Source organism: Abrus precatorius, unplaced genomic scaffold (genome assembly GCF_003935025.1).
Source record: "Abrus precatorius isolate BTA unplaced genomic scaffold, Abrus_2018 Scaffold8, whole genome shotgun sequence".
Lineage (NCBI taxonomy): Eukaryota > Viridiplantae > Streptophyta > Magnoliopsida > Fabales > Fabaceae > Abrus > Abrus precatorius.
In genome coordinates, this window is record NW_020874428.1 from 38,441,328 (window position 1) to 38,511,134 (window position 69,807).

Consider the following 69,807-nt stretch of genomic DNA (forward strand, 5'->3'; position numbering starts at 1 on the left):
TAATAAGCCTGATCGTCATATTCATTTGGTGTGGAATCTGGGCCATCTCCCTCTGCTACAGGTGGTAACCGATCAGGTCCAATGAGTACTGCAGGTACAGAGAAAATAAAGAAAATAGAAAAATAATAAGGTGAGCCACAATTCATACATTACGTTAAAATCAAACATCATAAATATTTACAGATCAATCGCATTCCAAATGAATGATAATGATGGTGCATGATCCTCGTTTATTTTTCTAAAATGTCCATGTATGCGGGCCCAAATCGTTTCTTAAATCAGTGCTGAGGTAGCCAGGAGTTGACCCACGGGATAGTTAAGACCCACGCTCAAATATGAACCTAGTAGCTCACTGACCATGATATACGGCAAGAGCAGAGTCAGGTACAAAAGAGTTTATACAGTGGGATCCCCGATGACAGGTAGCGAGCCTGAGTCTTTTAGGGCTCCCAACCACTACCTTTCCTATCCCCAAGTCCTCCCTCAGAGCATCCCTATCGTATTCCCAAAGTTCATAATCTCTAATTTCCCATTTTGTACAAAATATCATTTTCGGATGAGTAATGTATGAGTTTCTAAGTGGTTTTTCTTAGAAAAGTCTCATATTCCCAAATTCTTAAATTTGTTCGAGAATAATTAAAAAAATTTCTAAGTCTGAATATTTTTCAAAATTTTGATAGAGTTTCCTCTATAATACAGACTTCCCAAAATTTTCCAAATACTTGTTACAATCAGAAAACTTCTTAATACAGTTTATAAGGGTTCTCAATCCATCATTCAATCATTTCAATTTATTTTAATTAAACTTTCCCATAAAAAACCACCATGCACATAAATGTTCACTCAAAGATAATTCATATCATATAACACAATTTATGTCTTAATGAAGTATCCAACATATATTTCCACCACCAAACACATAAGCAAACCATTATCAAAATTAAGCATATAAGGAAATCACAATCATCAATCATAACAAAATTTAGACAATTTCAACGAATAAAGTTAAACAAGTTTATGATGTAATCCTTACTACATAGTCCATCCCTTACCTGTTACGTTCACGTTTATTCTTTCCAACGCTTGAAGTTAATTTCTGACGAAATCTATACACGTAATGAAACGTTAGTTAAAACGTTATTGTTCTCTGATTTTATCTCATGGGAATTTAAACTCATTTTATTTTGTTAATTTATTTTTGGTAATATGTTAAGCTCACATTCACCTTACACTTAACTTTAAAAAAAATCATCCTAGTTGATACACACTTAGAGTAGGAAGAATCCTAATGGTGAACATGAACAATGTTCAGTATTTTTGAATTTTCTAGAGTTATATAGATTGTTTTGGCACAAGGTCAAAGCCCAAATTTCAATAACGTAATTATCTACAATATTGATAAAGTCTAATTCGAGATAGACTGTACAATAAACTTAGTCAAAGTCATGATAGGAAAATTTTTGAGCAGATTGCACAAGGTTCAGTGTTTTTGCCATAACTCAAGATATACTTAATATTTTAACATGAGACCAGTTTTTAAATTTCAATGATTCATTTATCTACAACTTTTATGAAGAAATTAAGTTCAAATACCCCATAGAATAGTGCCAGTTTACAGTTTATGTTTCTGATAGGACTCAACTACACTAACACTTTGAACATACCTTAGTAATTTGACCATATCTCATGCTACACACAAACAATTGACATGAAACTAATTTCTAAATTTCAGGCATACAATTTCTTACAACTTTTATGAAGGAGTCAAGTCTTAATTTTACACTCATCAGTCTTAGTAAATCAAAATCCGTGGCTATTGGAACAGGACAACCTCTTAAGGTGACAACTAGAACACCTGTTAGTAAAATGGACATAACTTGAGTTACAAATATCCGTTTGAGGTGAAACTAGTGGCTAAATTTCAAGTATTAAAAGGGATACAACTTTCATGAAGACATAAACTCCCAATTTGTAACACCTTAAATTTTCTTTTAACAGTAAACAAATTTTCACAGCTGATAAAAAAAAAAAATTGTTTCTATTCCTGGAATTAATAATAGAATGAAGACAAAATTTTATATTTCCTTCTTTGAAAAATTTCATAAGACTTCAAGAGAAGTCAAGCTTTTAAAGGTCAAACTTTGAAACTTTGAAATAATCAAATAAAACTCAACTTTACTTCTAACAGACCATTCAGTTTATTTGGAATACATATAAATTTTGAAGTTCCACTAAGAACATTTCCAAAATATCCTTTACAACTAAAATCTGCTTGAAGATTTAAATTCTGAAATATAACATTAAGGTCATTTACAAAATTTTGTCAACCCAAATTATAGCTTGATAAAACAATACAGTTTCTCAAACTATTTTAATCTCTACAAAGCAGTCTTCCTTCCAACGCCCTAAGATTATGATCTTAAGATGGGTCAAACATCTTTGTCTCTTCACATCCTTTACTTGAAAATATTAGTAAAGGTGAGTATCTCCGGCCCCACTAAATCTCTGGTTTAACATAAATAAATACACACATGCATAGACAGTACTTAATAACACCAATCAACAGGGATTAATTCACAATAACACTCAAATCATACGTTTTACTATCACAGAATAATACATGCAAGATAAACAACCAATCACATTCGCTAACTTTCATAACATGCATCTGCTTACTATCATGCACGTCACAATACATGTTTTACACCATGCCAATTGATATATCACCACACATGTGTTCCAATCACACCCGTCGATGTATTACAACATATGTATCACGACAACATCAATCACATGACACAATGCATATATTCCAACTACACTATTTCTATACTATCTCATGCACATCACCCTTTCACATTCTTTCCACATTTGCATTCAATGCCCCTGGGATCCCTTGAGGATTTCACAGCTTAGATAGCCGCCAGTTAGTCGCAGCAACACGGATACACGTGTATTGACCCAGCCCTTTATAGCAAATGTATAGTCAGGAGTCTCGTCAGGAAATGAGTGTGTGGCTTGTGAATGCTTTTATTTTTAGCAAATCGTTGTGTACTATCCACACAAGCATTCACCACCCTCATTTCTTCAAGATTTTTCAAATCTTCTCCGAACTCTATACCCCCAGTTGTATCGTTGTAGCTATCTAAACTTACCACCACATTTCTCATTCTTTCCACACTCTTTTATAGAGTAACGAGTCATAATACGTAAGCATTAACCAAATAATTTGGTGTATTACAATACATATATTATGAGTACGTCCTTTGTATCGTACCATAATACCTGTATTGCAATTACATATATTCATATATTTTGACTCCCGTATTACAATTACTCTTTTTAGCATTTCATTCACATTCATATTCGCATACGACACACAGTGCCTACATTCAGTCACAGCATACGACACACAGCCTATATTTATTTTCAACAACATTCAATATGTCATCTACACTCATTTCTAACCATTTGCTTTATTCAATGATCGACATGCTCACACACACTTGCATTTATGTCACCGGTTCACTCATTCGATATGTTTTAACTATTAAACAACACATATACAATAATCATGTCATTCATCATGCAAACATCATCAAACAATCTCAACATACCTCAATCATCATTAAATATTCATCCAACACAGAAATTCATCACACAAGTTCACATGTCACACAATCAATACAAGGTGCCGGAGGTCAGACACCTCCGGACTCAGCCCAGGCATACAACCCATCGCTCATACTTCTCAATAATAGCTATAGAGTCATATATCCTAAGGTTGGGCATTATTCTAACTACTTCCAAATGATGTTTTTGCATTAAAAGGGTAATATTCCTTCAATAACCGATTTATTCACAGCCTTTGTTACAAATTACATTTAGAAAGTAAACAAAATAGTTACAAATCTCTCATTTTAGCTACCTGAGAGAGGTTAGGGTTTGGGATTTACTCCCCCTTACCTTAAAATGGAGACCCACCACGAAATCAACGGTAGAATAGCTTCCCACACGGACCTTCGTCCCTAAACCATGGAAATCCCCATGAGAAACCGAGAATACAAGAAGATGGGGCAAGAAACCGAAACCCTAACTTATAAACTTACCTCTAAGTATCCCAAATTTTGATTTCAACCTTTAATCTAGCTCCTAAGCAGCTTTGGAAGCAATTTAATCGGTATGAACGAGTTGGGAGTAGAGAGAATCGAAAGGATTTCAAAGGGAGAGAGGAGAAATGGGTTTCTCGAATCCTAAATCCTTCAAATACTCCTCTGATCGCGACACGCTCACTGTAGCGACATATTCTCGCTGCAGCGAGGCGCCCCTGGTTGTTATAGCAAAAATTTCAGAGGAAACTGCACTCTAGTTTCTGTAGAATCTCGCTACAGCGAGACTACATCCAGAAATGTATCCTAAACTATCGCTTTGTCACTACAACGAGAATCTCTCGCTACAATGAGAAGGCGATGGTTTCATGCCTTCCTCCCATGGCTCCCTCGCTACAGCGAGACATCTCTCGCTGCAGCAAGAACACCCTGTACTTGACACTTAGCCAATTTCTCAATCCAATCCCAAACATATTCAAACACACTTGCACGCATCTATAATTATCTCACGTATTTACACCACCATCCAATACATATCATCATCAATAATCAATCATGCGAACACATGAAAATTTCCATATGTATACATATATAGTAATTAAAATGTTATTACAAAATTTGGGGTGTTACAACTCATGTGACACCCAAGCGCTAGGCGAGGGCGGGGAGTGATTGCCGGTGCATTATAGCATGGACAATGAGAAGCTCCTGGCAGGCTTTCGACGGTAAGGGGCACATGAATAAATCGAACTTACATTGAAATGAGAGTGGGATCGAGAGATTGTGTATACAGTTAAGGATAGCTTAAAGGAATTGATTAGGACTACCCTTACCAACAAAATGCATTTACTTTTTGGTGGCCTATCACTTAAGAACTCTAAAACTAAGCGTGCTTAACTTGGAGCAATTATGGGATGGGTGACCTTTTGGAAAGTTTCCAAAAAGTGTGCGAGTGAAGACAAAACATATTGAAAAGTATGTTGTTGGTTTGTGGGGGTAGTCAGCAATTCCGAATAAGTTACCGGGCTGTTACACAATTCAGTCCATACAAGTCCCAGAATTTAGTGAACAGTGACCTGCGAATTTGGGTTCTTAGGTTTTTAGCTCAACCACTTCTAATACTCCATTTCAAGTATGATTCTAGTATCATAGGTGTAAAACCACAACAATAAAAGCAAGATATTACCCTTCCCATTCCTATTCAAGATCATCCAAGTAAAAATAGAAAATTAAATAAGCACAAGTGTAGAGGAAGATGAGGGCAACAAATTTACCTCTTAAAACTTCTCAAGAAAATCAAAGTTTGGCCCTCAAAATCAAGCTTGAAAGTGAGAGTATTTGAGAGAAAAATAGAGAAAAGAACTTACGGGAAGCTTGTTGGAGAAGAAAAATATTTTTCATGCATCTTCTCTCTCTTAATCACTTTTAAAGTAAAAATTTAATTATTTTATAATTTTTTTTAACTTAAAAATTACACTTTTGCAAATGTAAATTTTTTTCAGTTTAATAGGTAAGGAAAATTTTAAAAACAAGGTGGTAGAATATTTAGAATAATACTGGGATAGTAACTAAAATTTTAATTCACTCAAATTGCTTTTAGATCGGTTCGTTTTTTGTCTGATAATTAGACGGCTGCAAAATAGAATTTTAAAATTTATCAAATTTCATTGTAAGAATTTACTTTTCAAGATCTTTCTAATATTATTAGGCTCTTGTAAATTTTTTAAAATTTTACGACTTTGTTTGCTATATAATCAGATTCAGTTTGAATTTTTTTTTTGCTAAGATGCCCACAAAATAGGCCAATTTTGAGTATTTTCTAAAAATTTCAGAAAATCACAAATTCTCTAATGAATATAAAACTCTAAAGTCATTTTAACTAATTTCTAATAATTTAATTTTTAAAAAATTTTGACCAAAGTTTTGTCAAAATTTAACAAATCAAAGATACTGAGAATTAGGATGTTACATGGTGAACCTCAACGCCTTTCTAGAGTGCTCTTCAAACCTTATTTGAGATGAAACATAAGGTAATTTTGATGTTATTCACACATTGGTTATGAAAACTGGTCAAGGTAAATTTTGAGCTTAAGTCAAGATAGACTTTGGCCTAAGACAAGTTGAACCTAAAGCTTTTATGAGGTGTTCTTCAATCCTTGGTTGGAATGAAAATTTGTCGAGGTGAGTCTAAAGTCTAAGTGAGCCTTAAACAAGGTGAACCTTGATCCTTGGTTGAGATGGACTTTGACCTAAGTTGAAGTAAACATCAAAGTCTTTTTAGTCAAATGAACTCTGACATAGCCTAAGATAAACTTCAAAGTTTTATCTAGATACTTTTTCATATTTAGGCTAAGAAAACTCTTAGTTGTCTTGTAATATTTTTGATTAATAAGAAATATTTTATGTAATAATTCTAAAAATAGTTTTACTAATTTTTATAGATCGTACCAATATTTTGTATAAAAACTCGAGTTAAGTAGTACTTTCAAAGCCCTAAGATTACATATTTAATCCAAAAAAATTTACTCTCTTTATAAGCGGTATTATTTACTAAATACACTTGATACTATAATTGTCTGTGTAAAAAAATATATCTCATGTATGTAATATATGCATGATAATTTATAACATATTTGACAATTATTCTCAAAAAGTGTCTAAATATAAATAAATATTTAAAATTCTCTCCTTAATATATATACAGACGGATAAAATGATGCTTATTTGTTTACACTTGAAATTAGACTACAGTGTTACTTAGACCAAAATTTTTGTTGCAACATATATTTGTCAAAGAAAAATATACACTTAGGAATGAAAAATTGTATACCTTAAATTTATCGTAAGATAAAAGAGAAAAATATTTTACCTCCAATTTATGTTTTCATAAATGCCCATTCTTTCTCTAGAGCTTTAATTTAAAGTATCCGATGCATATGATTTATTGATTTAATTGTGATTTAGTGTTTTAAAAATAAAATTGTATATTTAACTCCCATTTTCTTACTTGTTATTTTACCTACCGTCTTTTTATTTTATGAACACTTGCTGTTTCAAAATAAAATTTCTCATGAAAACCTTGGTTTAAAATTAATTTCAATTTTTTTTTGTAGAAATTTTATGTTTTTTTCCTCATCTATACACTGTTGTTTTCATTCTTTTTCAATATTATTTTTCAGAATCATCGAGAGAACATACCTGACCGCTTGGCGCTTGCGTAAGAATCTGGCTAAAAGGCTTATGCTAAAAAATGCATTGCTCGAATTGGAGACAATAATTTTAGATCATAAATAGAATAGTGAAATAGTGTTTATGTACATAACTCGAGTGGATACAGTATTCTAATGTATTAAATTGATTGTACTTATAATTATACATTAATCAAATAGTGTATCAGTCCAATTTTTTTATATTATGGTTTAACAATTCAAGTCTTATTGTATAAAAAAAAAAAAAACTAATTATTGAGTACCGTGAAATTAAGTAGAGATGACAATGGATAAAGTATTCGATGTATACTCGCAAAGTTTACTCGAGTATTTACTTGCTATATGAGTACGGATACTGGTGTGGATAAAAAATCGCAAATTTTAATAGAGATGGGTGCGAGTATGGGTATCTAAGTATCCACCCCGCCCCATGCTCACATATATATATGCTTGAACTTTATTTTACAATTATGCATTAAATTTTGTATTATTATATTACTTATGTAAAGTTATATAAGATTAATATAAAAATATATTTAATAATAAAGTAAATCAAAAATTTTATTTTGGTTTATATTTTTAATAAAAAATTTATTTACTTCTTTCATATCATTTAATTAGACTAATACAATTTAATTATTATATAGTTAATATGAGATTAAATTTTTTTAAAATATTATTTATATATGACACATAAAATATTTTTCACACAAATATTTTTGTTAATAAAATTATATTAACGTTTAAATTATAAAGTGAATGATAAATAATAAATATATTATAAATATTTTATAAATTTTACAATCACCTACTATTACTGTAAATTTATTATTTATTTAATAATATTTAAATTTTATTTTTTATATTTGAATTTAAAATAATATTTTTTTATGCAACATATGTATTACAAGTACAACTATAATTTATTAAATCTAAATAATATTATTATTACTATTTATTCACGTTCAAAGAAGTTTTTGAAAAGATATAAATATAAAAAATTATTGTTAATTTTTATTTATTAATTGTTTTAATATACACATATATTTTTTATTATAAAATTTTATTGTGACTATTTATCTTTTATTCAAATTTTTTTAAATTTATATACATTATAAATATTTAATTCATTAAAATAATTTTTTAAAAATTTATATTTTTGATAAAATACTTTCGTATAATATATGAGTTAAAAAATACTAGTATTAATATATATATATATATATATATATATTATATTAGTTTAATTAAATCTATTATTTTTCTTACAATTTCAAATTTAAAAGTTAAAAAAAATATTTTATGTATCCACTTTCTGTTGTTAGTATTAAATTTCTCTACTCTAACTCTATTCTTATTCTCAATGTCTATCTCATTAAAATCTAACAACTATGAAATGTTATTTATTAGAGTTAGTTGTCAATGCCGTCACAAGAGGTCACCAAATGATCCCACAGAAAGGGACAATCATTGTGCAAATATATTTTGTTGTTGTTTTGACATTGTCAATTGATCAAATCTCACACAAGATAAGATTATCATTGACAAATAACTTGTGTGTTCAGTTTCGCTTATTGTTTCTAAGAATTTTATTTTAGAAAATTATTATATTAAGATATATACATTTAGCATTTATGATCTTTGAATATTTATTTTTTATCTATGTTTGTATCTTATTTGGCAACTACATATTGAATTTTTGTATTATTATGCTATTTATGTGAAGTTATATAAACATATTTTTCTTTATAAATATTTTTTTCCTCAAACAAGCGCGGATAATAGGTATAAGATGGGTATACAGGTATCCAGAGAGTACGAGTATAGAGATTAATGTTCATACCCACACAGATATAAGGTCGGGTACGAGTATACCCACGTAGATATAAGGTCGGGTACGAGTATTTTTTTAAAACGCAGGTATAGGAATGTGTACTATAGTACTCTATCCATTGTCATCCATAAAATTAAGGATGTTTAAAAAAGATTAACGTTTTTGCACAAGTAAAATTTGAGTAAGACGTTACATAATTTGAGTAGGAAGATTAAGGATGTTTATTATTAACGTTTTTCATATATATATATTTTTTGTACAATTATTATTTTATTTTAAATATTTATTTATTTATTTATGAGTGATTATTATATGCTTGATTGTGAGCACAAAATAAACATGCTCTTCGCACCTCAAACATTTAATAGATTCATTTAAGCCACATTGAAATCGAAAGCCCAGCACAACCAATACGATAAATCGTAACAAACAATTCAAAGTTATTTTGTAGATATCGTGATAAATAATAATAATAATAATAATAATAATAATAATAATAATAAATGACAGAAAGAGAGGGATAAAAAAAATTGAAGGGTGTCCAATGGGTGTAGAAATTGTTGGAATGTTTATAAACTGAAGTCATTAACAAAATTTAATTGATAAAAAATAATAATAACCGGTATATATAATTTAGTGTTTCTGTTATATTATTTGTTATGCTTTTTTAATTATTTGTTCATTTATATCAAACCTCAAAATGAGATGTAAAAAGATTTATATTTTTAAAATAGAATACTTTAAATATTTTTAATTAAAAATTCACTTTAATAATTTATATGACAGTATTTAATTTTAATATATTATTAATATTAAAAAATTACGTCATCAACTAATTAAAATAGATACTAAATATAAAATTAATCGTTATAAAAGTTAATATTTTTTACTGATTAAAAAATTTATTATTAAATGAAAATATAAAAAAACTTATTTTAATTAATTTTAAGAAAATAATAAAAGGTTGGTTTACACATTAATATAAATTATTGAGATAAAATTTTAATTTTAATTTTAAAAGATAAAGATGCCCACAAAGTTTTATATTAAAAGAAAAAAAATATCTGAATATAGATCTCCAATATGTTAGCTACGAGCTCTGTAATATTTTCTTATAATATTTTTAATCTTTTTTATTATCTTAAAAACATAATAATATTTTAAAATATTTTTTATTTAAACAAAAAAAAAAAGATTTAAAATTACTCTTTGATTGCATGCGCGTGGCACCAAAACCCTTTCCTTGTTTGAGTTCAATTCTACCCCTTATCTTCAACTCAACTCCAACCATTGTGTTGTGATGTCCTAAACCCTCCACTTCCTCTGCCTCTAATGTCTCTCATCCCAACCATGGCTGCGTTCAAATCCCTCACAGTTGCAGAATCATGCCTTCTTTCTCTACCTTCACTCTTTCACACCAAAACCAAATACCCTTTTTTCTCAATTCCTTCTAAGCCCCTCAAACTCCAACTTTCACGCTCTCACTCCTCACTCTTTTCCCTCACTACCACCCCAACCCGCCATTCCTCTCCCCTTACATTCGTGGCCCAGACATCAGATTGGGCCCAACAAGAAGAAGAAGAAGACGGTGAAGGAAGCGCGTGGGAGAATCAAGGTGACCCCACGTGGGGAACTGAAGATGTTGATGAAATTGAAGGTAGTGAAGGGGAAGTAGAGGGTAGTGAAGATGGGGCTTTTGGGGAAGAGAGTTTTGCTCAACCATCTGATGAAGTCAAAATATTTGTTGGAAACTTGCCTTTTGATGTTGACAGTGAGAAATTGGCATCGCTCTTTGAGCAGGCTGGCACCGTCGAGGTTGCTGAGGTGAGTTCTTGTTATGTCATGCTGTTTTTTTTGAGGTTTGGATTTTTCAATGTTTGAGTGTGTTTCCATTCCCATGTGTGTCTGATTTCAGGTCATTTATAGTAGGGTCACTGACCGAAGTCGCGGGTTTGGATTTGTTACCATGAGTACCATGGAAGAGGTTGAGAAGGCTGTGGATATGTTCAGTGGCTATGTAAGTTCTTAGCTTTTATTTTGTATTTTTGTGACTTAAGTGAGAAGGGATTGTAATTATGATCAAATGTGGTGAGTTATTAGAGTGGAACAAAGAATGGTTCCATCTCATATGCTCCAAATTGAAGGGGTAGAAAATGAGGGGTAATGGAAAGAATGGGATGGAATGCACGCCAATATGTTCTACCCTATTCCATCTTATCTTAAACTATCCGAACAATGGAACCTAAGATCATTCCATTCCATTCCGCTCCAATGTGACCTGTTGATGTTGCTAATTGTCAATGTTAAAATTCTAATGTAAAAGTGTGAACAAATGTGTACAGGGTTGTTATGTTATTGATCCCAAATTGCAAGCTAGTTGTACATTACTAGCAATCACCTGCTCTCCCCAACTAGTAGAAAACTTGGGGACAAACTATGAAGAGGAAGATGAGCATATCGATCAAATAGTTTGATATTTTCTTTCATGTAGACTGCCAAACTTTTTAAGTAGCATCTCTTCAGTTCCTTTGAACCTGCAACACTTATTTTTTCAGCATCTCCATTTATTTCTTTAAGAAGAATAGATGTCATATCTGTTAATATCAAAGCGTTACTCAACTTATAACTGTTCCCACCATGAAATCGTCTTTGGAATATTATACTTTTATTTTCACAGAACGGCATAAAACTGAATCTTATGAATTTTGCTCTTATCAGACTTTGTATGAATATGGAAACTTTTCCGCATGTATAAAGATGTTCTGTCTTTTTTCTTTTTCCCAGTTGTAATGTTTCTTGCATGTGACATGTCCTTTATTGGAAAAAGTCATGTGTATTAATTTTCTTCTTCAATTGCTTTTATTGGGGTTTCTTGAGTTGTTTTGGATCTTATCTATCTTTTATGTGACAGGAGCTAGATGGAAGATTGTTGACTGTTAATAAGGCAGCTCCAAGAGGAGCGCAGCCTGAACGCTCTTCACGGGCCTTTGGTTCTGCTTTAAGAGTCTACGTTGGCAACTTGCCGTGGGATGTTGACAATGCTCGCCTGGAGCAAATTTTCAGTGAACATGGTAAGGTTGAGAATGCTCGGGTAGTCTATGACAGAGAGACTGGTCGATCACGTGGTTTTGGCTTTGTCACAATGTCCAGTGAGGCTGATATGAATGATGCCATTGCTGCTCTTGATGGTCAGGTAACACAGAAGTACCTCATTACTTGATCATTGGTAAACATTAACATGCCTTGGTAATTAAATGTGCTGAAAGGTGAAGGCAACAAGATTGCCATAGGCTAGTGTTACAATGTTTTAAACGGCCAACTTATGACATTGCGGATCCGGATCCTCTGCAGTTTTGGAGAAAACTGCAGCCTGTAGTTTACATTTGCTTAAGTGAAACAAAATTTGCTTAATTTTGGCTTAAGTCAAAAAAACTCATTTAAACTAAATTTGACAAAAAGTGATTTTTGCTTAAGTAAAAAAAATCTGCTTAAATTAATTTCGCTTAAGTAAGAAAAATTCACTTAAGCGAATTTAGCTTAAGTCAGAAAGAGTGAAAAAAAAACCAGGAGAAGAAAAGAGAAAGAGAGGCTGAAAAAGAGATGAGAGCGAGAGCACAAGGGAGAGGGAGAACAGGAGAAGGCTAATAGGGAGAAGAAAAAAAGGCTGGATGAGAAGATAAGGAGAGGAGGATGAGTGGGGGTGAAAGGGAAGGGAGGGGAGGAGAGCTAGATGAAAAGAGAGGAAAAAAGAGACTGAATAGGGCTGAAGGAAAAAGAGATGGGGAAGGGGAGGGAGGTTAGGAGGGGTAAACTGGAGAAGATGGGAAAAAGGTGGAGAAGAAGGAGATCAACGGCTGGGACGAAGAGTGAAGACAGAGAAGAAAGGAGAACTGCGGTCTGCGGTTCCCATGAAAACTGCATGGGATCCATTTACTGAAATTGCCTCTTATTCTGTATTAAAGTTTGCATCATTACAAGGACTACTTGTGTGGTTAATTGTTTGGTTCTGATATTGCAGAACTTGGACGGCAGGGCAATAAGAGTTAATGTTGCAGAGGACAGGTCCAGACGTAGCTCCTTTTGAGTGGTAATTCAAGTAATCTTCCATGTCTGCTGATTGAGTTCCTTTTGAATGGCTGAGTAAATAGTGTCAAATTTTTTTACCTTCTTTGGCAGCTGGTTTCGGATTAGATTTGGCTATTTTAAGGTTATTTGATGTCCAGATGAAAATGATTAAGTTACAATTACAACTCTAGCGATTTTGAGAAATCCTTTTGATTTTTATTTAACCATTTTGTTTGCTATGGATGAACAAAATTATTGAAATGGTCTCTTAGCGCTTTTCTCCCCACAAATTATCTGGCTACTTATACGGCACTAAAACATAAAGCTATGATTCTGAACATCACCTAGTACAGGAGTAATGGAGTCGGCAAAGAATTGTTTTTAGGGTCGTCTTGGAAGAGCTTAAGAACAGTTTGTTTATTCTAATAATATGTTTTTCAGCTTATTATAATAAGTTTTATTATTAAATTTATGACGTAAAGAATAAGTCATTATTTAGAAATATATATATTAAATAAGCAGTGTATCCAAACGTACTTTTAATGGTTCACCCACTTGTTCAAGTGGTTTTCAACCTGCAAATGACAAGTGTAGTTTAAAACTACACCTGGTGCCAAAATTTCAAGTCCGCCTAGGAACTTTTATATGACAATTTCATATTCTGATCTCCTTCAATTAAAGACACGATCTATTTTTAAGTTGTCCATATAATTTTAAAATTTAGTTCTTCTACTGTAATAATGAATTTTTTCATTGGATTTCATACGTATTATTTTAAATTCCCTATTTTTTTCGCTTTTATATATTTATTTTTTTGAATGTGAAAGCGTGTTTCACAGATTAGGTCCTCACAGAAAAGATCTCAAGAAGACAGAAATGAAATTTACTGAACTTAGAATTGACTGAATATTTTTTAAGACTCGATACGATGATGATTTCAAGATCTGATCTCATGTTACAAGCGCAGAAAAATCTGCCAGTTATCTCCCTTTGTTATCGAATTCTTGCATTTGACATGGAAACTCTCCCTACTAGAATTAGAAATTGTGTGCATAGTTGATAGTTGACCTAAACAATGTTATTATCTAAATGTGTTTTTCATAATAATAATCCCAACAAGGAACTAAATATGTTACTAAGTGCATGTTTAGATGCACCTTAAATCTTTATAAAACTATGTTTTTTTATTATAATATATATATATATATATATATATATATATATATATATATATAAATATTCAGTTGTTCTCGATTAAAATTAGTTTTACTTTCAAATTCACGTTTAAACTAACGTGATATTTGAAAAAAAATAAAATTAGTTGAATTAAAAAATTCTTTTAAAATTACTACGAATATACTTTTAAAAAATCGCAATATAAATCACATTAAATTCACTTTTAAATAAAATCAATCACATAATCAAGTTCATTTAAGCTCAACTTTATAAATACTCACCTAAACATGCATTAAATCAGTCTAATAGTAATTATTCTCACTTGTGTAAGGCACGCAAGGATAATTTAACGTGCTGGTACATTTCTCTAAAACAGATTAAAACTTATAACGTGAAATACAGAGGACCGTACAGCTTGACTGTTAGGTTTCATGAAAGAGGATTATTACAAATTTGAGAAAACCAATGCCGAACAGGCAAACACACATGCATGACTCTTCACAGAAGCGCGTAACGAAAGTCTAGATTAAGCTGCACAGACAAGTATGTATCAGATTTAGTAATACATGCTTTATTCTCCCACCTAAACATTATCAATTATCATTAATGCCATATTTGATTAGGTGAATAATGGATATAATGCGATGTGATATGACAATTTTTTTTGAAAATTAAGATATCAACCAGTAAGTAGTGCGTAAAATATAATTATATTGATATATGTAATATTAATCAAATAGCAATTTCTTAAAAATAAAAGCTCTAAAAGTAATGAAACACTAATAACTAGATAACACAACTATCCAAAATAATCATCCTTAAGTCGAAGTTGTCCATTTTTTTAATTTCTTTTCTTTTATCATAAAGAAATTCCACTAAAAATTTCTTATTTCACGAAATTATTTTTACCAATTACCAGCTTTTTAAATAATATATTTAATTTAATTATTTCATGCCATTATTTTAAATAATCACAAACCAACCTTGCCTACATAAAAATATCAAAATATTCATCAACATAAAAAGTGTTATAGATAAACCGAAAAAATAGATTCATATTTCAGACAACCGACGCGAATATTTATGGTATAATTATTACTAATACTCCGCATGATCAACATTAATATTTTTGTTTTTTAGTAAGAAAAGAATGCCAACTTTAACTATACAAATTCTTACAGCACGTGGTACAGAAACGCAGCAATTGAGACTTGCAGTTCCCTAATCTCGCAGTTGAGCTTCTCTGCTAGTGAGAGGAACATAGCGAACAGAAGTCTCAGTCCTGATACTGATAGAACCATCAGAGTTCTTATCCACCACCTTTAAATCTTGAAATAGGTTTCCAACAGGAATAACCATTCTACCACCCGCCTTCAACTGCTCAATAAGTGGTTGGGGAATTTCTGATGCCGCTGCTCCAACGTGAATGGCATCATAAGCAGCAAACTCAGGCCAACCTTGCCTTCCATCTGTTAACACAACAGTTACTCAAACATTTGAAATTATTGACCCACCAGCATTATTTAACTGCTCAAGAAATACTAATAAAACTGGGCAGTTATCACTATAGACCAGAGTTTTAGTTGTGCAATTACATCACACAGAATTATATTTTTGTTTCGCAAAAATTAAAAGATTTCAATGTTTTAATTTCACAGAAATCATAGAAACCATACCACCAACATGCACAGAAAGGGAACCGTCTTTCAAAGGTTGAGCTGCAGCACTTTTTTTAATATTCTCAATTGAAAAAGAAACCAATTCAGGAATATGTTCCACACCAATAGCATGGCCTTGGGGTCCAACCATCAAGGCAAAGCATGCAGTCAGGTACCCTGTTCCTGCAAAGAGGCCCATAGTAAGGGAATTGTGAGCATCAAATGCAAATAATACGGAGTACAAATGCAGTGAATTCCTGTTAAATAGAAGTGTAAAACATCATTTAGTTCTATATAGCGCATCCTGGAATGTACAAAATTTCCACATCGAAACAGTCAAAGTTTTATATTATAAGATTAAAACAAGGTTTTATATTATAAGATTTTCATGCCATCCTTCTATAACACCATCAAAGAAGTATATCAACAATCCAATATATTCTGCACTCCCTTATTATCGTACCTTTTATCAACAAGTGTAAACACTAACATCAATATTAGCAATCAATTTCTTCAAGCATGGCATAGTATCTTCAACATTTTGTCTTCACCAAATCAAACACACGCAATAGTGGAATAAATTTGTTACCTAATCAATAAGCTTTTCCCATTTCACTTACACCAGAATAAATTAGCAGAAAACAATCATAAATAGTTCATTTCATGGACTATACCAGAGCCAACATCCAGAGCACGCATCCCTGGTTGCAATTTATCCTCCAGCAACTGAAGGCAGGTAGCATGCATATGCGGTGCAGATATAGTGGCATTGTAGCCTATCGGCATGGGACTGTCAACATAAGGTTGGGCTCCATTGGGTACAAACAAAGCTCTATCAATGGTTTCCATTACTTCACCAACCTTTCTAGAGGAGATTATTCCATAACGCTGCAAATTATCTACCATCCCTTTGTTTTCATTGATGGCACTCCCAGACCAGAATTGCTGCATTTTTTGGAAAACTATATTCAGTTTGGTTTTAAATATTAGAAAAAATAGGAGGACGTGATAAGAAAACATGAACAAGTTAGTTCCATTATTCCTTTTATCCTCTTAACCCAATCAAAGTCTAAATTTATGGTCAGAAAAGTGAAAACAAGCACAAAACAATTAAGTATTGATATCCAAGTTATATGGATCGACAACGATCACTCTAGATATGGCTGGTTGAGAGATTAGCCCTTCAACTGTAAGAAAAACGGTCCAGTTTGTTCAGCCAATGTTGACCAAATAGAACCAGGTTACATACCACCCAAAGGACCCTTTACAAATACATATTCGAAAACAAATTGATGATATAATGAGGATGAATGATGAAAACAAATTCATAATTTCTATATTTAGTTGCTAAGGTAAAAGATCAGCGTTCAGAACAATATAAACGAGAGAGAGAGATAGGCGTTTCTGTGAACCAATAAAGGGAAAGAGGGTTACCTCCATCCTCGAGTAGATAGCGTTTCCCGTGATGAAATTAGGGTTTAGAACGGTGATGATGGACCAACTGGGTTTGGAGTCAGACTTAGAATGATGCTGTAAATGGAACAGCTACATATATTCCATGTTGGTGTTGCAGTTCCGTTGTGGCATCTTTCTCGTATTTTCCTTCTCACGCTCACTCCATTCCAATTGAGTTGGGTCTTATGGGCTTATATTTGGACTTCAAAGATCGAATGGGCTTGCCGTGATTTTATTTGGGCTTTTTCACATAGCCTTTCTCTTGTTTGAGGATCAACTATTTGATATAAAATAATGAATTTTGTTAAACTTAATTCTTGAGAACGAGGATAAACAATTAATAATAATAAAATTTTATTAAAAAAATATTTATTATATTTTTATAACTTAAATACAATAACTGTGTATTTTTTTATTAAAAAAATTTATTTATAAATTTTTAAACTTAATTTTAAAGGCTGAAGTTAATAAAACTTTAAAATAAAAATAAAAAGAGAATCAACTATGTTTGGATAATTGTTTTTTGCATTTTTTCACTAATCACACCACACATTTTCGGACATAAAATTTCAGTATTTCGGAAGTCACTTACAAAAAATGATAAACTAGAGAGAGGCTTAAAGTGTTATATCGAAGAGTAGTCTCAGTGGATAGAACCATCGTAGTTCTCATCTTCACATTCACAACCTTTAAATCTTGAGATGAATTAGCAATAGGAATAATCAATCTACCACCTGGCATTAGTTAATAGTTATAATAAAAGAACAATGCTTATTATGGATCAACTCTACCTTTAGCTTTAGTTGACTCAATCACTTCAAACAAATCCCAAATCAGGTTGTGTTTCTATGTGTTTATCTCACTGATTCATTGGTCAATTAGATCAAATGGAACTGTACTTTGGATTGGGTTGAGCAAAGATTCAAAGAATTTCAATCTTTCACATACTTGGAAATTATAGGAACCATACCACCAACATACACAGAAAGGAAAGCGTATGTTAATTGGTTCATATTTTCATTGCAGCGGAATTGGCTGAAGAAGCCAATAAACTTCCTCGTTTGTCCAAGTCCGATTCCGACTACCTTGTCTATGAATATATAAAGAATGAAAGTCAGCAAAATGTGCTGAATCAAGGTCATCAAAAGAGTAACGTAGAATTAGATATTGGCTGCCATTGGAACAAAATTGCCGTGAATCGTGATTATTCTGAGAATCCTAAGCAAGCAATTGATACAAAGCTTATAGTCAATGGGATACGTCATACGAGGAACTATAATATTTGAATATTATTGTTCCTATGCATATGCGAATATAGAACTGCTAGCTTGCACTTAGTATTGGTCCTGAAAATTAATATTTTTAGCATTTGCAGTTATTGAACAAGTGGAATTAGCTAGGCATAATGTTCTAATCAGAAACAGCAACTGAAGCTCCAAATAAGGGCAAAAGGTGCTATGACAAAACTTCTCTCATGCAATTGATGCTGTAACAGAAAGGCGATGTAGGTCGTTTCGGACAAGAGTTATTCTATATTAGCTCAGTTTTTCCTTAACTATGCTATTATAGATGGTTTAGAAGCAACGGTTTTAGAACCTGTATTGCTGCACATTTGTCGTGATCGAGTACGATGTAACTCAAAACAAATTCACCGATGAATTATTGACACTATTGAACTAGCATGTTCCGCTAGATTAGATCCTATCTGCAGCCAACAAAAGCTGTACCTAAGCATTTTAAGCCTTGAAACAGAATATTCCACTAAAACATTTTCTGGGTAAGTCTGTCGTTCTTGAAAATAAAAAGGGAAAGTTAAGTGTCAGTCCCTTCTATTTACTGACGCACGTTTATACCAAAAATATTCTTGATATTTTGACTGATTTAATTTATGTTGAATATAAAAAGTGCACTATAATATAATCTACGTCTAGTTGAATATAGAAGTTAGAACCGCTAGCTTGGACTGCGATTAGGTATTTGATCCTAAAACTCATTTGAGTATCATCATTGTCTTGTATAACCACATGAAAATCTTACTTGCTGTCGCTTAGGTATTTGATCCTAAAAATCATTCGATTATTATCATTGTCTTATATGAGCACAAGAAAATCTTATTTGCTTTCGCTTAATTAATCAGCAATACAAGTTAGAAAGCACTTAAGCAATAGAAAGAAATGAGTGAAGGTACACCACAGTTCTCACCCCAGCCCTTTTCTCTTTCTATGTTCCTGGACAAATTAGTTGTATTTGATATAGCTTCTCACCAACAAACCTTAATGAGCTTTCTACTTCATTGATGACAGGGAGAAGTAGAAGTTACATTTAAGTAGTTCAAATGCTTTAGAAATCTAAAAGTAACTGAGGAAGAATAATCTCCAAATGACTAGCTTCTATTTGATTAGCACCCTCTGCTTCTGCAATAGCAGCAGCCCGTTGAACAGCCTCTGCACAAACAGAAAGGTTTTTGTCAAGATGATAAAGAATGTGTTGTAACCATGACCAAGCACAAACTGTTTCTCTTTTAGGATAGATGAACCTGTGATAAAAACCCGGAGAAGTTCACTGGTAAGCCTCACAGCATTGGCATTAGCTGGAACATAAAAAAAGGAGAAATGAGTAACTTGCAAGTGTTCAATTTGCAATACCACACAACTATAGTGTGAGTTAGTCACAGAACCTCCACCAAATAAGTAATCTATCAACAGAACGATATAATAATGGATACATGGCATAAGTACCAGAAGTTGGCCGATTCTTCCTGGATGTTCCAATTCCGGCCTGTAGCAGCAAAACCCATTGCAGATTATTGGCATGCAATTCGACAGTTAAGAGAAATATGTAGTTTGAAGTAGAGCTAAAATATTAGAGGATGTAGGTCCTAGAGAGGATGTCATTGCTGTTGATGTCACCAAGTCAGTTAATGATTACAATATTTACTTTGAAAATCATATTATTTGCTAGAAATAGTTCGAAAACCATCTTAACATGGAAATAGATGTAGCAAAACCAAAATAGTAACGAAAAGAAATTGAAAGGGAAAGAGTCAGAACCATTTCCATTACCAAACATTTTGAGAAGGAAGCACAACATTCGAATGTGACATATTGTAAATAATTATGCACTCTCTTGTATTTCATGTTTGCTACACAGATCTCTCATCTATTACAAAAATCAACACAAAGCTCCCTTGCATTTATAAAAATGCACAACAATTAACACTGAATGTTTAGAGGCCACGCAAATTTCTTAACCTGTTAGCACATGCCCTACTCTGAATTTTTTAGGCCATTCAGATGTATATGTTCAGCGTTTCAAGTTGAAGGTTCTTCAAGGATGTGATCAAGAGTAACCAATTTAATAGAATTTTGCGAACTACATACTATTATGCAGCAAATCTACAAGGACTGAAAGATGATATGTGGGGATCTTGTAGGCCATAAAGTGGTTGAAATTGAAAAACCTCGCAAGCAAGACTTAGCCAATGGTTCTTAATGTGCAAAACAACAATAGAACAATATCAACACAGCATATAATAAGATGGAAGCGAACCATAGGTAAGCTTGCACTGCTAATAAGTGGATCGTGGCCAAAGAAAAAACAAATTGGGATTTAAATGCATGCAAGAAGCAATTTTCTGTTAGACTAGGCATGTACTTTATGTTAATAAGGGCAATAATAGGCCATGGATATGCATAACCTAACTATACACTGATCCTTATGCCACTTCACTTGTCCCAACAAGAACATGGACAGTAAACGGACAGAAATGTACCTCGTGATTGGCAAGGTTTCTAAATAGCTCTAGAAATACGGTATAATATTTAAATCCAGTGAAGTAATTGTAGGAAATAACAGCGCAAAAACAAACAATTGAATTGTTCTAAACTTGCACAATTTAACAAAAGGGGAATTCATAAATTAATATTATTGTCAAGAAACAAACACAAACAAAAGACCAACCAGCTCAACCAACGACATATCGCAAAGGTTAGAAACGAAACGAGAGAAATTTTCGAAGAACCTCGGAGTCGGGATTATCGTTAGCTTCAACATTTTCACGCTCTGTAAATGTAAACAACAATAGAAAAAAGTTAGCGACTTCCATAAAATGGGAGCGAAAGGAGAAGGAGGAAGAGTTAGGAGAGAGTAAGAGAGTGGAACCAAGTGCTCGCAATGTCCAAACGCGCTTCAAAATGGAATGAATCATATCCTGTGTACTCAATTTGAACGAAGAAAAAAGGTATTTAGGAAAATAAAAATAATGGTAGAAAAGAGGAGGGAGGAAAGGGTTCTAGAGTCGTACGCAGTCAAAGGTGCCTTCCTCCATTATTACAGATTACAGCAATACGTTGCGGCCTTCACCGCCACAACCTTGACTTCGCGGGTTCGCACCACACTCACACTCGCTTGGAGGGAAATAAATAGATAAAGCTACCAACAAACCATTTTTAAAAAAATTATATAATATTGTATAAAAATTATATAAATCTAAAACTATAAAAATGTTAAACTCGATTTTCAATATTATTTTTAATAATATTTTTTACTTAAAATTATATAATATTATTGTATTAGAAATATAATAAATAATATTTTTTATTATTTAAAATCAATTTTTAAAACTAAGGTTAGAAAACTTTATATAAAAACAAAGTGAAAAATTAATACCCCTTGTAAGTATAAAATTGAATCTGCAAAGTTGTATGTTTTGAGATCCAAATTTGAATCATTATAAGCTATATTTCTGCAGGAGGAGCTGGGAGAGCAGCGGAGGATCGAAATACCACCTTTGTTGTAATGAATAGACAAGTGCACCGAGATAAACGCAACATTTTCTTTTAACTACAAGAAAATACAAACTTTTTAATTAATTTTAAACATCTGTTGAATAATACACAATGACAAATATAAATAATAAAATTTTATTAAAAATTATAAAATATCATAAAAATTAATATTTAATATATTAATAATGTTAAATTTTAAAATAAAAAATTATTAATTATTAATCTTTTATTATGTATTTTCAAATATTATTACTATACGAGACACGTGAATTAATTACTCAGATTGTTTTAACTTAATTTATAATATCGAGCTTGAGTTTAATTTTTGTCGTTCACAATAATTGTATCAAGCTCAAATATAATTGTTTACGTTTTATGATACTTGTAATCTAAAATAAATAAATAAATACCACTCATATAAAAAAAAGTCCAACCCAAAATACTAATATATTAAAAAAATCTATTAATTTTAAAACCATTTTGAACTTTTTATGTTATTCCATGTAAAACTTAATATTACTAATTTTTTAAGAGTCAACTTTTATTACAACGTTCATCTTATCAATATTGAGTTTCTAGGAATATTATAGGCCTTTTTATAACTCAACTCTCGATAAAATTACTATTATATTTTAAATGTATAATTTTTTTACTAAAATAAATAATTTATTAAATGGGTGTTCCATAGCATAAACATCTTATCCTTATTCCACTTACACAAGACTTCTTTAAGAAACAAGTAGGCTGCACGACTGCACTTGCATTTTCTACGATAAAAAAATAATAATATATTTTAGAAAAGAACGTCCATAAAAATATTATATAGAAGTTATTAGACATGAAATTTATTTATTTTGGCGCCATTTTTTTAATTAAATTAAGTTTATTAATTTAAGTTTTATAGTGAGAATTTTTTTAAATAAATAATTATTATAAATATTAAAATGCATTATAATTTTTATCACCATAATATGTAATTCTTTAAATGTAAGTGAAAATCAAGATAATTCTTTGGAATTTTACTTTAAGTTTAGACTTCTATCTTATGTCTTATTTTTCTTTTTCTTTTTAATTGTATGTACTTGTACTTCTTTTTTATTAGATTTTTTCAATGTCACGAGTTTATTTTATTTTTGCCTGATTCCTTTTCGTTTTTTGAATCTAGGATTTAGAATAATTAGTTCAATCTAAGAGAAAGAGAGAACAATGAACAATAAACTTGAATAGTATATATATTTATGGAAAATACTTTAAGTAATTTAGAATAATAACCTTTTGCTTATTTATCTTAACAATATGTCAATAGGAAATTTGCAATCTAATTGCTTGTGTAAAAATTGTATATGAGATGGTTTACAATTTTATATAAAAATTATAAATAATTAAATATGTTAAAAGCATGTTACCATAATAAGAAGTGTTGAATAATAAACTATGCTTGATGTACTTTTTAAAAAAAGTTTTTAATTTTTAAAAATAATATGTAGTACAAATTTGTTTTTTCTTTTCTTTTCCTTACCTCCATCAACAGATAGTACAATTTTAATTTTTTTTATAAATTTAGTAAAAGTTGCATTGATTGATGAATTCTCCAGCAACAAACTAAATCAAGAAGACTAAAGTGAACTTTGAAAGAATAAAGGATATATTATATGAAACTAGGCTTATTCATTAAAATCTCGCAATAAAAACCTTAAAAATTAGATAAAAATATATTATAAACATAAAAAAATATTATAATTTTCACCATAATAATATATAATTTTTTGAGTATATTAAAAGTTTGAATAATTATTGTGTGTTCAAAAAATTATCTTATCAAAATTTGTAAAATAATAAAATTATATTAGAATTATTTAAATATAAACAATAGGTTTCGAGTTTATATATATATATATATACATTCTTTTGTACATTAGTGCTAAAAAAATGGAATGAAAATGATTCCCCTCTTCTCCTCCACCCCACCCCAACAACTTTCTTAAATTAGTCTCTTAAAAATATAATAAAAACACTTGAAATTTTTATTTAATGAAGGAGTTAAGCACATTTTAGTATGGAGTTAATAAAGTATTTCACATGGAATCTGGTTTGAAGATTGGTTTTATATATGGTGTTGTGTAAACTACCGATGGCAGCATATTTAATTTGTGGCCTGCACTTGACTAAGTATTGATATAGCAAACTCACACCACGTTAGTGTAAGAAATACAACCTAGCCAGCTTACTATCGTGTTTTAAATTTTGAAAAGGTGGAATTGGTATGCACTGTGCAGATTAATTCAAACAAAACCAAACACCTCCCACACCTTAATATTCCCATCAAGGCTTCCACTGAAGACCGTAACGACACCGTTTGAGTTACCTTCACCACCCGAAAATGCCACCAACGATTTAACCGGTTTCTCGTGCCCTTCCAACACCACCCTACAACAATACCCACTACTTCCTCCTCCTCTTTCCCGTTGCCATATCCTAACCGTCAAATCTGCTGACCCACTCACCAACAAACCTGCCACGTGGATCAGACACAGTATGGCCCCACTATGACCCCTTAACTTTTCCACCTTCACGACGTCGTTTTCCTCACACTTACTCTCCCACCGGCAGATCGTCCCGTCACAACCACCAGAAAACAACGCCGTGCCGTCGCCATCCAATGCAAGCGCATTCACCGTTGACTTCTGCTTCCCCACGGTGCTCACCAACGCGTGCCGTTTCACCTCATCATCCCTCTTCCAAACCTTGATGCACCCATCCGCGGACGCCGTGTAAACGATGCCGTCGTCATTAACAGCAACGGCGTTGATGGCGTCTTCGTGCGCCTTAACGGACTCCAAACACTGGTAACGTGACAAGTCCCATATCTTAAAGCTTTTGTCCCACGAAACCGAGTACATAAGCTTCTGGTTCACCGCTAAACCCGAAACGGTGTCGCAATGCTGGATCCAGAGCCTGGTCTTGTGGCGTCGAACGCTGACGTAGTTTTTGGGTATGATACCGCGGCGCAAACGGTCGGTTACGGTGGGGAGGGAGGTAAGGAGACGGTGTCGTTTTGAGGGAGTGATGAGCCACACGCGGATTTTGCAGTCTTGATGAGCGGTGAAGACCCTTGAACCGCTGAACGCGATGGACTTGACGAACCCTGACGCGGGGCTATCGTTGAATGCGTCGATGTAAGTGTAATGGGAGAGGTCAAAGACGTTGATTAGGTTGATGGATGCGGCGTAGAGAAGGTTTCGGTGGACCGCGAGGCAGGTGATATGGGGTGTTAGGGTTTTGAGGGAAGTGACACAGTGGTGTTTGAGGGTGGTGGAACCGTTCATTGTGGAGGTGAAAGACTGAAAGTTGAGAGAGTATATGCAACGAAGATGATTGTCGTGGGTTTGAGTGTTACCATTGGAGTGTGGCGAAAGGAAGTTGCTGGAGCGGGAACATAAGTAGTGGTTGGGATTTGTTGATGGAGGGGCACGTGGCGAATACAGAAGGCTTCGAGGAGTAGGATGGTGGGGCAATAAAAGAAGTGGCGGGGTCCACCTAAGATTTGTTGGACCCAAGGAATCTGATTGGTCAGCGTCCTCCTTATGCTTCTAATATTCATTCACAAACTATATTGCATAAACTATTATCAATCTATTTCGTATACAAAATTGGACGTTAAATTGGACCTTGAAATTTTAACTAGGATGGTACAAACATTTTTCGGAATACGAATTATAATTTCAATCTCTAAATTTATAATATTCAAAACTAAATTTTTAATCATATATATAAATTATAATCCTTAATCTTATCTCACCTTTATTGTTGTAATCTCTTCTATTATCTCTATAAAACAGTATAATAAATTAAATCTAATATTATTAGGTTAAATTATTAATACATTTATATTACACTATCTTATGTTTTCTAGTATTACGTTACTGATTTTACTTTTTTTTAATTTCAATGTAATTTATAATTAATATCTAATAATAAAAAATATTATACTTAATTATGTTAGTAATTTTATTTTTTTAATTAATATATAATTTAATTTGTATGTAAATAAAAAATATTTTTAATATTATATTAGTAGTTTAACTTTTATTTTAAATGTGGTCATGTTATGTATATAAATTTAAATTAAATTTTGTTTAATTATATTATTAAAATTAATAAAAATAAATTATGTATTATAATCACATTAATAATTTTTATGTAAATATAAAAAATATTTTCTGATATTATGTTAATAATTTATTTTTTAATTTTAATATAATTATAATTAGTATCTAATGATAAAAAATATTATACTTATTTATGTTAATAATTTTATTTTTTTTAATTAAGATGTAATTTAAATTAATATGTAAATAAAAAAATTATTTTTAGGTATAATTTTAATTTATTTTATTTTATTATGACGTGGTTATAATTTTATAATAAATTAAAAAAATTTATATTTAATTCGTGTAATGAATAAAAATCATGACATATGTAATTTTTATTGTGAAACTTACTACAATCGTAACAAATGTTACAATTTACGAGTTTTTTTATTTTTTATGACATTTAATTTTGTCATAAATATTATAAAATTATCTAAATGTTAATATGTACTACGATTTGATTATTTTGTACTTCTGATAATAAAATTTATAATTTTTTAAAAAATTATTATTTTCATCAACTATTTTAGTAAAATATTATGTCACGTCAACTAACTTCAAAAAATAGTATTAAAAAAATCAATAATTTAAGAATTTATTTTTAAATTTGTAATATTTAAATAAAAAAGCCAAAAATCTAAATCCTATAAAATGTATCTTATTAAATTTTTTTATTTGATTAATTGTTAGTTTTTTCAATTTGATTTAACTTTTCGAAAATAGTTTGGTTTGATTTTCAACATCTTGTATGTATATAAAAATTTTCTCAAGTAAAACTATTTTATTATTGTAAAAAATAAATAAATACTGTTAAATTTTTAATTTTTAAAAATATATGCAAAAATTGCATAATTATATAGTCACTAATTAATTTTTAATATCAATTATTTATATTTAATTCTATGGTTTAAATTTATAATTTTTACATTTTATAATATTTTCATAATAAATGTGTTATATTAAGACATCTTAATAATTATATATATATATATTAACACTTAGCATTTATTTATATTTTTAAAAGAGTACTATTTATAGAATGAAAACTTAATCAAATGATAATTATTTTTAATCTACTCATTAAATTGATAAAATTTAAAGTTTTTAAAAATTATAAAATAAATTAAATTTAATAAAAACTTACTTAAATTTCTTTAAGTGAATGTTTTGTGACTGGAATTAATATTAAATAAGTGATTGATTGTTGAATAGTTTAATTGCAAAAGTGATGCTTTTTTTTTTCTATACTACGTTATTAATTTAATTTGCATTATTATTTTATAAATTAATGAATAATTTTATAATAATTTGATTCTTAATAATTAATGTGTATTTGACATAGGATAATAAATAAGTGAGGTATCAATTTATATAATACGATAAGGATTTTAATAATAATTTGTATAAAATTTAAAATATTAAATATTTTCTTAATTCATGTACAAAATTTCATTTTTTACAATAAATGTAAAAAATGAAAATATTATATTTTTATATGTATTTTTTAATATTTAAATTTTACTAATTTTTTATTTTTATTTTTATTATATTCTTTTTACTTAATCTCTCTCTCTCTCTCTTTTATTTTTTTCCCAATGCCCATTACTCCCAACGACTGTGTAAAATGATCATTTCCACGAAACGTTAGGTTACCTCTTTTGGTGTAGCTAGACCGTCAATTATTATTTCAAACAGTGGAAACACACACACATGATAGTGAGCTAAATTTATTCTTTTTTAAAAGTGTCATGATTTGTTCTCTTTTTATTTTATTTTACGTTAAAATTTTCGATGCTTCCTGACTTTATTATTATTCATCATCCGCTTTAATTTAACCTTTTCCATTATTTATTATTTCACATTCTTTCTCTTTGTCACATATACTATTGCTGATCATTTCCCCCACCCTACCGATGAAACCTTATATATATGTATATTGTGATGCCTCTTCTATCAATATTCATTTTATTGAAATCGCATTATATGTTGAAGTGTCTCGAGTCATTTTCATTAGACCAATACAAGATAGTTAAAAGCTTCGCAATTTCTTCTGTTTATAATTTTACTTTAAGGAAATCCCCAAGGCGAGATCGTTACTTTATTTTCCATTGATTCACTTTACTTGTACTCTTTATCGTTTTTCACTATGAACATCTTTTTCATTTTTTGCTGGGCTTTTTCCTTTAATATCGGGATGTTTTTAAGGGAGGTCTAAACTTGAGAGGGAGAATAATTAAGTCAAAGAGAATATAAAATTTGCAGCAAAGAACTTAAGATAACTAATATTTATGAGTTTTTGTTTCCACCTAAGATATCTTTGTATTCTTTAAATGTGATCAGACTAGCTTGCCATATAGAAACCCTTTCTCTCCGCAAGTACTTTCATTGGTGAAATAATATCAAAAGCCCCTCAAGTAATTCATCAATTTAGTTACTACTTGAATGTATACACTTATGTGTTTATTAGATTCAATTTAATATACTAATTATGTTTTTAAAAATCGCTTTAGTTAACTCATGATGATTTTTTTAAAACTTCAACATTAAAAAACGATATACTGTCACTTTATTATTCATCCACTCTGATTTAACTTTTTATTGTTTATTGTTTCATAATCTTCGTTTCTCTTTCTGAGGAATACCATTGCTTATTTTAAGCTTTCCTCGGAATCCTCTTTTATTGCATTTTTGTGCTGCTACTACCAGCAAAGTTCGTTTTCAATTAATTAAAGTAGAGTTATTTATGTTTATCACCTAATGATATCAATAATTTTCTTTTGTTGGGAGACATTATTATTAGGATACCTATGCAAGAAACGTGAGTTTGATCGATGCAATATATAGTAGAATCCAACCAAAGGGGATAAAATATGTTATGTGGCCCTCGAATATAGCATTAATACCATGTAAATGGCAATTTGAAAAGCATTAAACAACAATGATGAATGCATAGGGCTCCAATTTAAACCTATTTGTGCTTACGTGCCAGCATGGTATCGGATCACTGCCAAAAGGTCCGGGCTAGCTATGAAAACGTGTCATTCTATGTCGCGTTACTCTTTTTCTTGTACAAAACCTCACTCAAATTAATGGAGTTGCACTGAAAAGTATATTCTTTTGGGTGTTCATAGAATGTAGAACATGCTTATGCATATTTTATTACGGCATCAAACTAATGCTTTTTAAATTAATGATTATGTGCACATGTAATGAACCACTTAGGTTGATTTTAATATAATTAGCGGTAGAGCAAAACGCATGTACCTTTGATTCGAATGGAGGGACAGTAGGGTGTTGCGATCCTTTGATGTCTTTTTCTGAGTGAACAAAAAGGGCATTGAGATAAACTAGTGCGCTGACTACATCTATAAGGACGGTGTGGTATGAAAACACAAAGGCATGGTTCATAGGGAAAGCTAGCCACGCCAAAGACATTTTCTCATACGTGTGTTTGTGAGTTTTGGAAGTATATTGGAACCTTCTTTTCGTTTTATGGTTGAGAGAGAACAACTGTCAATATTTTCTTTTCGTCGAAGGTTGTGACTTAGTGTAATTGATGTTTTATATATGTATATTATTATTTTTAGTAGGCAAATTAAAGCTTGACTAAAGCAAAATTTGAGTGCATGGTTTTATGTGTGTCTCCATTGTCAGGTTACTCGATCAATTGGAAATTGACAAATATACAATTTGCTGTTCCTTCTTATACACATGTCCATTACATAAAAAGGAATGCTAAGAAGAAAATATTTTTTAACATTATTTTATTATATTTTCTATTTTTTTCTTCTAATCTTTTATTAGATATATACATCTAATTAGTATATAATTATAAACATCATTTTTCTTTACAAAATGCATGCTAGTCTAGCCAAGGCAAAATTTTCACTATGGATTAAGTGTGAAATTTTACAGTTCCTCACCCACAAAATGTAGGAGAGGTGCAAGACTTGTATGCTTACGTGTAATTACGGTGCTGCATTGTTTTGATGAGTTTACATTGCATTGTTTCCTCTATAAATAAAGGCAATATCAGATGAAGGATATCATCAAGTAGAAGCAAATAAAACTTCTTTTTTTTTTAAGAGAAGTCCAATTAAAATTTCATGTAGTGAGAGACGAGTAGAGTGTGAATAAATCTTGAGAAAGAAATGCATCAAGTTTTAAGTATCATTTATATAACTTCATGATATTGTAAACTTTATAGTATTTGACTATAATGAATTTCAATAAAAAATACTATATTTTATATTTTTTTATAAAGAGTGAGTAAAAAAAATATTATTATCAGTTATTTCTTATATACAGTAAAATACTTTTTAGAGTTTATCTTGTAATTTTTTTCTTTAGCATTAGAGATTTTTTACGTTAAATATTAGTCTTTTATTGCTTAATATTATTGTGATATAATATCTATTTTTATTATGATTGAAATTCTTATTCTTTATTTCTTTTACAGTTTTAATTTACAAATATATTACCTTCTCCCTAAAAATGAGATTGGGTCTCACATCTATTTCAACCGTGCCAAACAATCATAACTAAGTAAATTTAATGGGCTTTAATTATTTTATTAATATTGAATAAAAATTATATTCATATATTTCAAATTGTTCAAATTAATTTAATTTGAAGTCTAAAAGTTACTTAACTTATTATATATAAAAAGTATTCAATTTTGAGTTCTTGTTAAGAAAATTTTATAATTTTATTATTAGCATTCTCGTCAAAATTTCTTTTATCTATGAATAATTTGTTTTTCACAAAAGTAACATTATTTTCTTATGAAATTTTCTCGTCAAATTAACGTTATATTCCTTAATTTTTACTCTAAATTTATGCATTTAAACATAGTAAATCATTATCTTCCAGTGTTAGAACATATTTTCGTGTGATATATTTGGATACGGATCCAGTGCAGTTAACGCGGGATCTGCACGTGCAGTTCTTCATTCGCTTAAGCCATTTTGACACGGCTTAAGCGAATTTGACAATTTTAGCTTAAGCCTGTATAGGCTAGCTTAAGCGAACGAAGGCTTAAGCCAATACCACAAGCATGGAGCGATACATTGAACTAAAGCGAATGGGTGATGCGCTTGAGCTAAAATATACTCGCTTAAGCGAAAAATAACAGAGAGGATTACAAAATGGCTTAAGCGTGCTTGATTTAGCTTAAGCTGATGAGTTGTGAGCTTAAGCGCATATTTATAAGGCTTAAGCGCGTATATGATGGGCTTAAGCGAAACCTTAATGGCTTAAGCCTAAAAAAACAGAGAGCACACCTCCCAGGATCACACATTCGCTTAAGCCTTCATGACTTGGCTTAAGCGGAGAAACCAATAGCTTAAGCGGATATGCTTTAGCTTAAGCTAAAATTACATAAAAAGAATGCAGAGAGAATGCTCTTTTGGACTGATAAACTGGCTTAAGTTATAACATATTGGCTTAAGCGAACCAATACTAGCTTAAGCGAGAACTATATAGCTTAAGCGAAATTTGTGGGCTTAAGCGATTATTGGGGGGCTTAAGCAAAAATGCAGGAAAATTGAAATACAACAGCTTAAATTGACAGACATGGATATACTATTTCTGAAAACAAAATACATTTGTCCTTTACATAATTGTTTTTGGCAAAAGAAAATAAAATGATTAAGATACAACAACTTTTAATTATTAATCAAGGATTGAACAAGTTGTGTCATCCAAAGGGTCCTGAAAAAAAAACATAAATCTATCAAACAAAATTATACAACGATGAACTAAAGCACTAAATTTTCATTTTGAAATTTAATGAACTTACGGTCAATAATGTAGTGAAATTGAATTGATTGTTCAAAGTTTGAGGAGGATGATAAGATGGAGGTGTTGAACAATGTATATCACAAGGTTCAGAAGGAGGACTGGGTTGATATTCCTAAAATATTTATCAAATAAACACCATATGGTTAATAAGGAATCAAAATTGAAAGTAATGCATTAGCAAATTGATTGATATATGTACCTTAGTATGTTGGTTTTGTAATTGACCTCTCGTTATCCTATTTCTTTTCCTTTTTCCTTGTAGTTTAACCCAACTTTTGAGTCGTTTATATGTATTCCTCTTTAAGCTTGGTCGGTGCTTGAAACCTTTTGGGATTGTACCATCATTGATCATCGACTTAGATGCATGATTGTCAGTGTCACTGTCAACATGTTGTGTTTGTAATCGAAGGTGTGAGATTTGACGACACACAGCATTTAAACATTCATCCACTAATGTCGAGTATTCCTCTGAACTAGATACCTCTGATGCAAGTCTAATCATTTTAGAAGCAAGTTGTCTGTATCGTTGTGTGGTAGCAACTTTTGGATCCCCCTCAATCTCTCTTCGTATGAAATTGTTTATAATGCCGGAACGACCTTCCTTTGTCCATCTCTTAAGGATATATTTTTCAGGAATAGCCTTGACATCATTTGCTTCAAATACCTTCAATGCATGGGAACAAAGCATACCAAATGTTTCAAATTTTTTATAGGTGCAAGAAATTGATTTTGAGACATTATCAAATGATACTCTGCATGATTTCTCTTGATTGACTGTAGTGATGACATATTCAAATATAGGAGGAGATTCAATCCTCTCTGAAATGCAACATGTTAAGAATGAAGTAAATTCTTGTTGGAAAAGGGTGAATATAGGATAAGTGTAAATTTTTCCCATTTGTATCAAGATGGGAGACATCTCATATCTCAACATTGGTAGCTTATGTCGGGATTCATACTCACAAATTAGTTCATTGTAACGCTTCGCTTCAACTATACGTTCAAAACTTTGGAAGAATTGTTTAATGCTAACACCAGGTTTCATAGAAGCTTTGAAATCAGAATTTAAACTTTCAGAGAGTTGAGTACTCCGCATCCCTAGGGTGATAACTTCTTTCATATAACATGATGCTCATTTTTCTTTTATGGCATAAAGTGAGTTTATCCAATTGTTGTCATGGACATTGTACTCTTGAACAATCTTAGTCCAAGCTTTCTCAAAGTCAGTGAAGGTATCAAAGTCATACATGCATTTTTTGAAGTCTCTTAAAAAATGACTCCCACCCTTCATCAAATTACCAAGGTGTTTGATCCCATTTTGCATTAAATGCCACGTGCACAAAGAATGATGTGTCTCTGGCATGATTTCTACAAGGGCCTTAGCCATGGCTTGATCTTGGTCAGTAAACATTGTTATAGGTTTTTGTGATTATGTGCTTCTATAAATGTTTCAAACAACCATTTAAACGAATCAGCCGTTTCATCATATAACAAAGCTGCAACATAAATGATGGTGGTTCTATAATGGTTAAAACCTGTGAACAAGGCAAGAGGTCTATTTGCACGATTAGTGCAATATGTAGTGTCCAAAGAAACTACATCACCAAAATATGCATAATCTAAAATCATCTTCGCGTCAGCCCAAAATACATTTGTAATTTGTTCATCACAATCTATCTGATATGCATGAAAAAATGAAGGACAATCTAACAACTGTTGCTGAAAATATTCCATCACACAACCAACTTCTCCATAAACCATACTTCTTTGTCTTCTTTCCTTCAAGTAATTTTTTGCATCCAACCGAGTATATCCGATATTGCATCTATTGCCTGCAAGTGTACTTTGGAGTTGAAATGAGGATTTTTGTTGCAAACCAGATTCTTGAGCCATTTCAATCTCATAAGCTTGAACTTCACTTATCTTACGATGAGAAGCAAGCATGTGAGCTGTCTCCTCAAGTTGTAAGGGATGATTATGATCTTCTACAAACTCATGAATTATAAACTTCTCATTTTTCCCCAAAGATACTGCAATTCTGGCAGAACAATTTGTTCTTGTCTCAGCTCTATGTTTAGCAACTTGACAATCTTGTTTCTTCCCTTTTCGAAGACCTTCTTTACAACAAACGTATCTGCAAGAAGTAATAGCACCATCTTCCTTTCTCTTATTAAAATACTACTTTCTAACTCCAAATCCGATCCTCCTACCATATTCAGTCCAAAAATTCCATGCTTGTTCTACATTATCAAACTCTAATCCAACTTTTGGCTTCCAGTCCACAATGTTTTTAGTTATGTCTTCTACCAAAAACATAAACAAAAAATCCCATGTTAAACATCTCACATTATGGAAAATTTAGGATATAGCAAATGCAAAAGACGTAAATGTTAAAATGAAAAAAGATACCTGACAATGGAGATGGTTCCATGGTTATCAATGTCAATGAAGCTTCAAGTTAGTATATGTTGAATGTAACTTGTTTTTTTTTAAGTCTCTTATTTGTACCAAGCATGTATATTTTTAAGAGAGAGCATTTTAGGGGTTAAATGAAGCTTTTCTTCAAGCTTACGCCACACAAATGAAAGATTCGCGCCAAAACGACGCTTTTTCGCTTAAGCGTTCATAGACCGCTTAAGCGAAAGTTATAATTTTTTAGCTAGAATTTTCGCATAAGCTCATTACGGCTTAAGCGATACTTTATTGGCTTAAAATGTTTGAACTTCTGAGAGCGGTTATGTTTGAACCGCTCTCAGAGTTCAAAGTGTCAAGGTTCAAAATTAACTTCTGAGAGCGGTTCAAACATAACCGCTCTCATAAGTGCACATATGAGAGCGGTTCAATTATAACCGATCTCAAAAGTACACTTGGAGAGCGGTTATGTTTGAACCGCTCTCAGAAGTTCAAATCAGAAGTTCAAAATTCAACTTCTGAGAGCGGTTACGCATGAACCGCTCTCAGAAGTTGAAAACTCGTTCAAAATTGAAATTTTGAGAGCGGTTCAAACATAACCGCTCTCATACGTGCACTTCTTAGAGCGGTTCAAAAATAACCGCTCTCTAAAGTTAACTTATGAGAGCGGTTCATATATAACCGCTCTCAGAAGTGAACTTGGAGAGCGGTTATATTTGAACCGCTCTCAGAAGTTCACTTGTAGAGAGCGGTTGAAAGAATAACCGCTCTCCAAAGCTCACGAATTTGTCAACGTCGCCCAGCCTTAAACCCATTCTCTCATTTCATTCACTTCATCCTTATATCAAAAAATATTGAAAAACCCTAAACCCCACCCCAAATCCAGGATTCTCCCCATTGCAGCATTCCTCTCCCATTATCAGAGCAACTCAACGATTCCAGGTAAGAACTCTTACAGCAATATGTTGTTCTCCTACCTTTTAGGTTAGGGATTGTTCCATGCTTCTAGATACTATTATGGAAAAATGCTTTCAAGGGTTTAGGGTTAATGTTTTTAGAGTTTAGGATTATCACTCTGTTTGTTGTTAGATTGACATCAATATTTATGTGAAGCAAAGTTCTTTCTGTAAAGAAACGCTTAAGCGCGCCTGATTTTGGCTTAAGCGAGTATTGAGATTTGTCAAAATTATGTGTATTTTCCAATTATCTGAGTATTGAAATTTGTTACCTTGCAGATATGGCTCCTAAAAAATCAATTCCCCAAAGAAAGAAGCAACGTTCAGATGTTGGAGAGGCTTCACAACATGTACACCATACAGGAACTCAGGATAATGAACCTCTAACACAACCGAGCCCCAGTCAGCAACTTACCTTTGACAGATACAGGTTCTTCAGTCGAGCGCATTTTCAGAGATATTTGGAATTACACCCAAGGGAATTTCTGCCTGAAAGGAAAATTATTTTGGAGGAGGGACAATTTGCTGAATTTACAGAAGAGCTGCAGAGGAGAAAATGGAATATATTGGCTGACCCACCAAATAAAATTGATGTAGACATAGTGAAGGAGTTTTATGCCAATGCATGGCCCTTGCATCCACAAAAATCTGAGAAGAAGTCTTGCGTTAGAAAGACATTTATCTCCTATGATAGAGATGTTATCAATGCATTACTGGGGAACCCCCTCACCTTAGAAGAAGGACAATTGTGCGAATACCAGTAGCGGAGGCGCCTGACCACAGGATTTAATGATGATGATGTAGCAAGGTCCTTATGCATTCCCAACAAATCATATGAAACTAACTATCAAGGCAAGCCAATGAGGTTCAAGAGAGGGAATTTGAAGACACTGACTCAAATATGGATGTCATTTCTCTTTGCAAACATTGCTCCAACCACTCACACATCAGATCTCCGCATGCCTCGGGCCTACCTTGTCTTCAGCATTATGGAAAACCTCACAATTGACATTGCAACTATGATCTCTGAGGAGATTCACCAGCTTGTTTTGTCCACCAACTCCCCTAATGCATCTGCAACAAAGCCCTTGGGCTTTCCAGCATTAATCACTGCTTTATGTGCTGCCCAAGGTGTTCAGATACCAAACAATCCAACACAAAGCATCAAGTTGAAAAAACCTATAAATGCCCAGTTCATAAACAACTATTGCATTAACTCATTGGACCAGCCACAGCCACAACCACACCCAGCTTCTGATCCTTCTTCATCAGCACCACCATCAGCACAACCATCTATCCCCAAAATGACACCCATGGAATGGCGTATCACCCAACATCTGAATCAAATACAGCAACAAATGGAGGACAACAATCGGGCATATACACATATACACTACCAGATGACGGCTAACCATCGAGCCTACACCAGCCTTAATAACTCTTTCTATCGCTTTACCCTACACCAGCATGCAGGAGAGACTTCAACATTTCCATGGCCAACCCCAGAGGATTTTGCAAGTGTAGTGTCATGGCCTGGAGACACACCTTCCTTCTCAAATGAACCTAATGCAAATCATGAAGATGGTGGACCACAAGGAGAGGAACCAGAAGAAAGGGGAGAAAGAGAAGGGGAAGAAGAAGAAACGGAAGCACAACTTGATCATGAAGGTGGTGATGGGGAAGGAGACCATGTGGAGGACGACCAGCCTATTCATAATGATGTTGATCTATAAGATGCATGAACACTTTGTTTTTTCTTTATTTGGTTTTAAAGTTTAGATTTTAGTTTATGTTTGAAGTTAGTTCATATTGTAAAGTTTCAAGGACCTATTTAGTTTGTTGCAGCTAAATTATGAAATTTCACTTTATTAACCACCTATCTAAATTCCTTTTATTTTGATTCTCTTTTATAATTTGTATGACTTGTTTACTAAATAAATCCAACAAATTATCTTATAAATTAAAACTTGTCACATACATATAGTAATCATTTTATTTTCTTTTGCCAAAAACAATTATGTAAAGGACAAATGTATTTTGTTTTCAGAAATAGTATATCCATGTCTGTCAATTTAAGCTGTTGTATTTCAATTTTCCTGCATTTTCGCTTAAGCCCCCCAATAATCGCTTAAGCCCACAAATTTCACTTAAGCTATATAGTTCTCGCTTAAGCTGGTATTGGTTCGCTTAAGCCAATATGTTATAGCTTAAGCCAGTTTATCAGTCCAAAAGAGCATTCTCTCTGCATTCTTTTTATGCAATTTTAGCTTAAGCTAAAGCATATCCGCTTAAGCTATTGGTTTCTCCGCTTAAGCCAAGTCATGAAGGCTTAAGCGAATGTGTGATCCTAGGAGGTGTGCTCTCTGTTTTTTTAGGCTTAAGCCATTAAGGTTTTGCTTAAGCCCATCATATACGCGCTTAAGCCTTATAAATATGCGCTTAAGCTCACAACTCATCAGCTTAAGCTAAATCAAGCACGCTTAAGCCATTTTGTAATCCTCTCTATTATTTTTCGCTTAAGCGAGTATATTTTAGCTCAAGCGCATCACCCATTCGCTTTAGTTCAATGTGTCGCTCCATGCTTGTGGTATTGGCTTAAGCCTTCGTCCGCTTAAGCTAGCATATACGGGCTTAAGCTAAAATTGTCAAATTCGCTTAAGCCGTGTCAAAATGGCTTAAGCGAATGAAGAACTGCACGTGCAGTTCTCGCGTCAACTGTACTGGATCCGTATCCGATATATTTGCTTTTGAAAAGGTGTACGTGCACTACTATTTGTAATGTCAATTATAAAGTGAATAAGAGTTTCTAACATTTTTTCTTGCGTAAGTGCACATATATAGTTTAATTTAATAAGTTTTGTTAATTGCAGTTTTTAGGATTGAATTTAAATATTTACAAATATATATATTTTTTAAAAAAATACATAATTATTATATTAAAGTTATAAAAATATAATAAATATTTTTATTTTTAATAAATTTTACTATTATTAACTGCTTATCCTAAATTTTAAGTTAATAAAATTCTAATTTAATTTATAAAAATGTGAAAACTATATTTTTTTTTAACAACGAAGACTTTTTATTTTTATCTATACACAGTTTATTTTTTGTTTTTAGGTCAACACACATAGTTTCTTAGTCCAACAAATATTCAGTGTGTTTGTGGAACCTGGGTGCACCCTGTGGTCCAAAACCATAAAAAGGACCATCTCAGGCTAGAGACATGGTGGGCTTAAAGATTTGAAATACGAGTCACGTCTAGTCCCTGAGATGAAAAAGATTATCCATTAAAGGTTATGATAAAAAATATGTGTTGATAAAATCTCTTTTATTGATTTTTAAATTAATAAATATAACTCTATACTTTACTCTTTAAAATATATCACTTATTTTAAAGGAGGAAAAAATAAAGGACCATGCAGGCAAATCTAATATATACAAATTTGGATTTTGATTCTTTAAAGTGAAATAGCTTCTACATTACTATTTTTCCACATAAACACTCGCATTTCTTATTTTGTGGCACATATTTTTAGATTTGAATTTGTATAAAATGAAATCAATAACTTTTTTTTTTCTTAAATTCCCTGATCAATAATCATTCTTCTTCAAACAAAATTAGGAATAATGTGATATTTAAAATTATCATCAAAACTTAATCTTGTCTCTTTATACCACGACCTTAACAGTGTATTCTTAATTTATCTAAGCAAACGTAAAAAAATGTTTGGAAAGTGGTTAACCTTTTTCTTCCATGAAATCACTGCAGAAGGGTAAGAATTATGCATTTGGAAAGTTTAAAACATGTAGGTAAAGCTATAAATTGAATTGATTTTATTTAATTTTTTCTTGGTAGGAAACTTGAATTGATTTTTAGTTTGTATTGATTTGTCTTATTGGTCCCTGGCTTCCTCGGAAAAATTGCGGGTTGTTGACACAGAGCGAAAACATGGAATGATGGACACAAGATATAGTGTTTCCTGCAACATGGGTCCCTTCCACAGTCCGAACCTTATGTTATGTGTTTGAATTTTGGGACTAAAGACAATTGAACCCATTGATCTGTCTTCATTACCATAAAACCTGATCTGTCTTCATTACCCGAAATCCGGGTTTTCTGTTGAATTTTTCCCTCGGGAGAAAAAAAGTTCTTAGACGATTAATTAATGGTTAATTAAGGTGACATTAGCAATACCGGTGCATTAAAGAGGACAATCCTGTGCCCATGTCAATATGAGGTCCTATTGAGAAAGAAAAATATTAAGTATAGTTTTCTAGATGCCTTCAATATAGTTTTTTTTTTTTCACTTACAATTAAAGTTTTATATCAATAAACATTTGATATTTAAAATTGTCATAAATTAACAAGGTAAAACCAATATAATTTAGAAGTAAAATTTATCCCTTTGTTTTAAGTAACCCAAGGCCGAAAGGCTTTCCCTCGTTAGGAGGCAAGTCATGGTGAAGGTCTCTTGGAGAAGCAACCATCACTTCGAGAAACAAGGAATCATATTACCTAGGCCACCGCTCTTTGTTCTTTTCTATGTTTTTATTATTCTCTTCGTTCAATTAAAAAAATACTACTTTAATAAAACATTAATGACTAAGTGTAAATACTATTATTTAATAGAATGAATTTATGACGTTCAATATTTTAGTTTTTAAAAATAAAAAAACACAGAGACATTTATACTTTTTCCCTTATTAATATTTTGTTGTCAAGTCCCCATTCAAAAGAAATATTAATTACTTGCAATAAACTGCCAATAGAATTGTCAACGATTTTACTACAACTCAATAAAAGTATTGTTTATTAACTATTTAATCAATATTTTTATACAATTTTTTAACGGGTACTTCTTTGGTCTTTAAAAAATAGTTTCTTTAATTAATTTTATTTTTCTGAACAAAAATTAATTTGTAATTTCAAGGTAAATTTGTTTTTTTATTTTTTAAAATAACTATTATCTCAAAACCCATTTCTATCTTCTCTTTATTCATTTATTGCATAAATGCATTTTTTTGGCTCTTGTGTCACAACTTTAAATGACTATTTTTAAAAAATGGAAGGAATAGAATATTATATAGTTGTATATAATAATTTTTTATTGGAAATATAATATTTAAAAATATTAATGCGTTAAAAACATTAGTTAATAAAATTCTAGAAACATTTGTTATATTTGTTGATATGAATATGAAAACATGATTACTGGAAAAGCAAATATGATGAAGTAGAAAGGATAAGATGAAAAATGGGAAAAAAGCAAAAGGGGACCACAAAGGAAGAGGAAAAAGAAACTGGGGTCAGTAGCGTCCCACGTGAGCGTGAACAAAAGACAACCAGCCTCTCTTAAAAAAGTTTCAATGGACGTCAACAAGGCAGACAAACAAAAAACAATAAAATATTATTTCTTTCATTTTTAAATATATTTATACACATAAATATATTACATCCCAATTTCTTTCAATAAATTAATTCTTATATAGTAATTAAATAAGTAAAAACTGTACTGTGGGGATTATAAACACTGTGACAGGACTCATTATATATATACAAGTCCTGTAACCAAGAAGTTACATGCATCTAGAAAAGTAGAAGTAGCAGCGAGAATTCAGATGAGAGAAAGAAAATGTGAAGTAGCTTTGTTGTGAGAAGAGAATAGAGAGAAATCAGAGATGGGTGGTGTTACATCGTCAATGGCGGCCAAGCTGGCATTCTTTCCGCCGAATCCACCGTCGTACAAGGTGGTGAAGGAGGGAGGGACGGGGATGTTGATGTTGGCGGCTTTTCGTCAGCGTGAGAACGTGCAAGTTGTGAAATTTCGCACTCGGCGTGGAACTGAGGTTGTGGGTGTGTATGTGGAACACCCCATGGCTAAGTCCACAATCCTTTACTCGCATGGGAATGCTGCTGATATTGGACAGATGTATGAGCTGTTCGTGGAGTTGAGTGAGCACTTGTGTGTTAATCTTTTGGGGTAATTCAAGCTCTTTCCTTTCTCTTTTTTTCTTTTGCTTTTCTAATTAATGTCATACATGGTATATACATGATATTGAAATGTTCATTCCAATGTATCTGATTGTGAGTATGCGAATTTCGTTTGATGAATCTAATTGTGGGTGTGTGAATTTCGTTTGATGTAATTTTATTTGTGTACCATTTGGGGTAGAATTTTTGTAGTGAAAAATTGTGCGGGGTTGGTTAGGTTGTGTTCAGTCTGTTTTGCTGCCTTTGGGGAGAAATGATGATTTTCTGGCTATTTTGTGTAGATTTGTTTCGGAAGTATACTGAATGTTGGATGTGTACTTGATTCATGCGTTTTCTGTGGTTCTTCCATGAATGGAAAATAATGATTTGAAGGTGGGAGTGTGCTAGTTCATTATTTTTAGTGTGTTTCAAATATCAGCTAAATTTGGTGATTGTTAATCAAGTTGGCATTTGTTTATGGAAAGGAAGTTGGAGTTTATTTATCCGACCAAATGTGTTTCAAGGATATATGGTTATGTTAATAAGAAACTACTGGATTGATTTTAATGCAGCCAGTGTTGTGATGTAGCGATAATTGGGTTTGATACACGGTTAGGCTAGTTATAACCATCTACCATACAGGTTTCAATGCAGCCAATGTTGCTGCGAAGCAATTATGGGGTTGGATACACGGTTAAGTTAGTTATATCTATTGGATATGTTTCAATGCAGCCAGTGTTGTAGTGAAGCGATAACTGGGCTGAGTACACGGTTAAGTTCGTTATGGGCATTTATAGGAGAGAATTCAATGCTACGGTTGTTGTTGTGAAGCATAAGCGGGATGAGATCCATATTAAGACTTCAATGATTCATATAACATCTAATGATCACATAAATTAGGAATACAAATCACATCACCACAAGGCAATAAAAACATAAAGTGATCCAAGTACACAACACGGGAAACATAATAACACTGAAATGCATGTCAACCAACTGCAAACAAGAAATATGTCAGCAGACTGTTGGTCTCTCAACTTTTTCATGCACGTAGAGTAGGTTAGTTGACAATCTAGGAGTGGAATTCTAGGTCATATTTGGTTTGGATGATTGAATGTGACTGAAAAATCCCTTTGGATTAGATCCCTTCCCGTTGGCTATTAAGTGTTTTAGGGATAAGAGTCACATTATGCAGACACATCAGCTGCTTTGTTGAATTAAGGAAAAGCGATCCTTCATAGATGAATCATGCAACCCACCTTGCCTCAGTGCCTAGGCAACCACATCAGCCTCCATGCAACAACACTAGATCCATCGTAATTTTGACCTATATATTTCCTTTTATTCTCAGATAGGGGATATGTCTTTCCTTTTTCTTCCACAGGCTTTTCCAGAAAAAGGTTAAACAACACTTCAAACATACAAAAGCTCACGTAGGTTCGTAGTTTTAGATATCATATAACTTCAAATCTATGGAGTGTCACGTTACATCTTTTCTGTACAAATGATATTGTATACATTGATGGATTAGCTGTATATTTTAGATTGTTAATCTCTATGCTTATGATAGTAATGTAGCTTGTTAAAGAACACATTTATATGTCTCATGTTGATGATTTTTTCAAGGTCGTTGGTTTAATGTATGCAGATACGATTACTCTGGTTATGGACAGTCATCAGGGAAGGTAAGTACACTATACACTTATTTTTGGTTTATTTGATTCTTTTGATGACAGCAGGACACTTAATTGGATATCATTCCACAGCCAAGTGAGAATAATACTTATGCTGACATTGAAGCTGCTTATAAGTATCTTGAAGAGAACTATGGTACTAAGCAGGAAGACATTATCCTTTATGGTCAATCTGTTGGAAGTGGGCCTACTTTGGACCTTGCTGTGCGCTTACCCCAACTAAGGGCTGTTGTTCTCCACAGTCCTATACTATCTGGGCTGAGAGTCATGTACCCTGTGAAACGGACTTACTGGTTTGACATTTACAAGGTCAGATACTTTGTCATTGTCCTATATGCTTGGTGTAATTTGATTTAAGAAAACTACATATTTGTACCTTAACTTAGTTCCATGTTTGTTGTACAGAACATTGATAAAATTCCCATGGTGAAGTGTCCAGTGCTAGTAATTCATGTAAGTATTCAATATTTATTACATTGAATTTTCTGCTAACTATTGTTATCATATGTTCTGTGGTTATTATAAGTTGTAACTGTTATCAATGGTTGTAGTCTTTAAGTCATATTGCTTAGAGCTAACATTGTGTTCCAAATAATAAATAGCCCTCTTTTCCTGATAAATGGAGAGTGCTGCTTTTTATATCACGAGCGAGTTAATTAAAACTAAAAAAAAGTAGGAGCCTGTTCATTGAAGCAGACTTTACTGGCATCAAGGTCAAAGCAACGTCAATGTGCTGCAGATACAAGCTTGTTAAATTGTTTTCTGATCTTGTGACTTCACACATATTGCTTTCCTATCTTTATTTTTTGGGTACTAGTATTGCTTGACTAATTTACCATCATTCTTGTACTTTCTTCAGGGAACTGATGATGAGGTTGTTGATTGCTCTCATGGCAAGCAATTGTGGGAACTTTGTCAACAGAAATATGAACCTTTATGGCTCCAAGGAGGGAACCACTGCAATCTAGAAATCTATCCAGAATACCTTCAACATCTCAAAAAATTTGTATCAACAATAGAAAAGTCTCCATCTCAAGGACTAAACTTTTGGAGAGGCATAGATAGAGTTCAAGAAGCCAGAAAAAGCATTGATTGTTTTGAAGCACCAAGGATGAGTACTGATATGAGGGACAAACCAAGGAAAAGCACTGATGGGAAAGAAATACTGAAATTTCAAGGGTACAAATTCAGCAATGTTGAAACATTAGAGAAGTCAAGGATCTCTTTTGACTATGTGGAGAGATCTCGAAGAAACACGGAGCACAATGACAAATCCAGGAAAAGCGTTGATGTTCATTTTGGGAGGGCTAGGAAGAGTCTTGATTGGTTGGATAGAACTCGAGCTCGCTGAAGCTCTTGAAGCATTTGTATAATTGGCAATAATGGGTTTGGTATAGGGAGAGAGATAGTACAAAGATACATAGTTACTCACATTGGGGGGGTTTAACTTATCATTTACAGGATGCTAATGTCGCTTTCGTAGCTTCATAGGTTCTTTATAGATTTGGATATTTTGGGATTTCAGGTGACTCTAACCTTGTTTTAGTCTTAAGATAGAAATGAAGCAAATAATTAAAGCCTAGAAGGGTGGCGATTTATTATGACTTGTAAAAGTTAACATGATAAAATCTTCCTTGTTCGTACCCAAACTCTGTTAATTTCTAAATTAGATTTTCTCGATATCATTGTTGGTAGCTTCTTTACTTTGTTACAATTTGGTTTAATTTTGCCAATGCAGCTAATCTGCCTAAATTGGGACAACATTTTTTCCCCTTAATCACTTTCAAGCCAGAGAGATTTTCAAAATGGCCTTACCCTTTGCCAGTTGTGGGTAGAAAGGAAATATTTATCAACATGTTCAGGTGAATTATCCACTATATCGTTTGTCTCACTTTTTTTTGCGTCATGTTGGGTTTATTAATTTATTTTAAAATAATTTTTGCTTAAAAAAATTAAGATAACATTACTTTTTTCCTCAAATAATACTTTCATTTATTCAGATTTTGCATAAATACTTAAAAACAACTATATTCTAACTCTAACTCTTAGTACGGATTTGTTTTTTTTTTAAAAAGTCTTTTTAATGATAATTTTTAATAAATATTTGTTAAGAAATATGTATTATCTTAAAAACCAAATAAGAGGTGAAGACAATAATTCTGGAAGGCCTTGTTGGCTGTTGGGGCACCACATTTGATACGTTGTTATATGCAAATCTTGAATTTGCATGCAGAATGGTAATAGTTTTACGAACACGTTTGCCAGAATGTAGACTAAAATATGATAGTTTTCCACTCATAATTCACTATAACGGCAGCAGAATAGAGATGACAATGAGTATAATATTCTATTGGTATTTGCAAAAAATATTTGTAATAGATAGGGTAATTAATTTTTGGATCAGTTCGGACATGGTGTAGAGACTGGTATCATAATATTTATATCTATTCATTCATATGCACTGTGTATTTTTTTAAACTTATTGTAACTTTACACTATGTTTAAAGTTTTTCTAATTAATATTTTCATTAAATTGTACGAAAGTATGATTTGTGTTTCAATTAACTAAATTGTGAGTATGAAAATTTAGATGCCTCACAGATATGAGAATGAAGATCAAAATTGTCACAAAATAAATATAAAAAACTAGTACAAATAATTTTTTAAAGCACAAATCCAATAATGGATACTATAATATCTTACTTTTTTGGTTGTAGTAATATCTTACTAAAACACTAGTCACTGTCCAAAGCCTTTGATCCCAGTACGAGCTTGAATTCACATGCACTGTGTATTCGATCTTAACTACAAATAATTTTTAAACATTAAACTTAGGCCAATAGTTAACATGAAATGGAAAGTTTTCCTCTTTGGCTTTTTTTATAGTACATGTATTCTACACTTGAGACGATTTTGTTTGAGTCAACTAAATTATGATAAAAAAAATTTAAAATATTTAACACAGTTTGTATTTATATGTATTCAAAATTTAGAATTTGTTAAAATTAGTTAACACATTTAGTTTTTTTTTTAAAATAATATTTCATATTTAACTTTATTAGTTTTAAATTGTATTTATTAAATTAATCGTTAAAAATCTATTTTTATAAAAAAGAATAGAGGAACTTTTTTAATTATTGGTTTGTTAGAAGATTGTTTTTAGGCCCACTGGGAAAATGAAAATTTTCTGAAATAATTTTTGTCAACTGAGTGATGTGTTAAAGTGGCCCAAAATGGGCTTACAGTGGTACTTGTGGTATGGGCCTGGACCCCCAAGATTTTTATTGTAAGGATAATAACCTTCGGTGTGGGACCCCACTTTCAGGTCTCTGTACCCTCATTGAATCCCTGAAAAAAAAGGGGGGTCTCTTCCCCTCCATCGGAAACATTGTTCGATATTGTTTTCTTCGCGGATCCAAAATTGTAAATTCCGGTGATTATTTACTCCCAATTTTATATTCCAGGAAACAAAGTAAAAACAGTTGATTTGATAATTAGGTGTTTTCACCGGCAATGGCAAAAGCTTGCAAGTCGCAAGAAGAAATTGCAGGTGAAGCTATCAAACACGCTTTGAAGGCTCTGCGGAATCGCCATTTACTCGAAGAAGCCGCTCATGCTCCCTCCTTTCTAGCACTTTCTAGACCCTTCGTTTCTCAGGTTCTTTTTCTGTAATCACTGTAAACGTCATCCTCTCTTTTTAAGGATTGCAGAATTTGTGGATTTTCTAATTTCCATTCCTAATTGTATTTTAGAATTTTGTTCGTTACAATTGAATAGTTCCTGTGAGCAATTTTTCCAATCTTTTACTCAGCAAAGTTGTTGGTTTTTTTATAATGGGTGCACTCTTCCCTTCCCTTTCTTACATTTGTGTTATTGGTATTTTTGTGTGCTGCTTGACATGGGTGTTTGTTTTTGCTTGGATCATGGTCTGTCTCTAACGGTTTAACAAATGGAATGGTTTTGTTGGGTTAAATGTTGTGTGTATGTGTCCTTGAAGGGTTCTGAGTGGAAAGAGAAAGCAGAAAATCTTCAAGTGGAACTTCAGCAATGCTACAAAGCTCAATCGAGGCTGTCTGAGCAACTTGTTGTGGAAGTGGCTGAGTCCAGAGCTTCAAAAGCTTTGGTTCAAGAGAAAGAAAATGCTGTGGCTGATCTGCAAAAAGAGTTGACCGAAATGAGGTTGTATGATGTTTCTTAACACTTTGTGTTGGTTTTTTAAGTTTGTGGCAAATGATGGTGTTACATGAGTTAACATTGCAGGGATGAGTGCTCTCAGTTGAAGTTGGACTTGGAAGAAAAGATTAAAGCTCTAGAAGTGGTTGTGAGTGAGAATTCTGAACTTAAAGCACTACTGGAGGAGATGACTGCTAAAGCAAAGAAAGCTGAAGCTGAAAACAAGATGTTGATTGACCGCTGGATGTTCGAAAAGATGAAGGATGCTGAACGCCTTAATGAGGTACAATAGCTGCCCATTCACCATTTGCGTTGTCAGAATTGGATATTTAGTATTGGTACACATTCTCTGTATTATTTAGAAGTTAGAACTAAGTTCAGCTTACCCTAACCTGCTACCAATGCTGCCTTGCTAACTCTCTGGTAAATGTCATGTACATGATTCATCATTGTTACACTAATAACCTTTTTTTTTTTAGTTTGAAATCTGAACCTTGTCTGTTAGTGATTTATCTATTTAAAAGTCAATGCATGATGGAATTGAATCACCATGATTAGTTACATTAGTAGTGTAAATTTATTTTGAGTAGAGTCTTCACAAAACTGTAATGCTACTAATTCTTGTTTTTGTGTATGCTGTGTATTCAACTAATAATTTAGTTCCCATCACTTTAGGCCAACGCACTGTATGAAGACATGGTTGAGAGACTAAAGGCCAGTGGTTTAGAACAACTTGCAAGGCAGCAGGTAGATGGTATAGTTCGCCGGAGTGAAGAAGGTGCTGAATTCTTTTCGGAGTCAAATATCCCTTCCTCATGCAAATACAGGTTACGTGCACACGAAGGTGGTTGTGCTTCCATATTCTTTGAGTACAATTCTAGTAAATTAATTACTGGGGGACAGGATCGGCTGGTTAAAGTGTGGGATACAAATACAGGGTCCATTAGTTCTAATCTTCACGGCTGCCTTGGCTCAGTATTAGATCTCACAATCACCCATGATAATCGATCTGTCATTGCTGCAAGCAGCTCAAACAACCTGTATGTGTGGGATCTCAACTCTGGCCGCGTCCGTCATACCCTCACAGGCCACACAGATAAAGTTTGTGCTGTTGATGTCAGCAAGGTTTCAAGTCGTCATGTTGTAAGTGCAGCTTATGATCGTACTATAAAAGTCTGGGACTTGGTGAAAGGTTACTGCACAAACACAATCATTTTTCACAGCAACTGCAATGCTCTTTCCTTCAGCATGGATGGTCAGACCATATTTTCTGGACATGTTGATGGTAATCTTCGGTTATGGGACATTCAGAGTGGAAAGCTACTTAGCGAGATTGCTGCACATTCACTTGCAGTCACATCAATATCCCTTTCACGAAATGGAAATGTTGTGTTGACCAGTGGAAGGGACAATTTGCACAACTTGTTTGATGTTCGATCTCTTGAAGTTTGTGGCACATTAAGAGCCACGGGAAACAGAGTGGCTTCTAATTGGAGCCGCTCTTGTATCAGCCCAGATGACAATCACGTTGCTGCTGGATCTGCTGATGGATCTGTCTATATTTGGTCAATATCTAAAGGTGATATAGTCAGTACTCTGAAGGAACACACTTCTTCTGTTCTGTGTTGTAGGTGGAGTGGAATTGGAAAACCACTAGCTTCAGCTGACAAGAATGGGACTGTTTGCATCTGGACATAATGGCCTTTCATTTCTTTGAATACACTGACCCTACAAAAGGAACAAAGGTTTGCATATATGCAACGGGGTGTGTGGTTATGCCGAATTGTACAGTTTTCAGATTTGCTGGATGAATTCTTTGTTAAACTGTTTGATGTTCATACACAGTATACTATACCATTCAAAATTAGGAACAATGTATATATTGATTCTAATCGAAGTTTCATTTAAATTAGTCACTCTCAAAATCTCAATGCAATTTGAGTAGACAAGTTGCACAATTTTATATATATTTAATTTAAATATTGTATTTTTTGGTCATGTTAAAATAGTATCAAGTTTAAGTAATTTTTTTATTCTTTAGTTAAATTCAAAAAACTGAATACATATATATATTTTTTTAAACAAAAAAGGTTTAGTTAAGAACAATCTAAAAGTGAACTGTCCAGGCCCGTTAAGAGAATTAAGGAGAAAAGAACCCAAAAAAAGTAAGGGAAAACTACTTCGCATAAAAACAAGAATATTTTCAAAGTTGCCCCTTTGCAGAATCGAACTGCAAATCTTCAGTTTCCAAGACTGACGCTCTCCCGTTGAGCTGAAGGTACTAGATATAAGTATTGATCTTTAACTATTTGATATGCATTTCATTATTTAATACATAATAGTAATTAATTTGTTTCGAATATTTATAATTTTTTTTATGTATTTTGTAAGTCTTAATTTTTTTATTTAAAAATATACAAAACTTATGTTGGAAGACAAAGTTTAAATAAAAAATGTAGATAACTATTATATTCTTTTTTATATTTAAAATTAATTTGTTTATTATTTTGCTTACTATCGTATTTATATAAATTATTCATACATCAATTATATGCGAAGTTTCATTTAAATTAATCGTTCTCAATATCTCAAATGCAATTTGAGTAGACTAATTTGTAATAAAGTTTTTCAGTTAAGTAATAACTAATGTGATAGCATGATTTTATACATATTTAATTTAAAAAATATATTTATTTTTGTGCTAAAATAATATAAATTTAAGTTATTTTATTTTATTCTATAGTATAAATCAAAATAAGAATTGGATACTATGATAAAGAAAACAAGTTTAATTAAAAAATATTTATTATTTTCAAAATTCTAAAATAATAACAGACTTTAATAATAATGAGTAAAATATTAAAATTAGTCCAAAACTAATATATAACAATAAAATTTAATTATTATTTCTTTAAACATTGCATGTTAACATATGTTTATATGAATGAAAATTTGCAATCAATAGTTTTTTTTTTTGAAAAATAGAAATAAATTTAAAAAATAATAAATCTGCAAAAATTTTATACATAAAATTTTAACTTATACTTAAAAATGAAAGTGAATAAATAATACAACTAAACATATTCAATTAGTAAACATATAATTGGTAAGCTTTTGAAAAAAAAGTATAAAAATGTTAAATTGACAATTTTTTTAAAACATGTCACTAGAAAGACTCATTAATATAAATATAATATACCAGTTGATTAAAAGATTAATTTATTATTTAATTGTTAAAAATATATATTTTTTATTATTTATTACACACACATCTTGAGTATAAAATATTTAAAAGTGATACAAATAAAAATAATTAATAGGTCCTTTGGTTATTATAAATATTAAAGTGAACAATAATATATAATATATTTTGTAAAAACAAGATATGTAACTCGATAAACTTTTTTAACATGATACATATGACATACAACATTTTGCTAAAAATAAACTCGCTTATTAGACATAATACATTAACTATACACACAACAACAATACATTCATAAACACATCAATATATAATTAGATTGTAATAACACATCATAGCATATATATAAATAGTTGATTTCACATATAATGTTTTTTTATTTTAAAAAAAAAAAGTTATCATGTGATAAGCCTTTCATGAGCAGAAGATCTCTAAAAATTGACTCTCATTATACAAAAAGCGCCTTTATCACAAAGTAAAGATGGCACAACATTAAAGGGAATGACACAAATTCTAAAAAATTTAATACTCATCATTTAAAAAGCCTTTCTATCACAAAGTTGCAAAACATTACATTAAGTGAATGACAAAAGTTATCAAAATAATACATTTATAAATTAATAAAGTGTCACAATGAAAAGCATATATCATAAAGGCAGCATCATAATACAATTTATTTTCAATTATATTTAGCATGAATTTACTCCTATTGTCTTTTTTCAGTCAAAGGATAGGAATGTTCTGCATCAAGAATTTTCAAGCCAACTTTTAATCATTCAATGAGGAAGAAAAAATGCAACCAATAAAGGTGAATTTGAGATTATTAAACTAAGAAATGCAATCAATAGAGGTGAATTTGAGATTATTAAACTAAGTGCCACCAAAACGATTCAAAACTTTTATCTTTTTAAAATCACAAGGATAAAGGCACCAAATAAATCTAGCTGGGAATGAAACAAAACAAACTTCATGAAATTCAAGAGACATTGTAAGCATAATCCATGAATTCTATAAGAAAATCACTTTTAGAAAGAAGAATCCTTGTGAGTAGTAGCAAAATTAATAATAATCTTGAAGTTCTCTCCTTTAAAAAGGGCCAGGTAAAAAAAGCAAGAACTTGAATAAAACATTATAATAAAAAAGAATGGATAAAAACAACAATAAAATAAAGATACTAAAAACATATTTAGAAAAGATAAATGACACTTACTCATTCAAAACATATAATAATAATTGATGATAATCTTTGAACTAACACAAAAAACAAGCGAAAAATATTCTGAGTCATTAATTATACTACCTCTAAAGAATTATGAATAGGAGCATAAAGTGAGTAATACTTTGAAAATAAATATCTAAAGGAACAACTAGATATCGCCTCTTAGAAGTATGATGTTTCACATATAAGTCTATGAGTAACACTAACCTTTATGAAAATAACTCTCCAATCTTGAAGTCATAATTTGATTAACAATAGAAACATTAGAAATGCTTATAATATCAAATTTGATAGTTTTAGAATAATATGAACATCTTTAAGAGGATAACTAAACTTATCTTGAGCAACAATAAACGTATAAAATATTTTATTTGTGTGAATATCAATTTTTTGTCTCCCAGAGATTGCCTCCAAAATTATATATATATATATATATATATATATATATGTATATAATTGTTTTATATAAAAAATAGAAAATTTTGAAAAAAGAGATTTAGCTCCTAGAAACGAAAATCCTGCATCAAGCTTACACCCAACTTTTAGAGTAAACTCCATACATAAAAAAGGAAAAAGTTAATAAACTTGACTTAATGTGAAACCCTAAAATGCGAAGAACTAGATCCATATAAATACACAAGTAAGAGATCCGAAAAAAGAAAAAAAAAATTTCTCAAAAAATTTTTCAAAGAAAAAGAAAATAGTTTTTAGAAGGGGATGAAAAATCAAGAGAGCAAGATTTTTAGAGGGGGCAAAAATTCCTAAAAAATTGAGAGATATGAGGGGAGGAAGAATAAGTTTTTAGGAGAGAAAAAGACAATCATTTTTCAGAGAGAGAAAGATAAATTTTTATAGGCCACAAGCTTTCAAAAAATTTTAAAACAAAAAAAGAAGAAGGAGAAGATCTAAAAAATAAAAAAGAAGCATAACTATTTCAAATATTTTCTTTCTTAGTTTTATCTTTCTTCAAACATTTGTACAGAGTAGAAATGAATAAAAGAAGCTTTAAAAGGGTTGCATAGCAAACAACTTAGAAGAGTTTATGGAGAGTGGTAATGTAAAAAAAACTTGCACTCGAAACCAAATGGAGTTAAAATGAAGTAGTTTTTCGCAGTTTCTGACTTTATTACCTTTTTTAATTTTTAATAATATAACGTTTTGTTTGAGGGGAGTATGATTTGAAAGAACGGAGTAATAGCATTTGCAGCTACGTACATATGCTGAAAGCTAAATCACATCAAATCATTTCTCTTTTTTTATTTATTTTTGTTTGCTTTTGGATGAATGAATTCCTTTATTTCTTTTACGCTATTCCGATCCAATGTATTAATCGTATATCGTCCATTTACATTTTTTATCATTTTATTTTATTTATTTAGCTAAATAATTTTACTTATTTATTTATTATTTAAAAAATAAAAGTTTTTTTATTTATATTATTTTTATTTCATATTTTATTTATCTTTTATTATCTTAAACAAAATATTTGATTTCACATATTTATTTATTTATTTTGACTCAACTTCTTTTAATTGTATTTATTGATTTTAAATAATAATAATTAAAATAATAATAAAAAATTATTAAAATTAGATTAAATGCGATGCAATGAAATTCTTTTTATTATGTTTGAATTATTTTAATTTTAAAATTTAACTCATACTAATGCAATGATAATTTTTTTTTATAATCTTTTCATGTTATTTTATTATTTAAGTTTTCATTATTATGTTAATTATTTTTTTTAATTTATAATTGTTATCTTTTATTTTTTTATTATATATTCATAAAATGTTGATGTAATTTAATTTTATATATACGAGTACCTTCTTTTATATTATTAATAATAAATAATATAATTGTATCAATTTAATATTCCGAGTATCTCTTTCTCTACTATTAATTTATCATTTGTTATCTTTAATTAATTAGAAAACTATCTTAATAATCAATCAAAATGTATTTCTTAAAATCACTATTTTATTAATCAATCAATTTAAATAAAAATTATTTTATTAACACAATAATTTGTAATGCAATGTGTAGCGATTTTATCTTTATGCATTGTTAATTGTTAGAATCTATGTGTACCAATATTGTCTTAAGTTTTATACAACATAAATTTATCAAAAAAAGTTTCAATTTTTTAATTAAATAATTTTTTTTTAATAATTTAAACATATTTAGTCCATTTATTAAATGAAATTAATTTCATATTTTAAATTTTCTTGAGTCATATTTCTAATTTTTTAAAATTAAATAACTAATATTTTTTCATTTTACTGTATAAACTTTTGCAATATCGATGTATGATTTACATTGCCTTCGATTATCCAATAAATTATAAGAGATTTATGTATAGCTTATGCTATCTTAAATTTTTTTTCAACATTAACCATAATTAGAATTCAAATTCAAATACTTCGTTTGCGAATAAAGTTTTTTTAACGATTTGCCATATAGTTGTGTAATCTTCTTTCACTTTCTGTATTGTTTCTCGTAACGTACATGTATAATTGCATTATCTTGTATTCTAAACATTATAATTTCACGAAAATAATTTTAATTTTAAAATAAATTTTCTTTTACCAAACTTAATTTTAATCAACTAACTTTGTAATTTTTAAATAGAACTACGTGACTTTGAGTTCTTCATTGCACCTGGAAATACATAGGAGCAGAAATCGTACCCGTCAAGTTAAAATAAATTTTAAAATAACTTTTTATTTTAAGATACCTAGTTAATATTTTAATAAATAATTTATTTTTCTTCTAAATGAAAATAATTAATGTTTAGGTATTAAATAAATATTTTTCAATATTAAAATGAATTTACACAATTAATTTAAAGTTAAACGGATGTTGTAGAGTATTAATACCTTTCCTATACATAAATTACTTTTGAACTCATTTCAAAATTATATTATTCTAAAAAAAAAATTTCAAAATTTTTTCAAAATAAATTTTAATATTAACTCCTCTAACTTTTAAAAAAATATTTTTATTTTTAAAAAATATTTTTTTTAAACATGTCATTTTTAGCATATCATTACTATCGTTGAATTGTGACAATTCGTGAACCAATGAAAGTCAAATATCTTATAAATCATGTCTCATCAAAATTATTACTTCAGAAGGATTATAACACAACCACAAGACATCACAATATTTATACAAGTAAATATACTTAAAGATTGATGCAACTAAGGAATTATCATTCTCTGTTCAATAATATCAGCAAATGTTTTATATTTACCTTTGAATAAAAAAAATTCAAATTCTTAATATAGGTTTTAAACAATATTCAAAATAAATTTACTCAAGATATGATCAAATTAGAACATTCTTTTAAGTATGACTAAAAGTAATAATAACACTAACTTATTTTGTATGAGAAAAGATAAAGGTTCAAAAGATTAAATTAGTATACGTATTATTGTTTGATATCGCTCCTATAATGAGACTTATATTTAAATAAAATTTTTTAAAGCTTTAGAAGTGGTTGTGAGTGAGAATTCTGAACTTAAAGCACAACCGGAGGAGATGACTGCTAAAGGCAAGAAAGCTGAAGCTGAAAACAAGATGTCGAATTTACCATTTGCACTGTTTGATTTTCGATCTCTTGAAGTTAGAACTAAACAGAGTGGCACGTGTGTTGTCGGTGGAGTGGAACTGGAAACCACTAGCTTCAGCTTTTGCGAAAAACAAACGATGCACCTTTGCAGAATCGAACTGCAAAACCCTTCAGTTTCCAAGGCTGACGCTCTCCCATTGAGCTAAAGCTACTAGATGAAACTGATGTACTCTATCTGATCTATATTTAATTATTTAAAACATAAAAGTAGTAATTAATTTGTTTATCATATTTATAAATTTATTATTTTTAATTATCTTTTGTTGTAGGGTTATTAATTTTTTTTATAAAATATACAAAAATTATGTTAGAAAATAAAGTTAAAATAATTTAATATGAGACAATAAAAAATTTTAAATAAAAAATATAAGTAACTATTACGAAAATAAATAAAATATAAGTAACTATTATTTTTTTTATATTAAAAATTTAATTTTTTATTATTATGCATATTAAGGCTTTATTTGAGAGTTTAAAGAAAAAAAATAGAAATAATTTGAAGAAGTAAAGAGGAGAGGAGAGGAGAGGAGAGTAGAAGGAAAGGGAGGAAGAAAGATGTTAAATACCTCTTTTATTTTGATGTTTAATATTAAGAGAGGAAGATAATAGAAAATTTAATTATATAAATGATATTATTATATTTTATATTTTTATTTTTTTAAAAATAAAAAAATATTTTTTTTTAAAAATAAATAATTTTAAAAATAATATTTTTATTTTTATATATTTTTTAAAAAGTTCTCACTTGAAAAAATAACATTTAAAAAAAATAAAATCTTAATCAATAAAAGAGAAAACTTTAAAATTAGAGAAATTAAAAAATTAACGATAAAGGAATTTTAGAGAGTTTAGAAAAACTTTAAAATCCTTTCCCTTTTAATTTAGTAACTCTTTAAAAAACACTGATTATATAACACTCCCCAAAATCCTCTTAATTAAATAATATAAAATAATCATTATTTATATATTATATTTTATTATTATTATTATTATTATTATTATTATTATTATTATTATTATTATTATGCTTGTAGTTATTATTTTAAAAAAATTATATAGTTATATTTTAATAAGAGTTTTGAAACGTAAGAGTACATATATACATTATTTGAATACTTTAATTAAATAAAATAAAATAAAATTAAGAAGAGTGTATATTTTTTAATTTTTCTTAAACTTAATTTTATTAAAATTAATAAATATAAACAAGATTAATAATTTTTTATTAAAAAAACTTGTACATCACACAAGGTCTAAATTATAGTTATATTTATATTATATTTTATTATAATAATATTTAAATTTTTTAAATAAATAGTATAATAAAATTGACATTAGTAAAGATATATTGTAAAATTTTTATTATGAAAATTTAATTTTAAATTTTATATAAAATAAATAAATAAATTCATTATTAAAAATAGTTAAACTAAACACATTTTTTAAATTAAAAAATTAAAAAATAAAAATTATTTCTATAAAAAATAGAAGCAGAAAATGTTTTCAGAAGCTAACATACCCTAAGAATTTTATAACACCCCCACTTTTTACACTTACATTTCTTTTAATATGTTAAAATAAAATAAAAATATTAAATAATATTTTATACTATTTTCTAAAATTAATTTATTATCTTTTCTACTACTCCTTTTCATGCATAACTACTAGTTTGTTGTAAATTATGATCAAAATAATAAAACATATTCTCTACTTTTTTATTTCATCATTCTATTTTTTATATTTTTGACATAATAAAATAAAAAATGCTACAACTCTGGTTGTTCGATTGTGCTTGATTTTTTATGATGAACATTACTGGTTGGATACCAGTGGAATTTATGAGAAATACGATAAAAAATTTAATTAACAAGTCACTTCTAAACAAAATTCACCCACAATAGGCTCATATCCTTGCAATTTACAACGTCTAAAAATTTTGGATTTATATTCTAAATTCAGAACCCGCCATACCCCCAAAAAGAAAAAGAAAATTTAGGTTAGTGACGAGACCAGATCTCAAGTGTTCCCACGCGTCTCGTTACAGCTAGTAACACGTGTAGCAAAAGGCAAGGGGCTCTCTCTTTTCAAGTCATACTTAAAAATCTAAATAAAAAAACTCTTTCAGATTTATGTCTTAGAAAAAGAGCTCACAAAAATAAAATAAAATCAAGATTAAATACAATAAAGGCACGCAACTCATCATTTCATAAAATAGGAGATAATAGAGTTGACCACGCTCTGTAAACATGGCCAACTTGATGTTCTTCAGCCACAAGGAAATAAAATCTTTAACTAAGAGTTTAGTTTATTCTGTTTTCGAGTTATTTGGTAGTGCCCAACGCATTACGCTAATGTAACTCTTTACTACAAGCAACTAACAAGCGCGTCACGTTGGAGTCAAATGATAATCAATCAACACTTCAAAATTCTTTTTTTAGATACCTTTTGCCAATCGAACATTTTCAATCAACATATATAAGTTCCGAAACTTTAGGCATTTCACAAATTAGCTTACCAACTTATGATAACTCAGTGACTTTGACAAATAATTGGAATAGAAGCCTAAATTTTGAAGTTATAGATACCAACCAATTAATAAATTTACTGTATGTTTAGATATATATTTTTAAAAAATAAATACTTATTTAAAAAAATTAGAAAATAGATAAAAAAAATTATTTCTTTAAAATTAGTTTAGTCAAACACACTTATTCCCGTGTAAATAGAATTTTAACACTTTCATTTACAAAACATGGAATAGCGGCGCTTCATCAATTTATTTACAATATTTTTTTATAATACTATTCTTCTCTTCTTTTTCTATCTTTCTATTTGTTGTACAAAATTAAATTATACAGATACGATTTCTCTAAAAATATCACAAATGGTACAATTTGTAAATCTCACCAAAGGCATGCACCTTACACATTTAAAAGAGGCTATATACAGTTTATTTGATTTTATAAAATAATTTACAACTTTTTAATAAGGCTTTCTATCTTGTTAAAATTACCCTTTCAAATATATTTTTAATAAATTTTGCAATTAAATTTATAGCATAAACTCTAATAACAAAACTATCATACAGGTGGATAAAATAGTTATTTTTTATTTTCTAGCTTCTCGCTATGTGTAATTCAATGTAACCAAACTTCAGTATGTTATGCTCAAGCCAAATGATGAAATGTGTAAAATAAGTGGGAACAGTTTTCGTCATCACTTTTTACCAGTTTATGTTAGTCCACATGTACTAAGAGTGGCACGGTTCGGAAGTAGAATTCACTGCACTTTTGTGGTACTATCCACACGTAGCATTACACTACTTTCACAAGCGATTCATGTAGGCTACTCATAAAAGAAGTTATCATAACATTTCACTCTACTTGCAACACACATATATGGACACTGTGGCTCAATTCAAGACGTAACCATGCTCGTCATCTTCTTCCACCATCACTCTCGTTAAGGTAATAGCGTGGTTGGCATGCAAACCAAAGATGATCCTTCAAGCATACAATAGAAGTTTGACACAGCTTTCAACAAGGAACCTAACTGCCAAATTTTCTTTTCCTAATAAGAAAAATTCCTCAAGTATAATTCCTTATCTTATATGCAATGATCATAGATTTACACAAATAAATTAATCTCACTTATTGAAGTTCTTGCTTACCTACTTGAGCAAAACCAACATGACCTTTCTTCCATTCTCCATTTTTCTTGAATGCAACAGTTTTGGCATGTTTATCATCATTATTGATTGTTGATGCCCATAAGGAACTTGTAGCTTCATTCATTTTCTTTCTTCCCAGTGGGTTATCATTTCTATATAAAGCCTTCCCAGATCCTCTCATTTTCCCATCTTCCATTGAATTCATATTCAGCAAAGCAATATGGAAATAAAGAAAGTTCTATTAGTTGCTCTATTCCTTGCTTTGGTTCTTGGTATGGCTGAGAGCTTTGATGTACACGACAAGGATTTAGAATCCGAAGAGAGTTTGTGGGATTTATACGAGAGATGGAGGAGCCAGCACACGGTTTCTCGAAGCCTTGATGAGAAGCACAATCGCTTCAACGTGTTCAAAGCCAATGTGATGCATGTCTACAATAGTAATAAACTGGACAAGCCTTACAAGCTGAAGTTGAACAAGTTCGCTGACCTAACAAACCATGAATTCAGGAGCATCTACGCTGGCTCCAAGGTTAATCATCACAGAATGTTGCGAGGCACGCCACGTGGGAATGATACTTTCATGTATGAGAACGTTGATAGGGTTCCTTCTATGGTGGATTGGAGGAAGAAAGGTGCTGTCACTGGTGTAAAGGATCAAGGCCAATGCGGTAAGCAATATATATACTTGAATTTAACTACTCTAGATTTAGAAAATATTTAAAGTGAGAAAATAAATATTTAGTTCTGCACTTTACACGTTTTATTTAAGAGGACTCAAATCCTAATCACTGTTATTTGTCAAATAATCATTGTTTTTTCAACTAGCTCTTTTTAGTTTTATGCATATTTCTTTAATCTGACATAGAAGATTCCCATATCCTATAATAACATTTTGTTTGTTTATCAACAAAGTCATGTGTTGACTTGAGTTAAAATTTTAATTAGGTATATATGAAAATGACTTAGTAAAAAATTAAAAAGACAAAATTCCCGTCAGTGATTTTTATATCTCGATCAAAAAGAGTGATTAATTATCTCTATTTTCAGCTACTACATATGCCCTTAATAACATTAAACATTTTTGTTTATTTTGATCAACCATTGTTGTAATATAGGTAGTTGCTGGGCTTTTTCAACTATTGTGGCTGTTGAAGGTATAAACCAAATCAAGACAAATAAGCTAGTGTTCTTATCTGAGCAAGAACTAATAGATTGTGATACTAAAGAGAACCAAGGATGCAATGGTGGGTTGATGGAATACGCGTTCGAGTTCATCAAGAAAAATGGTATAGCAACAGAAAGTAATTACCCTTACAAGGCAAAAGACGAAACCTGTGATGTATCAAAGGTGCACAGTGATCATTATTGAGCTTAATATATATTAATCAACTTTAATTGATTCATGAGGTTAAGATGAAAAATTCATTCATATTTCAGGAGAAAGAGCCAACAGTGTCAATTGATGGTCATGAAAATGTACCCGTAAACAATGAGGCCGCATTGCTCAAAGTTGTTGCCAACCAACCTGTATCTGTAGCCATTGAAGCCGGTGGATCTGACTTCCAGTTTTACTCAGAGGTGGAATTTTTAGTTCTAATTTACCTCTTATGATGAACTTTTTGTGAATAGTTTCTAAAATTAAAGTATTATCACCACCAAACATGGTTTTGAACCGGCCTAGGATGAGAAATGTTAATAACATATTTTTTATAAAATTTATACACTTTCTTAAAAAATTACAAGACTTATCTCATAAATTAATATTTTTAAAATTTATTTTTTATTTTCTAAAAAATGATCAATCATATAAAGTAAATTTTAAAAAAATGTGTTGCTAATTAATTTTTGTACGTGGGTTATGTCTTGATTTGGTTGACGAATAATTACAGGGAGTATTTACCGGAGAATGTGGCACTGATCTGGATCATGGGGTAGCAATTGTGGGCTATGGAACAACTCAAGATGGAACCAAATATTGGACAGTGAAAAACTCATGGGGATCCGAATGGGGAGAGAAGGGTTACATTAGAATGAAAAGGGACATATCTGACAAGAAAGGTCTATGTGGCATAGCAATGGAAGCTTCCTATCCAATCAAAAAGTCATCTAGTAACCCAACAAAACGTTCATCATATCATAAAGACGAGCTTTAAATATTCCAAAGAAGATTCAGTATTGGTCAACCTTGGTGGTTGTTTTCTTGTGTGTAAGGGATTGCCTCGTACGTAGCCACTAATAATATTTGTATATCAAACTCAATGTCTAATAATTATCCTTTGAAATTGTTAGGGTTGTGTCGCGTAGAAATATATAAATATTTTAATTTGATTGCTTGCATACTACCGTAACATATCTTAATTTCTATTAAAGGAATGTAAATCACTCATTTGCTTTCTGGGCCCTTCACCCCCCCATTTTGGACTAGCGTTAGCGTAGCATTTATTTTGTTTCAACTTCAACAACAACTATTTTTTTCTTAAATGGTAATTGTTCCTTTCGGATTGCAGTCCCATGTCACTTACCACAAACGATAGTGTTATCCAACACATACCATTTATTCAGTGTTTTATGACCCAAAAGGAACGGCACAGTGTAGCAGTGTAAGTGCGTAACCAATTTACCATGGCCAGTACAACACTCGTAATTGCGGTTTGGTTAGAACATTAACTAAAAATTAAAATATATTGCTTAAAACGAATTTGATTTTTTTTTATTAATGGTTTACTTATTTTTTAATTTTTAGAATTCATTTAGTAATTTGGATCGATTATTAGACGTAAGGTCATGCGGATCATCCATGGAAGTGCAATACTGGTGTCAAAATGAGAAAGTTTAAGAGGAAACTAAATTTTTAACGTTTTAGTAGTTGTAATTTAATTATATATAAATTAAAATAGATTTATATATATATATATATAAAGAGAGAAAAAGTAAAATCTATTAACACCATATGTCAAACATTAATTCTTAGACTATTTAATAACTTTTAATAGAAAAATTATTTTATGTTATCTTTATAATATATATCAAAATTAATACAATTTAAATTTATGTAAGTATATTATTAAAATAATGTAATAGAGTATATAAATTTTATTTTTATATAAAATTTTGTAAAATAATGTGATGGGATATTTAGAATTATTGATCCGACCTGACTAGGAAGAAATGATGAACAAGATGAAACGTCATTCATTCATACTAAATGGTCAAAGATAATTTAACCATTCAAGGAAGCTAACACAGTCAAAGATATTTTCATGAGACTTAAAAAATTTTTGCCCCAGCAGCTTGGTAATGTGTAAGTCTTTTATTCCTACAAAATTTTCAAAATTTTATCATAAAAAATATTTCTACGTGAAATAAAGTTAATCAGACAGTAAATGTAAGTGTAGGTTTTTCAATACTGAAAGCTTTTCTTTTTCCTTTTTGAGTAAAGTTAAAATTCATTTGCAGTAAAAGTAAATGGTTATGAAAGTTTGTGCACACTTTTTTATGCTAATTTAACGAAAGAGATACTTTTTAATTTCTCAAAATCGATTATGAAAATTTCTAAACATGCTATTTAATAATATGGAATTCCTATTTAATATTTGATTTCAGATTTTGAAATATCAGAGAGAATATTCATTTATTAACATATCTCGAATTTTCAAGGCATAATGAGAACGTGAAGGGAGTAAGGGGCCACATTTTTTGGTTTAGCCTCACTTATCGTCACTATTATTATCATTATATATTTGACCGAATTAAACCAAAGGTGACACATGCCATGATGTAAGTAGCATTGCCAACGAAACCACCGTGTTTCTCGAATTAAAAACGAGAAAGAAAAAAGAAAAGATGTTGCTCATAGCAAGATGGCCAACTGTTTACGGCGAAAAATGACAATTTGTAAACAAATAATTTAAAGATCAATCTGAAGACTGGATTTAGGTCCTCTTTGGGTTCTTTTAAGTGTGTTGTTAATGTGATGCTCAAATAAACGGCGAAAAAGAGTATTAAGCAAGAATAGGGAATAGTAATTATGCAGAATTGCAGAAACAGGAACAAAAGCAATTTAAACAAAGCAACTTGAATTGAAATGCAGGAATGGAAATGTGCAGGAATTTAAAGGTGGGTGAATATAAACGTACGACTCCTCACAACGGCGAACAGCGGCCACCGTAGGTCTCCTTGTAGCTGGTGTCTGGCGCGGTGCAGGGTTTCAGCGTCTCAGAGTGTTTAGGTGCGGTGTCTGGGTGCAAAAAGTCATCCTTTGTGAAATAATGCTTTGTAGTATTTATAGACATGAATATCACCACCGTTTTCCTCCTTTTGCGGGCACTTCTTAGTAACTGCCTTCAACTGTTGATGCTCACTATCCACGATTGCTTGTGATCGTGTTGTTTGTTGTAACCGCTATCGCCCATGATCTCCTTTGCGTAGTGGTGAATGTTGATAACTACTGGTAACCGCTTTTGGATTTTTCAATACTCCTATCTTTCGAGTATTTCTGAGAGAAACCTAGAAAACTTTTTTAATGTTATGGCCTTGGAATAGTTTCTTCTTGACTTCTCTTTTCGAGCCATTCTGGAGTTTTGAGAGTCTGTCTGGGTCTTGTGGACTTAGAACATTTTCTTTGCTCATTTCTGTTTTTCGAGCAATTTTGGAGGGACTCTTGAGCTCGACCAGATTTGTGGACTTAGAATATTTTCTGACCACTTCTTGTTTTTCGAGCAATTCTAGAGGAAATCTGGAACTCAGACAAGTTTGTGGACTTAGAATATTTTCTTACCACTTCCTGCTTTTCGAGCAGTTTTGGGTGTCAAGTACTTGGAAACTCATCAAATATTCCTCGAAAAGCCATCAGTTCTTTGTGGACTTAGAATATTTTCTTGTTAGTCCTGTTTTTCGAGCAGTTTTGGGTGTCAGGGACTTAAAAACTCCTAAAAACTCCTCGAAAAACCATCAGTTTTGTGGACTTGGAATATTTTCTTGCCAGTTCTATTTTTCGAGTAGTTTTTGGTGTCAGTGACTTAAAAACTCCTCAAAACTTCTCGAAAAAGCCTTTAGTTTTGTGGTCTTAGAATATTTTCTTGTCTTTCAAGCAGTTTAGAGAAAAATCAACAATGTGACAAAAATCTCTTAAAATAGCTCGAAATGTGTTCCTTTTAATTAAAACAAAAAATATTCCAATATTCTCTTATTTTCAGGTTTATCTTTGGCTCCTTCTTGACCCTCAAAACTTGTTGAAATGTAGTTTCCTTCAAGATGATTTTTAACTTAGAAAATTTTCCTTATCCCAAACAGATGCCCCCCAAAATATTAATATCTCAGGTAGATGAGATTTTAATATTTTTTTATTTTAATTGGAAAATTTTCATTTTCTAATTTTCCCGCCATTTCTTATGGCGTCTCTGCCACTTACCTGCTTTATGTCAGGCACGTCGTCCAAAGTCGGCGCAATAAATGCAGGTACTGCTTGGCAGTTACCGAAAATGTCCCATTATTGAGACGTGCTCCGTTCTGTTGGGGATTTAAGGCCATTTTTGATCGAAAAGACACCCCACTATCTCTTCATCTTTCCACTAAGTGCCAAAATACTCTGGACTTGGGCTCTTGTATGGGCCTTGCACGAGGTTGGGGACCAGTATAAAAAGGTGAAGTTACCTTCCCATTTTTTACACTTTCATATTTTACTCCCCTCTTAAGAGCTCTGTTCTCTCTCTTCTACTTTTGTGTCGAAATCTCTTCCAGTTCTTTCCTATCTTCTCTTTTTCCGTTGAAATGGCCTCTAAGTCTAAGGTCCCGTTGGCTCTCTCCAATGCTGAGCTCGTGCCTATTGGTCATTCGAGCTACCTTCCTGAGCCGCCTCTCGAAGAGGAGAAGTTGGCTATTTGGAAATCCCAGGTACTTATTCCTTTTACAATGAACTCGAAGCCCCATGCATTTTTAGGTCCTTTTGTTCCTCAGGACTCTATTGATTCTCCTTTTTCTGTCGAAGGGATCATGGCTTTTTCCTCGAAATATAATCTAGATTCCCTCCAAAGTTTACAAAAAATCTTTCGTACTATGCCCCCAGTTACTAAAGATCTTTATCTTCCTTGGTTGGATAGAGTTGAAAAGGAAAAACAAGATAGCTGGAAAGTGATAGGGATTTACGACATAATTCAACTTTCTAGGTACAATTTGTCTTATAATTTTCCCATGATCATGAGCTCTTTCTTCTTTTGGAATCAAAGTACCAGTTCTTTTCATGTTCCTTGCGGTATGATAACCCCTACTCTTTTTGATGTTGCTGCTATTACTGGGCTCAAGCCTACTGGCCCCTCATTTCGACCAGATTCCCATCCTAAAAACCCAGATGTAATTCTTAATTTTCAAAAACTTTCTTATCAACTTTTCATCTCTCTCAACATGAATAGAGATGGTCAAGTTACTGATGAAGAACATGTTGCTTTTCTTATGTTCTGGCTTTCAGCATATGTTTTTTGCTCGAGGTCACTCCAAGTTCCAAAAGCCCTTCTTACTCTTGCCCAACTTTTACATGAAGAATCTTTAATATGCCTGGGGAAGCTGATCTTGGGGAATCTTTATGAAAATTTGAACGAAGTAGTGGCTTCTTTAAGATCTAATGAGTCTTTACCTGTCGTTAGTGGTCCATTTTGGTTGCTTCAGCTGTGGCTGAATGCTATTTATGAAGATAAGTTACAAAGTTCTGAACCTCCTCATACTTCTCGAGAAATAGAGAGTTTTCGACTTACTTTTCTTACTCCAAGTATTGCTAAAAAGCATTATTGTGATGCTTTTCGACAATATTTTACTTTCTTTTTGAATCTACATACCTTCAGTCCTCAATTAGCCCCATTTTCTTCTCGAAAAATTGGACCAGTTTGGTTCAAACGCCCTTTCCCGTCGAAAACTCCAGGTGCCCAGGCTGAAAGTTTGATAATTTGGAGGCACTTCCTCTCTTGTCAACTTCTTTTCTGTAGCTTCACTCCAAGACCTTATCAGGTGGTCGCTTATCAGCCAAATTTGGTGGCTCGACAGTTTGGCCTAAGCCAACTCAGGCCAACTCTTATGCTTCAAGGGACAAATCAGAGTGTCTTGGATAATGCTCGAAAAAGCATTGACAATTTGAACGAAGCCATTAGCTTCTTTAGAAAATGTAGGCCAGAGCTTTCTTCTGTAGAATTCGAGCTTTCTTTCTATAGCACACAAGCATATGAGAATTGGTGGTCTAGCTATTATCAACAATGTGATATTTCTGTCGAAGCTTGTTACCAGAAGATGACCAGTGCTTTTTCTGTGTTTCAGAAGGGAGATCCAAAAGCCAAGACGAGAGGTACGCATATTCGAGAAATTCAATCTTTTGAGCGATTTTTTAAAGTGCTTTACTTACCCCAGAGGATATCTCAAACTATTTTTGAGGCTGCTTTTTCTTTAAGAGAGAAAAACAAAGAAAGGGTTAATAGATACAAAGAATTTCATCCTTTTGAAAAGTTCATCGAGGAACTCCTTTTCAAAAAATTTCGACCAACTTTTCCCCCTTTGCTAAACTGTAATTTTGCTCTGGCTTTACCAATAATTTCACCAAAATGGGTCGATTTACCTTCAACTATTTTGAACGAATTAGCTCCTCCTCGAAATAGAGTAACTGCTTCGAGGTTTTCTTTTAAAAATTATTCTTACCCTCTTCATCTTGATATTCAAGATGTAAGAATCCTTACAAAGTTCAAAGATGGTAAGGTTTACCCTACTTTTCCTCGAAATACCTTTTGTATTTTTTATTTGATTTTAACCTTTTTTGAGTACTTTTACAGCTCTTCCAACAGAGCCTTTTGTTGGTCGATATGACCAAGAGGATTGGGAAGAAGATGAGCCTCCTAAGAAAAAACAGAAATCTACTCAAAAAAGTTCTTCTTCAAAAACCCTACAAAAGGATTCATCTACACGCCAAGCTGCCTCTAGGGTGTCTAAGGTAAACATTTGATCTGGGTTTAATTTTATTTTGCTTTTCTCAAGATGCTTATTATTTGGAAATTTTTCATCTTCCAGGCTAAGACTACCAAAGCCACAAATCCTGCCAAATCCAAAATTTCTGTCGAAATGGCTGTTCTAACTCCTGTTCGACCAACTTCTGATCAACCTTCGACTCAGTCAACGGAGGTAAGTATTTTGTGCTTTTTAGAGTAAAATTCTATTTTTTTTTCGAGCAGTACCTTAACCTTTTCTTTGTAACATGTTTCAATTGATGACACTCCAAGTGTCAATTCCCCTCCTAGGGTTCAATAGAAGTCAAAAAAGCGCTTGACCCCTATTCCTGAGGAATCTCAAAAAAGCTCAAAAAAGAACCGTGAAGTTGTTTCCCAAAACTTGGCACTGGGGAATGAAGCAACTTCGTCTTCAAGTTCTGGGACTTCGAGTTCTTCTTCAGATGCTTCTTCGAGCTCATCTAGCTCGAGTTCTGAAGACCAAGCTCAAACAGAGCAAGCTTCTGAGGTAAGGCGTGATTTTGCTCGAATTTGATCTTTTTAATCTGTTTCACAATTGATCTTCATACTTGAGACTTTTCTTACTTCTTTTTCTCTAGGTGCCCCCTATATCTCGACAAACACCGCCTCTGGGTTCTCCTGAGGTTGATGTTGTTACATATCACTCAGAAGAGGAAGGGCCCTTGCATGAAGGTGAAGAGAATGTAGCTGCAGAGGGAAATCAAGTTCCTGAAAACCTCCCAATTTCTGTCGAAGGTCCTCCCAGCCTTGAAGTTGTGCCACCAGCATCATCCATTAACTCAGAAATGAACTTGGATGATTTTAATGCCATGGTGGAGGAAGATCCAAAGGGGGCCATCGACAAAATCTTGGCTGGTACTTTTACCTTTTCTTCTTCGTCTCATACTCCCTCAGGGTCACATTCAGAAATCTCCAAGCCCACTGAATCAACTGAAAAAATGCTCGAAGAGCTTAGGTCCTTGGTCTTTGATGCACCGATGATGAAGAACCTTCCCGCTGACAAGGACTTGGTTGCCAAGGTCAAAGGCCTACTTTCTTCGTTGAAGGCTCAACTCTCGACCTTTCCTGAAGGACTCCAACGTTTTGAGTCTCTTTTCATCGATTCTTTAGCAATTATAGACCAAACCACTGTGGTGGGTTCTAAACAAGATCAAGCTCGAGTAAAGCAAGACTCTGCTTCTAATAAATTGAAAGAGGCTCGAACTGGGTTAGTCAAGCTAAAGGAATCGGCTACCAATGCCGATATGAAGCAGAAAGAAGTTGATGCTAGAATCGTTGATTTAGAGAAACAACTCGAAAGAACTCGAAAGGAGTCAGAGATGTTGAAGAAAGCTAGTGCGGCTTGTGAGAAGAAAAGAAAAAACTTTATAGAAAATGTGAAGACCCTGACTATTGAGAGAGCTCAAGCTATGGAGGATATTTCGAGTCTGGATGCATAATGTACAGCTCTTGAAACCAGATATCAAAATTTGAGAGCTGTTTATACTGAAATGCGCTCGAAGCTTCCTTTTTGATTTTTTCTTGTATTTTTCTTTGAATTCTTGTAGTTAGGCCTTTTTGTAAATACTCAAATTTTACTTTGAATGAAATTTACTTATTTGTCCTCTTATTGTTCGAATTACCTGTTTATTTGCCTTAATTCAAGTTATTCTTACTTCATATGTTTCTGGATTGTATGGTTTTAAGTACTTACCGTTAATCGACATGATTCGACTATTAGTTCCAATTTCTCGAATTGAATACGCGTTATTTGAAAACACATTTTCAATCTCGAATGGGCCTTCCCAATTGGGTGACCATTTTCCAAGTTTTCTTGATTTTTTGTCGAATGGTAAAATTACTTTCCACACTAATTCACCAGAATTAAAATGCTTGTTTCGTACCTTTTTGTTATATGACCTCGAAATTCTTTCTTTTTGTCGAATCATCTTTTTTAAGGCACTTAAACAAATTTTATCCAAAGCATTTAATTCATCAAACATTAAGGCCCAATAATCTTCACTTGGTAATTCAAATTGCCGTTGTAATCTAACTGATTGTAGATTCACCTCCATAGGTAGAACGGCTTTATGGCCATAAACGAGTCGAAATAGAGTTGTCCCTGTAGCTTCTTTTGGGGAATTCCTATATGCCCACAATACTTGATTTAAGGTTTCATGCCAATTTCTTGGTTTTGATCCAATGTGTTTTTTAATCAATTTGATCAAAATTTTATTTACTGCCTCCACTTGTCCATTGGACTGGGCATAGTATGGGGTTGAAGTTATCATTTTTATATTCAAGGTCTCTGCATATTGAGTTACCTTTCGACCTACAAAAACAGTTCCTTGGTCTGTTGTTAAAGTTTCTGGTATGCCGAATCGATGAATTATGTATTCGTCGATAAAATTAACAACATCACTTTGAGTAACTTCTTTCAACGGAACTGCCTCAGCCCACTTTGAAAAATAGTCGACAGCTACAATGATATACTTATGGCCTTTTGTTGAAGGAGGATGAATTTGGCCAATTAAATCCAGAGCCCAGCCTCGAAAAGGCCATGGCTTAATTATTGAATGTAATTCAGAGGCTGGAACGTGTTGAATATTACCATGCTTTTGACATTCTTCACAGGATTTTGCATATTC

General features: G+C 31.5%; 7 protein-coding genes and 1 pseudogene across 11 annotated transcripts; 4 read left to right on the forward strand and 4 right to left on the reverse strand.

The window, feature by feature from the left end:
- The first annotated feature begins 10,432 nt into the window (after nt 1-10,432).
- Nucleotides 10,433-14,382, forward strand: LOC113846177 (28 kDa ribonucleoprotein, chloroplastic). The gene is made up of 5 exons (XM_027474158.1): nt 10,433-10,976; nt 11,068-11,169; nt 12,064-12,345; nt 13,171-13,239; nt 14,057-14,382. Exons 1-4 carry the CDS (start codon nt 10,485-10,487, stop codon nt 13,234-13,236), a joined length of 942 nt encoding a protein of 313 aa, XP_027329959.1. The 5' UTR covers nt 10,433-10,484; the 3' UTR covers nt 13,237-13,239; nt 14,057-14,382.
- A 268-nt stretch (nt 14,383-14,650) lies between these two features.
- Nucleotides 14,651-17,669, reverse strand: LOC113847507 (protein-L-isoaspartate O-methyltransferase 1-like). 2 transcript variants are annotated; one of them, XM_027476662.1, is made up of 5 exons: nt 17,486-17,647; nt 16,726-16,996; nt 16,070-16,234; nt 15,573-15,862; nt 14,651-14,924 (listed from the first exon to the last, which is right to left on the reverse strand). In XM_027476662.1, exons 1-4 carry the CDS (start codon nt 17,489-17,491, stop codon nt 15,615-15,617), a joined length of 690 nt encoding a protein of 229 aa, XP_027332463.1. In that variant the 5' UTR covers nt 17,492-17,647; the 3' UTR covers nt 14,651-14,924; nt 15,573-15,614. The 2 variants fall into 2 exon arrangements, with proteins under 2 accessions (XP_027332463.1, XP_027332462.1); XM_027476661.1 differs by lacking the exon at nt 14,651-14,924 and having other exon boundaries at nt 15,410-15,862; nt 17,486-17,669.
- A 1,933-nt stretch (nt 17,670-19,602) lies between these two features.
- LOC113848271 (protein MHF2 homolog) lies at nt 19,603-21,899 on the reverse strand. 2 transcript variants are annotated; one of them, XM_027477723.1, is made up of 6 exons: nt 21,810-21,899; nt 21,668-21,716; nt 21,467-21,568; nt 20,245-20,284; nt 20,043-20,096; nt 19,603-19,950 (listed from the first exon to the last, which is right to left on the reverse strand). In XM_027477723.1, the coding sequence occupies exons 3-6, from the start codon at nt 21,557-21,559 to the stop codon at nt 19,847-19,849; spliced, it is 291 nt and encodes a 96-aa protein (XP_027333524.1). In that variant the 5' UTR covers nt 21,560-21,568; nt 21,668-21,716; nt 21,810-21,899; the 3' UTR covers nt 19,603-19,846. The 2 variants fall into 2 exon arrangements, with proteins under 2 accessions (XP_027333524.1, XP_027333523.1); XM_027477722.1 differs by having other exon boundaries at nt 19,719-19,950; nt 21,528-21,568; nt 21,810-21,835.
- Nucleotides 21,900-24,575: 2,676 nt separating this feature from the next.
- LOC113874855 (protein JINGUBANG-like) lies at nt 24,576-29,879 on the reverse strand. The gene is made up of 2 exons (XM_027513068.1): nt 29,709-29,879; nt 24,576-25,883 (listed from the first exon to the last, which is right to left on the reverse strand). The coding sequence occupies exons 1-2, from the start codon at nt 29,877-29,879 to the stop codon at nt 24,576-24,578; spliced, it is 1,479 nt and encodes a 492-aa protein (XP_027368869.1).
- Nucleotides 29,880-32,117: 2,238 nt separating this feature from the next.
- Nucleotides 32,118-34,677, reverse strand: LOC113874856 (annotated as a pseudogene).
- Nucleotides 34,678-41,196: 6,519 nt separating this feature from the next.
- LOC113846736 (alpha/beta hydrolase domain-containing protein 17B-like) lies at nt 41,197-44,959 on the forward strand. Of its 2 annotated transcripts, none has more exons than XM_027475328.1 (5): nt 41,197-41,598; nt 43,237-43,273; nt 43,355-43,591; nt 43,688-43,735; nt 44,142-44,959. In XM_027475328.1, the coding sequence occupies exons 1-5, from the start codon at nt 41,297-41,299 to the stop codon at nt 44,631-44,633; spliced, it is 1,116 nt and encodes a 371-aa protein (XP_027331129.1). In that variant the 5' UTR covers nt 41,197-41,296; the 3' UTR covers nt 44,634-44,959. The 2 variants fall into 2 exon arrangements, with proteins under 2 accessions (XP_027331129.1, XP_027331131.1); XM_027475330.1 differs by having other exon boundaries at nt 41,209-41,598; nt 44,152-44,384.
- A 1,640-nt stretch (nt 44,960-46,599) lies between these two features.
- On the forward strand, nt 46,600-49,450 carry LOC113846607 (autophagy-related protein 16). Its single transcript, XM_027475072.1, has 4 exons — nt 46,600-46,939; nt 47,280-47,461; nt 47,543-47,738; nt 48,131-49,450. Exons 1-4 carry the CDS (start codon nt 46,796-46,798, stop codon nt 49,151-49,153), a joined length of 1,545 nt encoding a protein of 514 aa, XP_027330873.1. The 5' UTR covers nt 46,600-46,795; the 3' UTR covers nt 49,154-49,450.
- A 9,723-nt stretch (nt 49,451-59,173) lies between these two features.
- On the forward strand, nt 59,174-61,513 carry LOC113845983 (vignain-like). 2 transcript variants are annotated; one of them, XM_027473754.1, is made up of 4 exons: nt 59,174-59,851; nt 60,299-60,538; nt 60,628-60,761; nt 61,073-61,513. In XM_027473754.1, the coding sequence occupies exons 1-4, from the start codon at nt 59,404-59,406 to the stop codon at nt 61,334-61,336; spliced, it is 1,086 nt and encodes a 361-aa protein (XP_027329555.1). In that variant the 5' UTR covers nt 59,174-59,403; the 3' UTR covers nt 61,337-61,513. The 2 variants fall into 2 exon arrangements, with proteins under 2 accessions (XP_027329555.1, XP_027329554.1); XM_027473753.1 differs by having other exon boundaries at nt 60,299-60,531; nt 60,621-60,761.
- Nucleotides 61,514-69,807: the final 8,294 nt, after the last annotated feature.

Excerpts from the sequence above, each read along its gene's own strand:
- LOC113847507 (XM_027476662.1), bottom strand. Across the intron at positions 16,235-16,725 it reads TGCTCTGGATGTTGGCTCTG|GAACAGGGTACCTGACTGCA; the intron begins GTATAGTCCATG and ends GCCTCTTTGCAG. Across the intron at positions 15,863-16,069 it reads CCTTTCTGTGCATGTTGGTG|ATGGAAGGCAAGGTTGGCCT; the intron begins GTATGGTTTCTA and ends TTGTGTTAACAG.
- LOC113846736 (XM_027475328.1), top strand. The coding sequence starts at position 41,297 with ATGGGTGGTGTTACATCGTCAATGGCGGCCAAGCTGGCATTCTTTCCG. Across the intron at positions 41,599-43,236 it reads TTGTGTGTTAATCTTTTGGG|ATACGATTACTCTGGTTATG; the intron begins GTAATTCAAGCT and ends TAATGTATGCAG. Across the intron at positions 43,592-43,687 it reads ACTGGTTTGACATTTACAAG|AACATTGATAAAATTCCCAT; the intron begins GTCAGATACTTT and ends TTTGTTGTACAG.
- LOC113846177 (XM_027474158.1), top strand. The coding sequence starts at position 10,485 with ATGTCTCTCATCCCAACCATGGCTGCGTTCAAATCCCTCACAGTTGCA. Across the intron at positions 10,977-11,067 it reads GCACCGTCGAGGTTGCTGAG|GTCATTTATAGTAGGGTCAC; the intron begins GTGAGTTCTTGT and ends GTCTGATTTCAG. Across the intron at positions 11,170-12,063 it reads TGGATATGTTCAGTGGCTAT|GAGCTAGATGGAAGATTGTT; the intron begins GTAAGTTCTTAG and ends TTTATGTGACAG.
- LOC113874855 (XM_027513068.1), bottom strand. The coding sequence starts at position 29,879 with ATGTCTTTGGCGTGGCTAGCTTTCCCTATGAACCATGCCTTTGTGTTT. Across the intron at positions 25,884-29,708 it reads TCCCTCCATTCGAATCAAAG|AAGCATAAGGAGGACGCTGA; the intron begins GTACATGCGTTT and ends AATGAATATTAG.
- LOC113846607 (XM_027475072.1), top strand. The coding sequence starts at position 46,796 with ATGGCAAAAGCTTGCAAGTCGCAAGAAGAAATTGCAGGTGAAGCTATC. Across the intron at positions 47,462-47,542 it reads AAAGAGTTGACCGAAATGAG|GGATGAGTGCTCTCAGTTGA; the intron begins GTTGTATGATGT and ends TTAACATTGCAG. Across the intron at positions 47,739-48,130 it reads ATGCTGAACGCCTTAATGAG|GCCAACGCACTGTATGAAGA; the intron begins GTACAATAGCTG and ends CCATCACTTTAG.
- LOC113845983 (XM_027473754.1), top strand. The coding sequence starts at position 59,404 with ATGGAAATAAAGAAAGTTCTATTAGTTGCTCTATTCCTTGCTTTGGTT. Across the intron at positions 59,852-60,298 it reads AAAGGATCAAGGCCAATGCG|GTAGTTGCTGGGCTTTTTCA; the intron begins GTAAGCAATATA and ends GTTGTAATATAG. Across the intron at positions 60,762-61,072 it reads ACTTCCAGTTTTACTCAGAG|GGAGTATTTACCGGAGAATG; the intron begins GTGGAATTTTTA and ends GAATAATTACAG.
- LOC113848271 (XM_027477722.1), bottom strand. The coding sequence starts at position 21,833 with ATGGAGGAAGGCACCTTTGACTGC. Across the intron at positions 21,569-21,667 it reads TTGGACATTGCGAGCACTTG|AGCGTGAAAATGTTGAAGCT; the intron begins GTTCCACTCTCT and ends TTACATTTACAG. Across the intron at positions 19,951-20,042 it reads TCTCCGGGTTTTTATCACAG|AGGCTGTTCAACGGGCTGCT; the intron begins GTTCATCTATCC and ends CTGTTTGTGCAG.